This window comes from Pocillopora verrucosa, chromosome 9 (genome assembly GCF_036669915.1).
Source record: "Pocillopora verrucosa isolate sample1 chromosome 9, ASM3666991v2, whole genome shotgun sequence".
In the NCBI taxonomy this organism is placed as follows: domain Eukaryota; kingdom Metazoa; phylum Cnidaria; class Anthozoa; order Scleractinia; family Pocilloporidae; genus Pocillopora; species Pocillopora verrucosa.
The window spans coordinates 18,017,888-18,080,079 of NC_089320.1; the positions used below are offsets into that span (position 1 = coordinate 18,017,888).

Consider the following 62,192-nt stretch of genomic DNA (forward strand, 5'->3'; position numbering starts at 1 on the left):
AATTAATTGAAGTTAACAATTAAAATGTAAACAGGCGCGAGGATCCGCGCGGCTTGCGCGTTAGGAGTGCTACGTAAATTTAGGACTCTTTTGCACAATTTTCTCTTTGGAGATAACTACGCATTCATGGCGTGAATGGCAATTTTCATAATTGTAGAATGATCTAGCGACAAGAACGGCTTAGCTAAGCCGTAGTGTGTCATGGCATTTGAGGATAGCCTGGTTGTAGTGCGTGACATGACTATCAAGTAACAGTTATTGTACCCAGCATGTTTTGTTCGTGATCTACAGATTTATTGGTTTGTGACGCAAAGAGCGATTATCTGTTCTGTCACGACAATACCAAAATTAAATTGTGTTAGCCAACTTATATTTCACTCTGATCAGACCTTTGACCCTAAGTCAACATGGAAGCCGGTGAGCCGCTCGGTAAGGACCTTGTTTTCAAGAGAGATTTCGACTGCAGTATGTTCTGGAGATACAAGAGTATCATTTAACACTTGAAACGATTGGGCAGATATTTTGATAATACTTTTCTGGCGTCCATACTGAGGAGCTCTTTCAGTATAAAATATCATTTTAGTAAGTCCTAATCATCAGGTAAGCGCGGGAACTTATCCCGCGAAAATTCTGTGCGAAGGTACGAGTATATTCGGCGGTATCTGCGAAAAGGGGCCATCGTTCTTTCCTTAAGGTAAGGTCTTAACTGTGTAAAACTTCGCGAGGAAGAAATTCTACTCGCTGGCCTGTCCAATTTGGCTTTTAGATAAGGTTGTATGCCTGATAATTTCTGTCTAGAGCTATATGATGACGCGCGAAAAAACTCGCTGCTTAATAACCTTTGAGCGGAAAATGATGATGCCCAAACCATTTAATCAGCAAAGCAAGGTTTACCTTTACTTCTGTGCTTTCGAAGCAAGAGAAGGAATTATTTCTGTGATAGTTAGGTGACAGATGCTTAAAATCACATGGTGTATTATCAAACTGTTGAAACCTAACATGAGCAAGATGAACTAATTATGGAATGAACCCTGACATCACAGCTCAAATATTCCTTCCCTATAAGATGACGCGCTCTTGGCAGGTTAGTGTGTTTTCTTACTAATCGTACTGTACTATTTCGCACTTTCGAAAGCAGAATCCTGAAGATACTCTCGTTCTTTTGTTATTTCTTACTCACTCTCTCGTGTAATCAGACTTATCTCCGTGAGGGAAGAACCTTCATTTTTTAATTTTTTTCCCGGTTTTGTCATTCGTATATGAGCTGTTGTTATCTGAAGGCAGAACCTTTCCTTTTTTTTTCACCTGGTTCTGTCTCTCTTGGGTAGTCAGTCCTGTTTGGGCTGTTGTTATCTGAAGGCAGAACCTTTCCCTTTTTTTCACCTGGTTCTGTCTCTCTTGGGTAGTCAGTCCTGTTTGGGCTGTTGTTATCTGAAGGCAGAACCTTTCCCTTTTTTTCACCTGGTTCTGTCTCTCTTGGGTAGTCAGTCCTATTTGGGCTGTTGTTATCTGAAGGCAGAACCTTTCCCTTTTTTCCACCTGGTTCTGTCTCTCTTGGGTAGTCAGTCCTATTTGGGATGTTGTTATCTAAAGGCAGAACCTTTCCCTTTTTTTCACCTGGTTCTGTCTTTCTTGGGTAGTCAGTCCTGTTTGGGCTGTTGTTATCTGAAGGCAGAACCTTTCCCTTTTTTTCACCTGGTTCTGTCTCTCTTGGGTAGTCAGTCCTGTTTGGGCTGTTGTTATCTGAAGGCAGAACCTTTCCCTTTTTTTCACCTGGTTCTGTCTCTCTTGGGTAGTCAGTCCTATTTGGGCTGTTGTTATCTGAAGGCAGAACCTTTCCCTTTTTTCCACCTGGTTCTGTCTCTCTTGGGTAGTCAGTCCTATTTGGGCTGTTGTTATCTGAAGGCAGAACCTTTCCCTTTTTTTCACCTGGTTCTGTCTCTCTTGGGTAGTCAGTCCTGTTTGGGCTGTTGTTATCTGAAGGCAGAACCTTTCCCTTTTTTTCACCTGGTTCTGTCTCTCTTGGGTAGTCAGTCCTGTTTGGGCTGTTGTTATCTGAAGGCAGAACCTTTCCCTTTTTTTCACCTGGTTCTGTCTCTCTTGGGTAGTCAGTCCTATTTGGGCTGTTGTTATCTGAAGGCAGAACCTTTCCCTTTTTTTCACCTGGTTCTGTCTCTCTTGGGTAGTCAGTCCTGTTTGGGCTGTTGTTATCTGAAGGCAGAACCTTTCCCTTTTTTTCACCTGGTTCTGTCTCTCTTGGGTAGTCAGTCCTATTTGGGCTGTTGTTATCTGAAGGCAGAACCTTTCCCTTTTTTCCACCTGGTTCTGTCTCTCTTGGGTAGTCAGTCCTGTTTGGGCTGTTGTTATCTGAAGGCAGAACCTTTCCCTTTTTTTCACCTGGTTCTGTCTCTCTTGGGTAGTCAGTCCTATTTGGGCTGTTCTTATCTGAAGGCAGAACCTTTCTCTTTTTTCACTTGGTTCTGTCTCTCTTGGGTAGTCAGTCCTGTTTGGGCTGTTGTTATCTGAAGGCAGAACCTTTCCTTTTTTTTTTTCACCTGGTTCTGTCTCTCCCTCTTGGGTAGTAAGCCCTATTTGGGCTGTTGTTATCTGAAGGCAGAACCTTTCCCTTTTTTTTCAACTGGTTCTGTCTCTCTTGGGTAGTCAGTCCTATTTGGACTTTTGCTATCTGAATGCAAAATCTTTCCTTTTTTTTATTTGGTTCTGTCTCTCTTTGGGAGTTGTTTCATTTTAGACTGTGCGTTTTCATCTTATGACAAACTAATTTTGAATTGCGACATAATTAAATTTACTTGCCTTGATTTTTTTTCCTTTGCAGATTTAATTGAACGTTAACCGCGAAAAGCCGTGATGAAAAAGATAGTTTTCCTGTTTAGATGACCAACCAACCTTAACCTAATTACACATCATAAGTGCACGTTCCGTTGACTGGTAATTTTTACGTCGATGTTGTGTTTGCCTTGGTGGTGTCTGTCCTCAAATCCCGTGATTTTTCAATTAAAAATAAATAACGAATTTAGAAATAAAATTACCAAAGAGTAAAATACCTCTTCTCGTAACGTATTAAATTGCATTTACATTTCCAACTCTTGCTTCAGACACGAGATGTAAAATCGGTCATAGATTGTAAAAGAGATTTGTGAGTAAAAAACTTTTTCTACTTGTCTTTGTTTATTTTCTCGCAGCCTTATACATGAGGTTCGCTCTGTTCGCAGTGGCGCGCCAGGAAACCCCAGCAGGAAAAATTTTTTTAAAGATTTTACTCCTTTAATGATCTCTTTAAAGTATATTACTTCCTTAGCATTTAGCCAATTATATGGTGCCGGCGGAGGGTACAAAAAAACTCCATTATATATTTCTTTACAGGCCAATATTATCGGAAAAAACCCAAACAAACAAACAAAATGAGTTCTGTTGCGCTGTGTGATCCATGAGTGTTCTCATCGCGGTTAGGGCTTGCTGTTGTTTGCGGTATTATTTTCCGGAGTGGACATACCATTACTACATTTTTGTTAGCGTTTAAAAATCGGAGACACATGGTTTTGGTAAAAAAATTCATCTTTTTCAACACTTAACGACTGTCGAGTTGTGTGTATCAATAGAGTGGGTCAGCAAATTTGCATTCTATGTTGCGCAAGGGGCAAGAGACTTGGTTGACTCCCCGCGAGTGAAGCTGACGCTCTAGGTCGATGTCGATCCATTATTATCCTTTGTAAACAAAATTTCGATCATGGAGTTAAATTATAAAATTACTTTGGCTTACATTGTGCGCTTTAAAGTAAACTTGAGTTGTTAGATCCACGCGAGGGTTTAACCTTGAAAAATGCAATCACGCGAGTGGAGCTGACATTAACGCGTGTCCCTATCTGGAAAACATTCGTATTGTGACAAGAAGGGTCTGCTTTAAGGTTTTGGGTTACTCTCGCCATGTAATTTGGACGCCGAAAAGTGCCAAAAAAGTAATTACTGAAAATTCATCCGCAACACCTCGGTCGTTCTGTGGGCGCGAAGTCAGTTCTTCTCTTACAGTTAATAATTGCCAGGCGGATCTCAGATCCGCCTCAGCCTCATTTGCATAAATTCTTTTGGTGAGCAAAGCTCGTCATGCTTGTCATGTAAAATTATTCACCAAAATGAGAATGTTTTCTCATAGAAAATGAAGTGGATTAAAGAATTTGTAAAATGGTGGGATTCAGACTGTTCTTGTTGGCAAGGAATAACGGAAGTAAAAGACGTTACTCATTATGCCGACCCGATCACTGCCTGACATTTACATAATTATATGATGATGAAGCAAGTTACTAAATCCTTGCGCGCTTATATCTGAGTGTTTGTTGATTACTTTCCTTCGAGTCTTTGAGCAATTTCGTCAGATCTTGGGTTTAAAACCTTTTTTTGGCACATCAAGAACTTTCGCCGAAGACAAGCTGTTGATAACGTTTTCCTGGTTTTTGACAAAGAGAATCTGGTTTACTTTCGTGATTGAATGACGCTGCAAATCTGTTGATCTGCTCAAGCGTGTTAACTACAGGTTTGGCTTTACTGTTTTGCTCTTTAGAACGTAGTATGATTATTCCCGAAAACATCCTCATTCTCCCTGCATGAATGCGTTAGTCACAAGTCAATAGAAATTGACTGCCAAACTTAAAGAGTTTGCTGCTTTTACAATATTAGTATTAGGGCGGTACTGAAAGCTGCAACACACCTTTATGTGTCTTCCGCCATAACCGCGGCCTTTGTCCTTCATTCGTGAATCAACTCCCAGACACCGAAAGAAAGTCTTGAATTTTTCTTCATCAAACTGAACAACTGGCTGTGTTTTGATTAAATTGCACCCCAAAGAGCTTTCCGTCATGCACAAGTAAAACACGGTTCAAAGTCTGTTTGTGCATGTGCGACTCGCTTTGATTTGGTTATTATTGCTTCTATTGTTACGAACACCAGGGTTTTCCGTCAAATACATTTGGGAAAGTCTGTGCTTGAGGATCACTTCGCAAAGATTTTTAATGCCACTTTGTCGCTTGCTTCAGCGGTTTTCAGTAAAATCACCTTTAACTAGCTTGACATATGTAGAATTCATTCGTTCGTTAACAGATAATAAATTAATATGTAAGTTCATTCCTATTGCTGTAATTAAATAAAAATGTCCACTGGCCTTTCTCTGTTAAAATTGATTTTGGGGCAGAATCCCGAAAAAACTTTTCGGAAATAAAAGAAAAGAGGAAAATTATGACAAACCCTACTTATTAAAAAACCTCTGATATTTATGGTTGCGATGTAAAAAATAGGTACCCAATGGGTACTTGTGTCTGCTACGGTGGAATGGAATCTGCTGTAGGCGCCTATTTTTTTGAATACTGTTAAACTGGCTAGAAACATCTCCCGAAAGGCAGTGCTATGGAATGCTCAAGGCATCACAAAGATGGGGAACTGAAGTGGTGAATGTCCAATGCTCCAGTTGGAGGTAAGGGATCATCAATATCAATCATCAATATCATGATTGTGATTACATCTTCATCACTGTTTAAATAACTTTTATTGTGTTATGGTACTGCAAAGAATCTAACATTAAAGTGAACGTTTCTTTTATTTTGTAGCAGAATATTTAAATCAAAGAATTGAAATACAACAGCCAATAGTTTTTAACAAAATTGAATAGTATCTGAAGTCTTTGTAACACAAGACAACTGTAATGCAAACGCAGTAGCAGTTTTGCAAAGCAAGAAAAAGTCTCTGGTTGTAATAATTCCTAGGAAATCATTATGTTTTTCATTTAATGGTAATATGCAATCAATTTGGAACAAAACATAGGTAAAACAAAGTTAGTATATTTACATTGTTGTGTTCAAGTAACTAATAGGTGAATATACTTTTAAAAGTATTTTGAAGTGTTTGTCTTTTAATTGAAATGAAATGTATCAGAAATGTAACGCAACAGAAATAATCAGCAGGATTAATGAGATCCACAGAATTGTTCCCAAAGTGTCACCTTAATGGCTCCATGTGGGTCCACAAGATAGGCAAACAACTTTTTTTTTTCACCATCCTCTGTCTTCACTTTTTTGTTGATGACATCTGAATAAGTTTGGCTTTTTTGTGATGGTGATACTTTGATTTGTGTTTGCAGCTGAAATTGATTGGATATTGTTGGCACTTGGCAACTCAATTCTTGAAAAAGGTATTTCTTTTGTAGGCTCTAACAGTACATTGTTATTCATCAGTACTGTGGTTGCATCTCCTGCTCTTTCAATTCTAAAATTTCGAAGTTTTATTGGAGATTTCTTTTTGCTCATTTGATCAAAGTGTTCCTGTTTACTTCCGGAGAAGCAGACTCCTCTTACTAAGCCATCGGTGGTTTGTATGGACATGTCAAAGTAAGATGTCTTGCTACTTTTTTTAGTTGGAGACACATTGTGTAAGAAACCAACAATCTCTTATTTTTGTTCTTTCATTGCCTGCAAGTGAAAAAGAACCTTTTGAGTTTGTTTCATAGCAATATAATGTATTTCAAAATTTCTAATAACATAGGGAGCACTGCATCAAAAGACGACAACAACTACTACAAATTTAACTATAACAACAAAATGCCAAAAAAAAAACTTACCTAGGTGAATTATAATTTTTTATTTGTTTACTTGTTCATTATAAATCAATCAACAACAGCAGCCTCTACAGACAGGAAGGAATAACACTAAATGAAGGTTGGGGAGTGCAGTATACTGCAAACTGTTTATTAGATGATACTAATACTGAAAATCAAAGTGAACAATTACAAGAAATAGAAAAGAGCAGTGGTTCCAATAAGCAAGATGGAAATGACAGTAATGATAATGATGATCAGTGGACTGAAGATGAAGCAGAAACACCTGCTGGTGTTACTGACACCATGTTGACCAACACACATTATTTTGAAGACAGTCTGCCTCAACGTATTTTAAATGTTGCACCAGGAGAGGGAAACAAACCCTTAAGTATATTCAGAGATCAATATTCTGAAGAGTTAGCATATCCTGGTATATTCCTTGGTCAAAGTCGACCAGAGAATAAAGATAGACTAGCTAATGTTCATTATAGCGACATTTGTAAATCTGAACTAAGACGATCAGATAGGAGAGCTGCTATGTGTGTTGAAAATATATTCTTCAAAACAAAAAAGCTTCAAATGAAAATTCTCTTAAGAAAATCACAAGTTGCACTTAGGAAGTGCAAAGGAAATAGCAAATCTTCAAATGCTGGACAGTTGAAATGTGAAGGAGCAATTGAGCGCTTGATTCATCTTGATGAAGGATTCCAATTTTTGAAAGCATTGATACCTTACAACTGTATGCAAAGATCTGTTCATAGCGATGCTTAGATAGTAATTATCATGAAGAATACTAGTTCTAGGTTTCTCTCCTCTGTATAAAATCACCACAGCTTTCGCACATGTTTGTCTAGTGATAGATGTTTTCACGTGTGTAGTGAAATACATGTATCTTCTGCCAAATCCATTTCGTAAACAGGGCATATTGTATCCCGCATTGGGCTTTGTAATCCCCAAGTGAGACTTAATAATTCCCTTAACGGGCTTTTCATTCCCCAAATGGGACTCAATTGTTCCCCGAAGGGACTTTGCATTCCCCAAATGGGGCTCATAAAGCTTATTTTGCGTCCTGAGCACTTGCAAAATGGCCGGGCGGTGATCGTGTTGGCGCCGAGAAAGCTTCAGTCGATTTACAAATTCAAAGCATCTTTCAAAACCTTTCACTCGGCCGGAATGACACCCAGTGCGAATGCTGTGGAAAAATGAGAAAACACCTTTTAAGAAATCCATTACAAATATGAAAAGCGAAAAGATCACTCACCTTGCAAGCAATTATACACCCTGGCTTGACGAACGAAATCAGGACGATACGATGCAACCCAAACGTTTTACGAAAGCACATGGTTTGACGGATTTGACTTTGTCCTTTTCTCAGATTTGATTGGTTCCGAGTCTTCCCGGAAATCGGTAGTTCGCCACGACCTCTTTCCTGTGTCCTTTCCTCGTATCCGATTGGATAGATTATTCCCCTGAGGAACGAAGTTTGCACCCGAAAGTATTACAGGCCGAAAGTATTACCCCTCCGTGCATACTTCATGTATCGTGTCTCCAAATGGAATCCGCAGTGAAACGTCAAGAGTAAATCCGAGATCTTGTCGTATATGAAGTAGCTGGTCGCGCGTTTTACAGCTTATCTAAGTGTCTGCATGCATTATAAATGCAGCAGACACAAAAAGCAGGAAAAGCATAAAGATCTAATGAACCGGCAGTAAACAGATCTAATGAAGCGTAAGAGCCTCGAGGGCTAATGTTACATCATTTTAATTTGTGTTTGAGTGTAGCAAGGACAGTTTCGCATATATCAAAATTCCACTACAAGTGTTACGGCTTTGAAGGGTCCAGCAAGGCATCAGGTCACAAAGGACTCTTTAATTATTGTCAAATAAAATGTTATAATTATTCCAGTTAGTGCATTGAAGCTAACGTTTCGAGTCCTTCGTCTTTCGCTCTGACTCATATTGTTAACAGCAGAATGGAAGAGCACTGCATTAGTATGGCGAAAATGGCGCTCAACCAAACGAGATACTTCCGCGTCCATCCTCTTTACTGGTAATGCGCTGACAAACGGTTTCCTCGCACTCTTTACAACAGTTTCTAGCATCTCTCTCACCGTCTCAACACTGGGTAATCATTTGAAAACATTAGGTAATCATTTAAAGTACATTTATAATACTGATGAAGAGTAAATAATAAACAATTATATATGGTTTATAATATTATTCTTTTTTATTGAAACTAGTGAAAAGAACCTTTCAATTATTCATTCTTAAAGAAAACAATTTTACATGGCTTAAGGAGACATTACGTATATACTGTATAATGGCAAATATTATCCAAAGTAACAACACGAGTAAACAAAAAATAGAACAACAATCTGTGAAAAGACCAGTTGCAGCACGACGTAAGAGTGTTAAAAAGATTGTTTAAGAATATGAACACAAGATAATTCCTCCACCATGCACTTGAATTCAGAGACGAATATAACCCAACACCCCTACCACGAACGAAGAAAGCACCTGTTTCAGCACCATAGACAAAAATAGAAGAGGAAAGTAAAGCTCTCAAAGGATTTACCATTTCATTTGAAATTAGCATTAGGAATGACAATGATGCTTTGAAACAAATCAATGAAACCAGATTAGCACTAAAACATAAGATTACAAATGAACTGTTAGAATTGAAAGGATCGAAATTTGTAAAAACACTGAGTGTGACATTTGAAAAAGTAACATCAGATAACATCATCACCAAGACTGCATACTTCCATAGCTCACCAAAAACAGTTATTTATGAAATGGATATTAAAGAAGATTTAGCACTATCAAGTGAAGAAATCAGGAACAAGATTGCTGTTTGACTATCTGAAGGACCAGGTTGGACTGTTGATGATTAAACACTTTCTGGATACTGTTATTTATCATACAAAAGGAAGTTACTCTTACATTCCACTACCAAAACAAATGAGAGGTGTCATCAGCCTTAAAAATAAAGACAATGAGTGTTTTTGATGGTGTCACATCAGAATCTGAATGCACAAGACAAAGATCCACAGAAGACTGATGAGAGTTATTACTTGTTTAGATTATTCTAACACTGAATTTCCAGTCTCTATAAAATAATACAAGATTGAGAAACAAAATATCTGCATCAATGTGCTCGTGTATGAAAACAATCAATATTTTTCAATCTATGTATCAAAAGAGCAGTTTGAAGGTGAATTGAGTCTATTGTTGATCACAAATAATGAAAAACAACATTACGTTCTAAACAAAGATTTTAATAAGATGATGTTTAAACAGACAAAACATAAAGAAAAGAAACATTTTTGTATGTAATGCCTGCAACATTTCAGCAGTCTGTAAGTGCTCGAAAAACGTAAACAAAATTGCATCATTATCAATGGGCAGCAATCAATGAAAATGCCTCTAAAAGGTGAAAACATATTGTTCAAAAATAATCACAACCAATCACCAGCCTGAGTACCTTTTGCTATTTTAATGCAGATTTTGAAGGAAGAGCTGAAAAAAATCACACATGTATACCAGAAAATGATCAATCATGCATCAAAAAACATACCAAAATAATACTGATTATGGTTATGGTTATATACTAGTCTGTCATTATGATGATAAGTGTAGAAAACCTTTGCAAGTACACAGAGGTGAAAATGCAGTTTATGGTTTTATGGAGAAGATGATTGAAGAAGTTTCTTATTGTCTTGAAACTATAAACAAACACTTCAACAAACCTTTGAAAATGACAGACGAAGATGAAAAAAACTTTAAAAAAGCAGAATGTCATATTTGCAACAAATCATACACAAAGAAAGATATTAGAGTCAGAGATCATTTCCATATAACAATGAATGTAATTTAAAACTCAGAATTGATGTCAGAAATATGAAGATTCCTGTTATTTTCCATAATCTGAGAGGTTATGATAGCCATTTCATTATGCAAGAAATCGTCAAATTGCAAAATATACTCTACAGGTGAAAAATTGATGAAATTCAATGTTAATCCAAACAATATGGACAGCTCCAATTTATGTCAAGCAGTTTGGACAAGCTTGTGAGTAATCCCCCAAATGAGGCTTTAAAATAAACATCACAAATTAGTTCCAAAAACAAAAGAAATTCAATCTCATGAAAAAGAAGGGAGTCCATCCTTATGATTATATGTGCAGTTTTGATAAGTTCAATGACACAAAATTGCCCGAAAAAGAGGATTTCCACAGTATCCTGGATGATGAACATATATCTGATGAACAATATGAACATGCGCAGAAAGTTTGGGAAACATTCAGTCACAAGTCACTGGGTGATAATTATGATCTGTATCTTGGATCTGATGTTTTCCTTCTGGCTGATATATTTGAAAACTTCAGAAGCACTTGTTTGCAGTACTAAAAAATTGACTCATGTCATTATTTCACATCTCCTGGAATGTCACGGGATACTATGCTGAAGATGACTGACATCAAATGAGAACTGATGACTGATATTTCAATTCATTGAAAAAAGCATGAGTGGTGGTATCAACTATATTGCAAACAGCCAATAATAGATAAATGAAAAACTATAACTGACAAAGATGAACCATCAATGAGTCAGTATCTACCAACAGGAGCATTCAAATGGATGAGTGAAAAGAATATTGACAAACTAGATCTGGGAAAATATCCTGAAGACAGTAAAGAAGGATTAATATACTTAAAGTTGATCTTGAATATCAAAAAGAATTCCATTATAGTCATAATGATGATCCTCTTACTGCAGAAAAACTGTGTGTTTCTAATGATGTGCCCTCAAAATATTGTCAAAAAATTAAAGACAAAGACGGGATAAGCATCGGACAGGTTTAAAAGTTGATTCCAACATTATCTAACAAAGAAAAGTATGTCCTTCATTACAGAAGCCCACATTTGTACATGGATTTTAGTTTGAAAGTAAAGAAAGTTCATAGAGCGTTGCAATTTAATCAGTCCCCATCAGGATGATCGAACAATATATTGACTTAAACACACAAAAGAGAACATTAGCTACTGTTGTATTGATCGTTCTAGCTTACGTTTGTTATGGACAGCTCGTTGTTTGTGTTTGATGAACCTAATGATCGACCTGGTGCTCGAATGCCATGATTTAAAGAAGAGTTTGCTCTCTGTTCTCGCTTTTGTTAGGTTTCTCGTCCACTATAGCAGAACGCAACTCGAAAAGCTAGGAACTCATTTGAGAAAGACTTTTTCAAGCTGATGAATAATCGTGTATTTGGCAAAACCATGGAAAACATCAGAAAGCGTGTAGATGCAAAACTGATCATTGATGACAAAACTTTGGTTAAATAAAGCTCAAAACCAACATTTGTCAGCAATAAAATTTTTAACGAAAATCGAGTAGCTGTGCGTAAGATCAAAGAAACACTCAACAGGCCGACATATGTTGGGATGCGTACTCTGGATCTAAACCAGACATTGATGTATGATTTTCACTATAATTATTTCAAAGACAAACAATGACAAAGCACAATTATTGTCCACAGACACTGACAGTTTGACTTTTGAAATCGAAACAAAGAATGTTTACAAAGATTTCTGGAATAGCAAAGACAGATTCGACAACAGTGAATATCCAGTAGACATCAAATAGTTCGACAAAACGAATAAGAAAGGCATCGGAAAATTCAAAGATGAGGCCGCAGGTATACCAATACTGAATTAATCGGACGATTCAAAATGTACAGTTACATGAGAGACAATGACAAATTAAAGGCGGTAAAACTGCTAAAAGTATAAAAAATAATGTAATCAGCGAAAACATCAAACACGTTGATTATGAGAATACATAATTCAACAACGAACAAACGTACCATAAAATGAATACAATAATCATCAACTTGATAGTTACAAGCTCAAGAAAGTATCACTACCCTGCTTTCGATGGCGCTACATTCACGAAGATGGCGTGACATCATATGCATAAGGGTACTACCAAACTCAGAACTAAACTTTCCGAGTTAACTTAAAAATTTCTTTTTGTGGACAAAATGTGAAGCTCACAATTAACATTTAATAATCTTTCATCTTTACAGAGCCATAATATAATTAATATGCAATGGGTTATAAGGCAAAAAAGCCAGCGCAAAATTACCGCGCAATAATAACAACACAGAATTTGTGACATCTGCTGATTATGCGTTTAATGCGACTCACGGCCTGGCATCTACATAATTATGTGATGATAAAGCAAGTTTCTAAATTCCTTGAACACTTATTTGAAAGTTTGTTGATTGCGTTCCTTCGAGTCGTTGAGCAATTTCGTCAGATCTTGGGCTTAAAACCATTTTGTTGCACATCAAGAACTTTCGCCGAAGACAAGCTGTTGATAAAGTTTTCCTGGTTTGCGACAGAGGGAATCCGATTTACCATCGTGATTGAGTGGCGTTGCAAATCTGCTTCAGCGTGTTAACTAAAGGTTTGGCTTTACTTTTTTGCTCTTTCATTCTCATTTTCATTTGCTCATTTTCATTCTCCCTGCGTGAGTGTTTAAATCACAAGTCAATAGCAATTGACTGCAAAACTTTAAGAGTGCACTTCTTTTACAATATTGGTGTTAGGGCGATACTGAAAGCTGTAGCACACCTCCATGTGTCTTCCGCCATAACGCCTTTGTCCTTAATTCGTGAATCAACTCCCTGGCACTGAAGGAAAGTCTTGGATGTTTCTTCATCAAATTGAACAACTGGCTGTTTTTTCATTCAGTTGCACCCTAACGAGCTTTCCGTCACAAATAAAACACAATTCAGTTGTTGCGAACAATCAGTGTTTTCCGTGAAATACATTTGGGAAGATCCGTGATTGAGGATCACTTCGCAAAGGTTTTTAATGCCACTTTGTTGCCTGCTTCAGCGGTTCCAAAATCATCTCTCCTGGCTTGACATATGTAGAATTCACTCCTTCGTTGACAGGTAATTAATTCACATTCTAAAAGCTCATTCCTATTGCTGTAATTAAATGGAGAAGTCTACTGGCCTTTCTCTGTTAAAATTGATTCAAGGCAGAATCCCGAAAATAAAAGAAAACCTTACTTATTGAAAAATCTCTTATATTCATGGTTGCGATGTAAAAAAGCAGGAAAAGTATGAAGATCTGATGAACAGAATACAGATCTAGCGAAGCGTAAAAGCCACGAGGGCTAATGTTATATTTGAATAAAGGAGTGTTTCTAAAGAAACTGTGGTGCTGCGTCGGTGGGAGAGTATAGCAGGTAATTTAGTGTTAACAACTGAGTTGAAAACGTAAATAAGCCACCGTAAAGGGTAAAAAAGCTGACGAGAGTCCTTCGTCAGAGCGATTGGAGGAATTGTGGGTTGTTTGTGGGTTTATATTGTTAGGTTCGTGGATTTTAGGTAAAAAGGAAATACACGAAGTTCTAGGAGTGGTAATGATGAGATTTTTAGCAGTGGCCGGCAATTCTTGTTTAGCTCTAAGATTTAGCTATATATCTTATAATCAAATTTTTTAGTCAATACCACGGCCCAAAACCTGAACTCTACGGCCGTTACATTGAGGATTGCATCGGCGCTCAAAGAGGAGCTCACTCAATTTATAACCGCCATCAATTCCTTTCATCCCCATATACCTGGGAAATTTCCGACACTTCTTTGGCTTTTCTAGACATCAAAATTTCAATTGAAGGCAACGGTTTATGCACTAGTGTTTACTACAAACCTACAGATTCACATAGTTACTAGTTGTATTCATCTTCACATCCATCACACGTCAACATATCGACGAACATTTGTTTTTCTCGGTTCCAGGTGTACGCAACCACTAACCCCACGTAATGCGCATGCTCTTAGTTACGAATTTTCAAAATGGCGGACAGGTTAAAGAGGGAAATTAAAAAAACAAAGCGATTTTGCAATGAATTCTCAACATACACCCTCGTTAGAAAGGCGGAAGAAAGATACAAAACTGTATGATATTGAGATCGATATGATATTAAATCGATACCGAGGGCCCGTTTAATTGCCACGATTATTAGCTTTCTTGACAGCTTTCTGAAGACAGAATACTTTCTTTCTGAAGACTTCTGATATGCGGCTATTGATTATTACACCTCGTATACCTGATTGCTCAAACACTTTGTTTACGATTGTTGAAAGGACCGACTCATGGTTTTCCGTCTTCGTCTTGACATTGCTTTGAAATAGTATAGACTAGTAAGCTGAAACGAAAAATTAATCAGGGAAGTTTACGAAAAATCCAGCAAACAAGCCTTAAAAAAGCATTTATTTAGACTTCATACTTCAACGAACTTCACAAATCTTACTTGTTTATCTTGTAAGTAAACGATGGCAGATTAATTCCCGAAGCGCTTTCTGAGTTTCCCGATCCCTCTCCTACTGCTTTCACGCTTACAAAACAGGAAAAATCAAAAGGAGGAAGATACAGCTATTTTGAAACGCCATTTGACGAAGGTAAATCTGCTGTTTGTTCAACACTTTACATATCAAAACAAAGGAAACTTGTTCCTCTTTTTGATTCTGGCGGTAAATTTTTAATTGGCGCCTGCGTAAAAGAGATATCGCCCGAGACCCTTCGCTCGGTTGTGTTTTGATCAAAAACACCTTGTTAATTTCACGCAACCGCTCGGAGAAAAGGTAAAAATGACGAGGGAAAAACTTTACCTTCAAGTTAGAAAATTAGCGAAATAGAAAGCCACAATATTATAGTTAAATATTTCAGAGGTACATTGAGTGCTTTTTCCGTAGAGAATCCGCACGATGGTAGAACATTCGAAAATTAAACTCGATTTGAGCGGGGTGTTGAAGTGGGCGTGTTCACTACATTCATGTTAAGACTACTTGTTCCCCATGAGTTTGATATGGAACTCCATACCTTTTTCTCAGTTTCTCAGACTTCGTCGTTTATGCAGTGACGACTCTGATTTTTCCGAAAAGTCAGAGGCAATGTGCCAGTTTTTCCATAAACGTGGCTATTCTGTCGCTGTCGTTCAAGCAGGCCACCACCGTGCCCAACCAAATTGATCGACAGTCAGCACTACAAACGGCTGAGAAGGATAACACTGACCGCATTCCATTTACTCTTACATTTCACCCTCACAACCACGCAGTTAAATCTATCATTCTTAAAAATTTTAAATTACTCCAAAACGATTCAGAGACTGGCACTATCTTTTCGCAACTCCTACTTATTTCATTCAAACGTGACAAAAGCATAGGCAAATTTTTAGTCAGGAGTTCTTTTCGAACCAATGACCAATCTGGAACTTTCAAATGCGCTCGCTCACGATGCAAAACTTGTTCTTTCATTCATAACGTAGAGAAAATATCGGGACCCAAGGGATCCATTAAGATCACTGATCACTTTACGTGTACCTCCGCCAATGTTATTTACTGCATAACTTGCACTTATTGCAATAAGTTGTACATCGGCGAAACAGGAAGACGACAAGGTGACCGATTCCGAGAACAACTTCGCGATGTGGAAAGAAATGACAAGGACGCATCCAAACCAGTCGCAAGACACTTAAATCTTCCAAATCATTCTAAACAGCATATGGCAGTTTGCGGCCTTTCCTTACATCTAGGCAGTTCGGAAAGCCGTAAAACACTAAAACAAAAATTTATCTTCCAAATCGGCACCCTTAATCCCCACGGAATCAACGAGCGCTTTTCATTCAACCAATTTATTCCTGTTTTCTCGTCACCATATTCCCACCAATGGCGTAGCTCCACTTTCTGCATATAAACCCACACACAACCCACAATTCCTCCAATCGCTCTGACGAAGGGCTAAAGCTCGAAACGTCAGCTTTCTTACCCTTTACGGTGGCTAATTTACGTTTTCATCTCAGTTGTTAACACTAAATTACCTGCTAATGTTATATTTGTTTAGTTTGTGTTTGGGTATGGCAAGGACAGTTTCGCATACATCAAAATTCCATTACAAGTGTTATGGTGATGAAGGGTCCAGCAAAGGCAGCAGGTCACAAAGGACTCTTTAATTATTGTCATGTGTAAAGTTATATAATTCTTCCAGTTAGTGCATTGAATGAAATATTATTCTGTCTATTAGTATTGATCTTGGTTGGCGACGGTTGGATAAACACTCTGAGTAAGTAAAGTAGTAATCCCTGCAGGTAAGCTATAAATGATTCTCGCAGGCTCGCCTGCGAGAATCATTTCTAAACTCGTCTTTCTTCCGTGACTCTCAGACAAGCTCATCTTGTTTTTGAGAGAAGTTTTATTTATTCCAAATAAAACAAAATAAAACTATTATAAAAGATGATTTAGTTTTATCAACCAAATTGATAATGTAAATTGGCCGCTGTGAAGAGTTATCAATTTGGTTGAAAAAACCTTACTATCTTATAATACCCCCAGCGACGAAGCATTGTTATAAGATATGGTTCACTTCCATTTTTATTGTCAATTTCAAATAATAGCAACTGTCCATGACTGCGCCGACATTTTCATCCACCAAAGAGACAACAAACTATGCTCGCCTGTGTCGGCTGATGGTTGATGTTGGTACCCAGGCTCTCCGTGACACTTTAGATGCCATTCATCCACCAGCAAATCTACACACAGTTTTGGCGGGAAATAAAGCAACTTTACAGCCACTGAGAACTAGAAAGGTCATAAACGCAGCGCAATGGGGAAAGCTCTTTCCTGCCATCTCTACATCAGTGTCATCGGTCCACTTCGACATTTCACTTTTGATGGTTCTACTGCGAAACTTATGCGGTTTACCTTCTCCTGCAACAGGCTGGGATAAACTTCCCGCTGTGACAGACGTGAGTCGTGAAGCTGATATTGCTCGTGTCAAATATTACAGAAATACCGTGTATGGTCACGCCGAGTGCGCGTCAGTTGATGATGCGGCTTTCAATGCATACTGGAGCGACATCCGGGACGCTTTGGTGAGATTGGGAGGAGTCAAGTACAAAACAGCTATTGACAAGCTGGAAACTGAAGTCATGGACCCTGATCTTGATGATCGCTACAAAGAACTTCTCAGACAATGGAAAAAAGATGAAGACAACGTGAAAGATCAGCTGGATGAACTCACCAAAAAGGTGGATAATTTGGAAAGCACTGTCAAAGGTATTTACAGTATCAAAGATTACCAGGTCATTTTAAATTCTCCTAGCTTCAAAGTAACTGTAGTGATAAACAAAAACACGCTTCACTATTACGGGAAGCACAAACAAGGGAGAAGGGGGAGAGGGGGAGTGGATGCCCAAGAGCCCCCCCCCCAAAAAAAAAAACAAAAATTCATTTTTGAGTTTTTTTTTTGTCGATGAAAATTGATTGAAATTTATATTTGCCAAATTGGCAGTTTTACAACCCTCTATAAATCAACAGGCAGTGTTTAAGCCGGCGGCTACCGGCCAGCAAGTGCTGTAGATGACGAATTACGTTGTTTTATTTCCTGTACTTTCATTTTTATCGACAGGGAAAGACTCAAAGGCCGAGGAATTGCTACATGAGTCCATCAAGTGTAAAGAAAAATATCACGAAAATGAGGCAGTGCAATATTACTGTCAAGACTGCAACGTTTGTATTTGCCAGAAGTGCGGTATATTGATTCATAATCGACATGCCATGATGGACATACAGCAGGCAGTTGAACAAAAAAAAATGAAAATGAAACAAGTCTTCGCCAGAGTCAAGGAGCAAATGGTCATCGTGGACAAACAGATCATTGAGCAAACTGAACTGATGAGGATAAGCGAAGAGGAAATCTGCGCTGCCGAAAAGGAGGTGAAAAACATTGTGCAGGAAATCATTCGAATTGCGAGGGAACATAAAACTGCCGCCGAGACAAAGCTGGCAGAAATTAAGGCCACGCAACAAGCAACTTACAACAAGAAATTGAAGGAATTTCAGGTCTTCAAAGATCAGCTAAGAAATTCAGTTGAATATGGCGAAGACATCGTACAAAAAAAAGTCGGCCTCGAAATTCTACAAGCAGGAAATACTGAGGTTGGTCGATGTGAGAAACTTTTAGCTGCAAAGGATATCGAAATTTTTAACCCACAACATGTTATCTATCGTGTCAATGCAGAAGCTATGAACACCTTCAGACACTTAGTTCCGGGTCAAGTGATCACGAGGTACACTGATCCTTCAAAATCTGTGGCTGAAGGGAACGGTCTGCAAGAAGCGGAAATTGGCGCTGAAACTGACTTCACTGTAACTACACGAGACTCAGAGGGAAAACTGGTTTATGATGAAGACGACCAAGTGACTGTGAAAATTCGCTCTCCTAAAGGCGAAGATGAAGAAATAAAACCTAAGCATTGTCAAAATGGAAACTATTCAGTGTGTTACGTGCCAAAAAGTATTGGCTTACACGACATTATCGTCGAAGTAAGTGGCAAGCCGCTGACTGGTAGCCCCTGGAGAGTTCAGGTGACTGCTCATCACTACAAGGCTTTTCATTCATTTCGATCAAGTGAGAAAGGACCGGTAGAGTTTGCAGGACCAGAAAGTATTGCAGTAAGTGAAAAACAGGGAACATTGCCATAGCAGATTTCTTAAATGGGCGAGTTCAGTTGTTTGATTCTAAGTGGAAATATTTAAGAATGATTGGAGACCAGGGGCCTTGTGCTGAAAGAATAGGACACCCAAGATCAGTGGCATTCACAGCATCTGGTGACGTCGTAGTCATTCATAATGAGACTGGCCAACAAGAAAAATGTTCCTATTTACTGAACATGGTCAGTTTATAAACACATCGGTCAGTGTCTGATTACACCACTGCGTGTGTCTGTTAGAAGTGATGGTCACATGATCATCGTGTCTGACTCTGGTGACGATTCAGTCAAGGTACTCACCCCTGACGGTGCAGGATTAGTACAGTCCTTTAAGGCACCAGACTGTGATGCTTTTCCGTCATATGCTGTTTATCATGAGGACAGGTTCTTTGTGTCCTTTGCCGCTGCTAACTGTGTGAAAGTGTTCAACAAACGAGGAGAGTTTCAATATGATATTGGCTGGGAGGAATCCGGTGACAGACAGCTAAAATGTCCTTTAGGTCTCGCCATTGACAGGTTTAATAACCTGATCGTGTGCGACTCTTTTAACAGCAGACTTCAAGTGTTTTCTTTAGATGGAAAGTTCATTAACTCGTTTAATGTTGGAATGAAACGTCCTTGGTCTGTCGCTGTCACCAAAGACCATAAGGTGCTAGTTTCTGACACTAATCAGAATGTTATCCATGTTTTCAACTAAACTGTGAACATTACTGAGCAGGTAATTATAATGTGTTATGAATTTTCACTGAATCTGAGCCGAGTTACTTCTTCGCTGCAATTTTTCTTAAGTGTATTCCCTAACCGTGAAATTATCCTCTACGGATCAGAGACAAAAATTGGAAGAGATTGTGTTTGGTTGTGTTTTAAATTCCTATGTAAATATCAATTGCATTTAAGTATCTTTCAAAACAGTGCGTAGGTTTCAAAGGATTCTGAGCATTCTTGTACACCAGATTTAATTAGCTTGAAGCCTCTGACGGAGATAAACGGAATTTGTTCAAATTTAACTGCGTAAGATAATATCAAATAAATTGCTTTTTCCGTTATTTTATGTAGCGAAGAAATTTTCATGGTTGCTTAATAGGATTTTGATTATCACGAGAAGGTTTTTCTTGATACAGCTTCTAGTCAGAGTATCTGCATATCAAAAGCAATGCGTTGAGAATATCAACCATTGTTTGGAATATAACAAGAGTAGAGTCGACATGTTTTCTTTGGCACATATGACAGTTACATTGTTTTTATTTAATCTCTCCTCTATTTCGTGAAAATCTATTGATTCATAAACGACTAAATAGTTACATTCAGGAGAAAGGTTGGAGCACGCAGACAGAATTTCCATATTCGTACCGACCAGCTTTGAAAGCATTGCCAGTAAAAAAATATTGATTAATTTTGTTCTACTGGCATCCTTTTGGACAGTTAGTTCCGATCATCAACTATCACCTGTTAAAAGTGATCACCTGAGCGTTTGTAATATGTCGCCTCATCCTTAGAATCGTTTTTGAGATGAATTCTCTGAACAAGCATTGTCCTTCGCAGCTTTGTTTGTCGTCGTCACGCAACGCGCTTTCTCCTCCACCAAGAAGTGAACTGGTTGAGCGACAAGACCGTACAATGGCTGCCAAAGAGACTACTGCTCAAGATCAGAAATCTTTAAATCCCAACTTGGGGTGCGAAATGGTTTGTGGCCTCCTTGGAGTCGTGTATCCCAGTAATCTGTCAATCAATATGTTTTGAACCCTCACTGAATATGATCCTCTATCTCTCTGTGGAAATTACTCGGGAATGAACTCTAAAACCATCAATTTATCCTTAAAATGTTTGAGAAAAGGAAATATTAGATTAATTTGAGTAAATTAAAGTTAATTCATCAAGTTAATTCCACACTTCTAGCAAAAGATATTTCAAACCAATATGTTCAAACTTTAAACTTTTTTTTTTAATTTTTCACCAAAATGAATTGGACAAAATCAAAATCGAGGACAGAATTTCCACTCCAGAGCACCTACCGTTGCTCGAAAAAGGAAATTGTAATCTTGGCATCGATTACAGCAGACGATATCAACCCTTTATGTCTTATGACAATTGTCAGTAGATCACAGGCTGCATATAAGATGAGGCTTGAGCAACCTCAAGCAATATTTTCTTTCTATCAAAGCTCTTGACCAAAACTTCGGAAATACGCTAATGAAAGTTTTGACATCAAACAGTTCTTATTGTCTCTAGCTACGCTCTTTATCCTTAAGGGGTGCACCCCTCTATTGGATGATGTCACAACGGAAAATCACGCACACCCGCGATTTACAGGCGCATATGAGCCATGGGGTAAAAATGAGATATATACAGTGGTTGGAACGGGCCAACAACGCTCTCAAGCTCTTCATGGTGGTAAAATTAACAAGATTCGTCTTCCTATTCGTTCAGTTTTCAAACTTTACCCCAATGGAATTGTTGTCAACTGAAATGTTCTTCCAGTTAGTTCATTGAATGAATAGTAGCCTGCGTATTATTGTTGATCTTGGGTGGTGACGGTTGGATAAAACATTCTCAATTCAGAAAAGTAAAAATCCCTGCAGGTGCTTTACAATAAGGAAAATTTCAGAAATTTCTCCGATGTTAGCTCACCTGTGAGAATCATTTCTAAGCTTGTATTTCATCCGTTTCATCCACCTGCCCAGCCCACCAACAACAAGATACAGCTTAATAAAACTATTATAAGAGATGATTAGTTTTTATCAACCGAATTGAAAATGAAAATCGGCCTCGGCCTTCAAGTGTTTTCTTGAAATGGAAAGCTTATTAACTCGTTAAATGTTGCAATGAAATTTCCATCGTCTGTCACTGTTACTGAAGACAATAAGGTGCCGGGTTTTTAAATCGATATGTTATCCGTATTTTCCACTGAAATGTGAACAATACTAAGCAGTTAATGTGTTTTGACTTTACATTGAATGGGATCCAAAATCGCTTATGTGCTGCAACTTTAAAAAAGTAGTGTGAATTTTAAAACCGTGAAATTATCATCTTCAGGTCTGGAACAAAAATTGGAAGAGATTGGCATTAAGAGAGGTTTTTGGTTGTCTTTTAACCCTTTAGGACCAAGTTTTTAGTTTTCCTTACTGTCAACCATGCGATTCTTATAATGCTAATTCAGAGAATTTAGCATTGGATCAATTAATCATCCCCTAATTGATATTTTTCTCTATTCTCACTAATCAGGTTGATATTGTATTGATATTGTAAGGAGAAATTCTGTCTTGGTCACTCATGGGAGTTAAAGGGTTAAATCTATACTAACTCATCTCTTGCATTTAAGCATCATTCAAAATATGTGCATTAAAATGTTTGTATCATTCGAAGCATTCTTCTATAGCAGATCTAATCAATGTTTAGTCAATAAAAGATAAACGAGAAAAACAGAAGAGTCTCTTCACCGTAGAAGTAGTAAACACTTTATGATATTTTTACATAAATCGTCTCGCCACTTGAGTTTTCCTAGGTCAATCTTCATGATCCAAGATTCTTTATTTTTTCTGGCGTGAATCGCGCTTGTACGTACCCCCTCTGCATGACCTACTGGAAGATATACTGATGACGGTTTTCTCGAAAAGTCCAGGCGGACAGCTTTCTTGGCGGCGAGCGATTTTCGGGAATTTCATTGGCCAGTCTGCAACAGTTCTTTATCCCCTGATGGGTTTTCATTAAAGCATTTTAACGACGCCACTCACATTTCATCAATGGTCTTTTGCGGTTAAGGTTTCAAGCTGTTCAGAAACAACTTAGACAGCGTGTTTAGTCTCGTGCGTGAAGTAAAGCACCAGAAAACTTCGAATAGTATGTGGATTGCACGGAATGATCATGTCTTCTTTTGATGAGTGAATGGAAGACTGCTTCTGGAGCCGATTTGTTGTGCAATTAAAAAAGGTGAGAATAACTTAATAACTTAATGTCTCCCGTAATAAAACAAACTCTGCCAACCTCGCCAAGCTGGTGGTTGGAAGTTTTACAACTGCGTTTGTGTGGCGAAAATGGCAAACTGACCAGACTTGTGTACTGCCTTTACTTTCTGTATCGGTGCTACTTTGACAAACGGTTCTCTTGATAGCAGTTCCAGCTTTTAAAACATTGCTTTGTTCCTTCGCAAAACAAGCTCGCGGAGTGAGAAGAAAAAAATTACAGTTTACCGGTATGTTTTAAGAGAAAGTGACTGAAGAAGTCGATATTACACGAGTCCTAAAAAAAGATACTCAATCAGATCAACGCCTGGGAGGCAAGTTTTGTTCCAGCAACGCTTAACTCTCGTCAATCATCAATATCTTGCAACGTCTGTTTGCAGATTGTAAAAGTCTCTATTGGCGTTCATTCTTACTAAGTCGTAGAAATAACAATTGAAAATGACCTTACAATTTAAACCCTCCATCTCTTCAGTTTGACGGCCGATCATGTTCGTGAACCCGGCACAAACAACTTTTTAAACATGTTACTTTGGACGGCGTATGTCCTTCCGTTCAGCGTTTGTCACCATTTCTAACCAAGCCGGTAATAACTTCCTCGACATATGTTTCCTTTAGAATGGAAAAATAGCGTTATGCAAATTCTACTTAAAATGCCATGTATGGCATTGTCTTCATCTGAACAGATGTTATTTCAACCTCCAACAGCGCTCCTCTTTGTTAAACGCGTACCGGTGAGAGTGAGATAAGAAACTTTAGTTTAGCGACATCATGAGACCGCTGGTGGTATTAATAAAACAATTAAGGTCCACCTACATAAGATTGTTAACTAGGGAATATTTTGCGTCTGAGAGGATTTTATCTTCCCATTTGGAGATTTCAGCTGCTGAAAAAGCTGTGGACGCCAAGAATATCTACACGCATTATGGTAAACATTTGGGTTTCGGTTGAATAAAGAAATCAAGATCTTTTTTTCGAGGGAATATTTTGGGTATGATCGTAATTCCATTCATTGGAGGACTACTCCATTGAGTACGTCACTCACATATTGAATGAGAGGGCTTAATGAGCCTAGCTCCTTAGAATTTGCACTTTGGAAAAAGCAGCCACTTTAGAAGCTTTGTTGAAATCAAGGAAATTACAAGTAACGATAAGAAAATTGTCAAAAGAGAGACTTAATTCCCTTTTGTTTTGCCTTCCGTACGTTTGTGATAGTGACAAAAATCCTATCGATAATTTTCAATTTTGCAACAGTGCTGTTTTGAGAACGAATTGACTTACTTACAAGAAGAGGAAATCGTGTTTTGATCTGTATGTCTTTCAAGTTTGTCTCTTTGATAGTTTTTTTTTTCTTGATTGCCCGTCTTTTAGACTGAAACTCAAGACTTTTTTGACGTTCATCGTTAATCTGAGAGGATGCAGAATTTTAAGGACTTCTTTGGCAAAAAGTTAATATTATCAGTGAATACGCGAAACAATATTCTGTTCTTAGGAGACAAAACGATCGAACTAAATTTATTGGACTTTCCACTTGCCGATTCTGCGCGCAAGACGAAAATCTCCCGCGAGCCGTTTTACTTTGCGCAACGACAACACAAACAAAACATAGCATGCTACGCATGCAAGAGTTATTTTTCGGATGGGTGGTTTGGAATGAAACGCTTAGTAAGTGATGTGTGCATTTTGTAAGAGAAAAAGAGCATTTGTCCGTAGCACATTTGAATTCGATATCGTTCAATGAGGAGCAAAACAAATCTATCTTGAAATAAACTCAGACCTACTTATTTTATGGTCTATTGCCACTGGTGTCCGAATAATTGAGACCAAACAACGGCCTGCTCGGAGGCTAAGCTTACATTATGGTTACTGTTGTTCCTTCGTCAGATCAAAATCAAATTATTCAGTTAAAGCTAGTTGCCTCAGAAATGTTCTTTCACGTAATTTGTTGTGGAAACGAACCGAAATCTATTTTTAGCTCTAATAGCCTCTAACCGAAGATGTTTCACCGGTCTCTTGCACGTAGGCATAACAACGTGGGCTCCTAATTTGGTTATTGCCTATCTGAACTTTGCTCCGTACTTCCAGAATATGTGATAAAACGGTCTAAGCACGTGAAAATGCGTGGAGTATTGACTAACAGTAACATTTACTTCCACGTGAATTTTTTTTCCGTGCGGTAGGATTATGTCGTAAAATTTAACTTGTATACTGGAATATGGCACTCATCTGAGAAAGTCTAGTCAATGGTGCCAAGTCAACGCTTTAATGCATTGGGAAATAACGTTTAAACACAATATGTAATTCGTGGAGAACTTCGAAAAGGAAAGAAACGGATATTTAATATGGCAATCAATGCAGAAAGTAAATCTAACTTGCTGGTCTTTACAACCTTCGCCAAAAGAGCAACCACAAGACAAAAACAAGATTATCAATGAAACAAGAGAAGATTGTGTGTTAAATAGGCCAATATCTGGTAGATAAAGAAAATCACGTGTGTTCCATGGGCCACAAAATTGCATTTATCTTTGATTTTCTTCTACAACTCTCTAGTTTAAGCGAAAACAGCAATGTAAATTAGTGAAAATGATGTTACCAAAGAGAGTTCAGTTTGTTTATTTCAGTAATGATATTTAAATTAAGTAAAGTATTTATTTACAGCATCTTCGTATATCATCTTGCTTAAAAAATTGAAAGGACAGTCAAACCCCTCTTGTGCAAAGACTATTTGTTGCAAGGGCTCAGTTTGAATGATCTACCCTGACACAACCGAGGTCCATTAGGAAGCGAGTATTTACTGCTATGCATTTCCCACTAAATCCACGTTATACTTCGGCGCCAGATCCGTCGATCGTGCCGGATATTTACTGAAATCCGGAACTCGAGTAACTTAAATAAAGGTGGGGTAATTCACCTAGTTTTCTTCTTAAGAATCTAGTTTTCCTCTCGAATTTTTCTGTCTCTCTTTCTATTGGCGGCATTAGTGTGTATGGTTAATAGTATAGCGGTAAAATTCACTTCCTTTCCTTCCTCAGAACCTAGTTTCCTCTCGAAGTTTTACTGTTTTCTTTCTGTTCGAGTAAGTAGTGTAAAAGGTTTATAGTACAAAAACTACAAAATTTATCTTACTCTTTCTTGTCTAGCACACGCGAAACTGAAAAAAAACCTAAAACTGAAAAAGGGAAATCAAAATACTGGCTGAGTTGAAAAATCAAAAGGGGGCAGTGGAGCCTGGCAGCACATTGACAAACTGAATTGACAAGATATGTGATAAGGCACAAAATGTTTTCAACCTTCCCCTATTAATGCCGAAAAATGCAAAAAGAAATATAATGCCGACCGAGAACAAAAGATGCACTCCTCACTTCGAACTTCTAGAGGACCTAGGGTAGAGACGAGCCAAAAATTTTCAATCACTTTCGGCGATCTACAATACCTTTCAAAAGCCAAGAATTCTCCACAAAAACCTATATGCTAACTTTTCAACAGCGAAAGTGGTTTAATTCAAAGCTTGCGAAACGTGCGCGTGTTAGCCATTTTCAGGACATTTTCTGTCTGGACGTCTGAAATGCATGGTCGATTTAAATGTAGCGTGCGTCACGCACGAAAGTCCCGGATGATGTTCGCCTCATTCTGCGCGATGCACAACCACTGATCCGCGGACCATTTTATCTCTCCCCATCTCCTCTGGCGTTAATCTCTTTCCTGCTTGGTTACTCCCAATTAATCATCAAAACCTTAAAAAATCAGCCTGATCTACATGGAACATGTAGGAATTTGATTCAATCTAATACTAGAATACAGTCGAGAATACTTGTGCTTCATACTTGTAAATGTAACCAGAACAATACGTTTTTAATGTTAATATATACCATCGTAATCCTGCCGGCCTTATATGAGTGTTTTCAGTATTCTTCATTAGTAAGAGAAGGTTAGAAATGCGCTAATGATAACTTCTTCTATAATGTAAAGTGGAATACCGCAAAAAAGTGTGATATTATTATGAAAGCACTCACTACATCCGACTTTGCTTAATGAGACCACCGTATGTTACCCTTAAACCAATCAAGTGTTTAGCATTACTAACCATGGTATTGTTTAAGTAATTGCTCCTGGGCATATGAAAGCTGGTTTCCATAGGAAGAGAAATCAATGGTCTGTGTAATCTGGGAATCAAAATTTCTCCTTCGGAGTATACCTGTGCGTCCCAACTGCGGAAAACTTCGTATTGAAATTCTGTTAGGGCCGATATATATCGCGGATTCTTTGAGTTATTTTTATTTGAAGTATCGGGTACTAGCTCGAAGTACTACCTCCATATTTCTGTCGTCGGAACAGAAACGGAACGGAACAAACTATTGTAACTCGTTGTCATAAGACGAACTACTCAACAGACTTTCACTTCCAGGTGAGAGATTACGATTGAAGCGAGGAGGGTCTATTGTTTTGCTCGAAAAAGTTAAAAGCTGTACCTTCTATTTTTGCTGCAAATTGGACCGCCTAAAAAATAATCTTTCTCGGCTTGAAAGGCGGTCCTCAGACTCTTGTATGCAAATTCAACTTACTCTAAGCGTAATTGTTCTGAGTTGTAAAGTGTATTTTTCAACAGACGTGTAAAAAGCCGTCTTATACAGCAACAAGACTGCGGTTGACATAAGCTTCAGCCTACGAAAGATTGTATTTTGCGACGGCTGGTTCTGACTTTTTACGGCCATGTTCAGTTTCTTACCTTGTAAACGAGCTAGTTTTCTGAGGTAAGTATATCCGTGCGCGAGATACTCAGTCGGGCTTGAGATCGATTACAAATGTTTACACCTCTCCTTAGTGACAGCAAACATTTCACCGTATCATCAATAATTCTTGCGAGCCAATGACACAGGCAACGACGGAAAGAGGTTGGAGGATCTATGAAAAGAATTGCAAAGTCTCATTTGTTTTTCAATGGGTCTTTACTGCAACGTAAGCGACCGAGTTTGATACGCTAAACTCGGACACCAGCGTCGCGCCATTCTACTGGCGAATTTAAAACTTTATTTTTCTAATGCCCTCAACTTCCCGAGAGCCTTTTCTGATTGTTTTTCCGTTCAGCGCCAAAGCCTTTAAGAGAGTTTAGATGATTGCAGGTTATTCAGTGAGGCGTTTCACGGTCCGACTCGTATCTAGCAGAGGGAACAATCTTTAAAATCAACACAGTCTCAACTAGTTTCACTTGTTATAGAGCTGATCGCAGGACAAAACAGGTAGAAAGAAGTTATCAAAAATGTTATCCATGTCCTCTCCGTCCAAATGTAACTGTTATTTATTCAATTATGTAAGCGTTTCGCTTGGTGACTCCTCGTGAACAAGCGCTTTAAACCTTCACGGTAAACTGGAAAAATTCCAACATATCAAAGACTTTCTTTCAGCGCGGAAACTCGAAAATATTTCTCAGTTTTTGCATGATGCAATTAAATTGTCAAATCCTGAAGTATCCGAATTTGGTCTCGTTGTGTACATTAACTGCCACAGAAGAAAGAAGATGCATCGGAGTTCAGAACAGGCAGTTTAATTCTCGATCGATTCACTTTTGATCGCAGCACAAATCATCAATCTTGCAGATGTACAGAGAAAAAACGTTTGTGTTTATCGAGCTATCAAAGTTTATTGTAATTCAACATCACAATTTAAAATCAGCTTTTGCACAAAGCTGTGTCCCGCCTGTTCGGAACACATTTTCATTTGCACCACTTTGAGGCGGATCTTTTACATAATTCGTCGCAAATTTATGACTTCGTATTCTTCAATAAACTTTTTTGTCCCTCCGATAATATTTTGATTAGTCACACGGCAAAACTCATATTTCGGTAGTCAATTGCTGAGCGCAAAAGGTATATATGTCATGTTTTGTACTAAACAGCACGATATGGCCTATTTCACAGACGATCTACCACAGTTTGCGCACGTAATGGCCCAACTTTTTCCAGGGGCGGAATATTTTTAAATGGAATCAGCAATCATGAATCGTTGTAAATTAAAGAAACATCTAGCTCGTAAATGAGCGGTATCTTGAAAGTTGAATTGCTGTTGTGTAGTCGGGTGTACATATAGCAGCACAAAAAAAAATCGAAAATTACCGCAACCGTAATTGAAGATAAGTAAACAGACGAACGTTTGGTTGTTATTCCCCGCAAAATAATGATTTCAGAAAAGCAATTATGCCAAAAAGACTCATATATGTTAGTTTAACATGTCCTGTGCAGGTGTGTCTACACTGTGTTATGCGTCGCCGAGATCCGCTTGCGTTTCGAGTGGAAAGTTCTCAAAGATACACTTCGTGTATCATAACAATGACAGACTGGCATTACGAAAATTCATTAATCAGGCATTTCAAAACCCCATTTTCAGAATACACTTTAGGAAAATCAAAACCTAATTCGTTACCTTAAGTACTTCTCAGAAGATAAATCATTATTGTGGGCGTTACCAGCCTCTAATTACAAATGTTCGAGATCAAAGCCTCTACGGTTAGATAAATATCAAAACTCGGACTAGTAGCTCTTATTGCCGCCTTTATTGGCGACACAGTTAATTTCACGAGACTATTATACGCCTATCATTTAGCACTAACTGTTTTGTATGAGCAGCCGTGGAATAAACACATGACGAAATTGGTGAAGCCCAGACAATCTACACGAATATATAAATGCATGGAGACGTGCTTGCTGAACAACGCATTACTCGTGTCAGCGATAAGAAGGAGAGTTCCCTGGGATGATTTCATGAATCGCGACGCCGAGCAATAAATTGCTGCCAGTACGGAACCAAGGAAACTATCAGGAAACGGTATTATGATTGTTATTATTAACGACTCGGAACGAGTGGCCGCGTCCGAAACGTTACTCGATAAGGCTGCATTTCATCTATATTACTACCGTAAACAATCAAGGTTCAAGATTCGTCAAAATTAAGTTTATAATCTGAGATCAGTGTTACGTGGCATGGCGACACTTTCAGAGAGGTTAATGACCACGACAGACCTCGGCCCCACGATATTATATACTGTGATTTTTTCCAACTCCTCAAACGAACCCCCGCTATGTGCGTCAGATTTACGACTCACGGGAATCAGGGGGTGCATTTCCCTCGCATGTCCACTATCTTCTCACAAGCCCCATAGGCACACCCTGAAACAGGTCCATCTTCAAAGCAAAAGGGGCATTTGTTTGTTTCCTGGAAATGACAAAATTTACTTTGCTATCACAACGTGATTCCACAATATTTTCACTGACGCGAGGGACAAGAAGAGGGGAAAAAAGAGAACCGCGAAACATATCACCGCGCCTTTCTGTATGCTTACTCTCTACAAATATTAGAAGATTTGATCGGCCAGAGCAATCTTTAGCCAAATATACTAAAATACCTTTCGCCCGTTTTTACTACATTGGGGCCTCCGCAGCCTTGAGTGTCATGGTTCTTTTTGTTTCGTTTTCCCGTGTAAAGGGACAATCCATTAAGATTCGGTTGATAAAAAACATGGATGTTGTTGGTCCAGCGGGGAAAATATAAACACTTCTCGAGTATATGAGCGGGGGATAAAAATTCTCCTTATCCAGTGATCACTACGTGAAAGGTTTTTTCAGATTGCGCTTTCATTGCCGTCCCAGCTTTACTATTTTTCCCTTATTAATCAAAAGAGATACCAATTAAATAAAAGTCTCGCCTTCCGGCTGGGAATGCTAGCGAAAAGAGCTTGATCCAAAGATTTTTCCCTATTCGTTTCTTGGTATGATACACACTCCTTTTGTGTTCTCGCCTATTACACCGGTAGGTGAGATTCCAAGATAAAACATCATCTGACGCATGAGAGATAATTTATTCTTGGAAAGTCGTTTGACTAAATAACACAGCACTGTGAGCACAACAGTAAAAAAAAAGTGCTATTGGTTTCGTATCACGAAGTTAAGGTGGGTCGATTTTTGGCACCGGGCACGACTGTGCAACGGCAATCTACATATACTCTAACCGAGCCTAAATGTGTGTGTGGCGAAGGACTACCACAAACATTTCGGGTGTGTGCGGAAAACTTACATTAACTTTAGGCTTAATTACAAAGCTGTAACCAACACAAACCTGACCAAGCACAAACCGATTCATCTCATTAAAGTATTTTTCATTTTTTTTGTTTTAATTTTACAGCTGAATCTTAAAAAAAATCCAAGTGTCCTACATACAACGCTTTCTCCTTCTACCAATTGTTCCCTGTTAAGCTTAATATAGTAAGGTTTCAGGGTGGTTGATAAATTTGGCACCTGTAAGCAGAACAGATGTGTAATCCTTCCAAGGACGGCCGCTTGAGTTACGTTTTAAATCCTGTCTTTGTTTTAATTAGTATGCCGTATTCTAGATGACGAGAGGACGACAAAAAAAAAAAAACATGTTTATTAATTTTCATTCTGAAAAGTTCTCTTTTTTCATCGTTTTTCTAAAGTAACCTCTGTTAAAAATTCTTCCAATTTTCCTGATCACAATTTAGACCACATCTAATTTTCAAGTATGTGATATCCAGTGTCAAAACGAAAAGAAAGTGTTTGTTGAAAACTACTACACTCCGTGATAAACCCGAGAGAGTTGCGGCCGATATGTTAATCACCTGTCCCTAATACCTAGTATTTGAGTGGAATGAAACCACCTCATTCATGCAAAAACAATGGTTTCTCATCTTGTTGCACTAATCGACGCTGTCCTACCAGCAAAAGGAGGTTTAAAAGTTTCTCGGACATCAGCACAGAGAGGGCGAGTGTCACTACCAACTAGGACTTATAAAGCCTAAGACTGTTAGGACAGCGGGTGCACTCCGGGCGAAATTATCTCTCTCTCGATTTCAAAACTTGAAGGAAGGGCTAAGTCTCAAAGGTAAGACTTGGTTTGACTAGTTAGTTTCACTTAAATCATAACAAAGGAAAGAAATTGATAATTAAAGCTTACTACCAAAGACACCTTTTTTCAGCGCGTAGTTCATATCTGTAAACTCTCACGACGATTGGACGAATTCGGTTGCGATTCCGTTCTACAAAAATCAACAGAAAACAAAAAGCCGTAAAGTTACAAAAAAAAAAAAAAAAAGAGTCCTCGACTTCACCTTTGAACTTAAATGTCACGCACATCGTTCGAGCGACAAAATTGTCGCGAATATTTCTTTATAACTGCGGAGAAGTTTGAATTTTGTAAATACGATTAACCTCTTCGACGAAAGCCGTGATACATTAGCATACGTCACCGTTCGCTCAGTTTTAATTAGGATTGCACTGTATTGTACAGGGTTACCACAACAGACATTAAGGTGTTAATTACTCGCACAAAATAATACAATTCGTACAGTTTCTTCCAAGCGGGTTTTTTCTGAAATGGTTTACAACAATATGATTTATGAAAAACAATTCTGCAACCGAGCACCAGGCTAGGAAACGAAGACAGCATTCGTAAAAAAATAATAACCTTGGAAAAAAAAGCGCCGGGAGAAAATAGATGGAGTAATCTGTTTTTATTTTTGGAAATTTTCTTCAGTTGTTCTACTCTATGGTCGGAATCAGCATTTTCAGATTAGCTCACACGCAGTTCTTTATCAATTGGATCCGATTTTACCTACGTGAAGTACACGATATCAAACTGTTCGAAGGAGTGAGTCTTCTGCTTTGAAAAACAGGTCGGTTTGGTATCTAATGGCTAAACTAACATCCATGATTCTCTTCACAGGAATGAGGAGACTCAATTCTTCATTCACTTTGAACTATTCAACGACACGGTCGAATTTATCCGATTGGATCCCAAATGAGCAGAACATCTCATCAGGGATCATTATTCAGTCTGTGTTCCTAGCCCTGGTGATAATTGTCGGTGTGGTCGCTAACTCCCTGGTTTGTCTTGTGATTTACAAGCGAAGAAATCTTCACACGGTCCTCTACAGTTTCCTGGTGAGCCTCTCCGTGTCTGATCTTCTTCACTCCGCTCTCAAGATGCCTACAACCATGCTATCCACTCTACACATCCGCTGGTATCCTCATCCGTCATTCTGCTACATCACCACTCCCTTTGGCGTCCTTTTTGGTGCCGCCACGGTCTTCAACTTGTGCGCAGTTGCTCTAAACCAGTACTTTATCATCCTAAAACCACTTCTCTACCCCATGGTCATGACAGCCAGGCATGCGCGTTACGTCATCGCCGGCCTTTGGGCGGGAAGCATAGTGATCTCTCTTCCGCCGATATTCTGGCGCTCAGCTGACACCATTTGCAAAAGCGGAGCAGTCTCCAACGACAACTATCTTTCTGAAGTGCTTTATTTATCGGCCTTGTGGACATTTGTGGTCATTATTCCAACCGTCGTCATGGGTATAAGCTACACCAAGATTTTTTTAGAGGCGCGTCGCCAAATTTTCAAAATGAGAGAAGGTACTCAACTAAACGGCGAGTTACGAGCGTCCCACACGCGCAGAAAGGAATTTCGCGCTGCAGCGCTGCTTGCTTTAGTCGGTGGCATTTTCATATTGTGCTGGCTACCGTTTTTCGTTGTTCAAACTTTACACAAATTCTCCGCTGCAAACATTGCACCATTTTATTTTCGTCTATTCCTTTGCGTCATGTACTCAAAGTCGGCAATCAATCCGTTGTTGTACACTGCTCTGAACAAAGAACTAAGGAAAGCGTTAATTCAGTATTTGGGTCTTCAAAAGAAAATCTCTCATGACAGTAAAGCTCGGGTACTGAATACTCGAATGACCAATCTCAAAAATGGGTTAAATCAACACGAAAGCCTTTTGTAAATAGGTGGCGATGTCAACAGCACAATAATTTTAATCTTACAATAAGCATATTTAGTATTTGTTTCAAGGCAGCGTTCTCTGGGAAGAAAACACGTAAAATTTGGTGAACTTGAAAGAAGAAATGTTAAAGCCTTTAACTCCCAAGATCTGGTTCTCAATTCGCCTCTCTAGCTGCTACGGAATTGCTTATAGAATAGTTACAAGAATTTGGTGTTAGATCAAGTTAAAAACTTCTGCTTGACAAGTTTGAGTATTCTCACTACCTGTTTTCTGGATAATGTATGGATGTTATAGGAAGAAGTTACATGTTCATAACTTCCGCGAATTAAAGGGTTAAACACCCCGCGAGTAAAAAGTTGATAGATAGGCCTTGTACCTAGCTGCGCGAGTCGAAGTAACATCGAAAATACATCGACACTGAGGAAGCGATAGAAACTAGCGTAGATTCATGTCGCACTCGTTCAGTACACTGGATGAATCAGTTAGGTCGAAAGCCTAGGACAAAAGTCGCTAGAAATTTCAACTTGTGCACCTGGAGACAGAATGTGCAGCGAGTCCGAAAGTGACGCTACGCTCGAGGATACTCGTGCCCATGTGATACACGCGAGGATACACGTGCCCAATTCCGCGTGCACTTACCACAACCACGAATACGAAGGGGATAGTGAAAAAAAAGAGTTAGAATTTCTCTTTGAACAGAATGAAAAAAAAAATATATATTTTTGAAGTTCCTTGTCTGGTACCTCTTGGCAAGAAAGTTCTGCATACTGCAAATTTAGTAATTCTTATGCTGATCTTCTGCTTCAGTTCCAGAAAGCTGAAAGAAACCCTCAGTATTCAAATATAGAGCTTGCTTCCTGTTTTGAGATTTTTACACAAACACTTTCTACCGCAGTTTCCTTCTCTTTTAAGATATACAAAAGCGTTCCATTATTACGAATTGTTTGGAAACCAACAAATTATTTCCCTATTTTTCATCAAATAATGATGGCCTGAAACTGTCTTCAACGTTGACACACGATTCATTACATGACTTCTAAAGAGAAAAGTTTATGATTAGTTTGTCGATCAAATGTATCTTTATAATGGCAAAAAATAAACAATCTGTCAATAATTTGTTTTTCTTGGAGGGCAGGGTATTTCAAAATGAGTTAGCATATCATCAATGTTTAACTTTTTAATTACAAACAGTTTCTGTTGTCGTCTTTTTCTTTCCAACAAATGTGGTTACTGTTTAGTGTTGTCTCATTTCAAGACGTGACACCGTCAAAGCATTACCCCTCAGCTTTGACACCAATGGTTATTCTACGTGCCTATGTCTTCCGCTAGAAAAAATTAACGATCGAATAAACCCAACCTTGCACCAGTTAATGAAAGGAGTTTCACTTGTGAAACTGAAGCAAGGAACCAATAGAAGGCAAACCTCATATTGGCCAAGGTAAGTTATATGGAAAGAAGTGTGCTGAAGTATAACATCACGTTTCATTGTTTTGCCTCCTTGGACCTTGATGGGTGTTCTAGTTTAAAACTCTTTTCGCCTGCTTTCCGATGATCTGTAAATCCTTTATTTCCTTTGTTATAAGAATTAGGCCCTGCTGATGTGGGAGTGTTTCTGAAAAATACAGAATGGAAAAAATAATTAATATTATTTCCAGATGCAATTATCATGAATATTTAGGGGGAGAGAAGGACAACTTTTCCGGTGGAAAGTAAGGGTGAAGTCTTTACTTGAGCCAAATAGCCTGTGCAGTCAGAGCTTATTCTGATTTCTACTGCATGGCACCCAGGAGTATTACACAATTAAGATAACAAAGTCAGTAGAAGGGACTTATTTGTTGACTTCAGTCTAGGAAACATTAAAACTCAGGCAACCAGTCTGCCATAAAATTCACAAGATGTGACTCTAACACTGTACCTCCCTACATTCCTCATTCTCATTTTAGCTTCTGCCGGCATCTCTTCTTCGTCATCACTCTATAAGAAATGATAAGCCAAGTAGTATCACATTACAAAATGGAAAGTTTTTCATCCAACAAGGACTTTTGAGCTCTTAAAAGCAAGAATCAGATAACTAAGGTAGAGGTTTAAATCAAAGACAGTTACCCTTGCGAACTCAGAATTCCCAGTTTTCTGGGAATTCCTAGGAATTCCTAGGAATTCCTAGGAATTCTCAAAAATTCCCAATTATGCAAATGACCCTTGCAAACTGAATTCCCAGTTTTCTGGGAATTTCTGGGAATTTCTGGGAATTCCTAGGAATTCCTAGGAATTCCTAGGAATTCTCAAAAATTCCCAACTATGCAAATTAGCTCTGATTTAAAAAGCTTGGAATTACCGGGAATTTCTGGGAAAGAAAGACTCCAGTTTTGTGAGGACTTGGAATCCCTAGGAATTCCTAGGAATTCTCAGCTTTACAAACTACCTATAATTTAAGAAGTGTGGAACTCTTGGGAATTTCTGGGAATTGAATTTGAGGCAATTTTAATACCCTGAGGTCCACATAAATTCTAAGAAATTCTCAATACCTTGAATGTGAAGGTTTTAAGAAAAAGAGTAATTTCAGAGGCTTAAAACTTTGGCTCAATAAAAGGTATGTTATACAAAACTTACCAAGAGATATACATACATGTACATGTTTATAACTCAAAGATCATGAAATTTATTACTCAAACTAAGTTTTAGTAAATCTTTACATTAATATGGATTTTCTCATGAACCAGCTGTCAGTTATGTTAAATGGAAATTGCCAACTTCCACAATAATTAACAATAATTACATTGTTATCTTACTTCCCTAACCTACATTACTGGTTGCCTTTGTTAGAAAATCTTAGAACAGTCAAGCTCAGTTGCCTCCAACTCTGTCAGAGACTTTTTGTTGACAATACTTTTAGTAGAAATTTCATGCCTTAGACAAACAAATTCAACACCTAATTAATCTTTCTTTTTTCATGATTGTTGTTGCTCCTCTTTTTTCAGTGTTTTGCACTATTTTCATGACTAATTGCTGTAATTTGTTTTGCTGTTTTTATTCTTACAAAACATTTTTGTAAGAGTTCCAATACTTGTGGATCATCCACACACTTTGCAAACATTTGGCATGCAGACAAGACAGAGGTAGTCAATGTTCCCTTTGAGGAAAAACACCTTTATATGACATCTTCAATTTACTTTATTTGAAACTCTGATCTGAAAATATTTGTCAACAAGACTTGTTAGTAGTGAGAAATACCAACTAAGTTTCCTTTCATAACTTAATTTCTTAAATGTCCCAATCACTGATCTCCCAAAAAACATTACATCTTTTTATTTTTGGTGCAAATTACAAGTCCTTCTTTATATAAAAATGAAAAGTGCTAGTCACACTTCAATAATAACAGCTCTTAAGTTTACTTGTTGTTCTTCTCTGTCTGTCAGCTATCAACAAAATTGTTTTATACTTCGGGCAGTGCATAACTATTTGTGGACCAGAGTTCCAACGCACCTCTGTAATCGCATATAGCTACTTCTGTCTCTTGTACAAATGTTTCTCCTTTGTAAGACGCACTCTACTCTGTTGTCAATACTGCTTTAAGTTCAGTGGAAACGACTGACTGAGGAATCGAGATGGCGGTGTTGGAACGTGTTGCTGAACGCTTTCTACGGTCAAGCTTTGTAGATTTAGGTACTGGTACACTGGGATCATCTATGTATCTCTTACACTTCCGAATGTGGTATCCTTCTTTTATAAATATGAGGGTAAAAGACGATTTGTAGTCGCATTCAAAACTGTGATTGGCTTGTGTTATTTCTCACCTTTGCCATTAACACAACTCAAGTGAGTTTCGAGTCTTTGTTTCCTCGACAACTTTCGGCCACAAAACGAGTATTTGTAATACGATCGATTCTTGTCGATTATTTCTACATAGAGTGCGCTCACATCTTTATTTATATCACCAAGCTATCCATCTTCTAGAAGCAGAGAACCGGTCGGAGAAGTCAGAATGTAGTTGGGCACTTCTCCTAACACTGCAATCGGCAAGCCAGCGGATTCACTCTGCTAGCCAATGACAAGTCCTAAACGATCCACGTGATCATGCCCGTGATCGGAAACAAAGAAGACTCCATTTGGCGCTCATCTTTGAATGTACTTTTCATCGGTTGATCGCTTTTCTCAACTGTTTTGCTTAATATAACATTTCTAAAGATAGCTTTTATTGTGGTTCAATGGGAAAACGAGAATAGCGTGAGTGTTGTAAAAGAAAAGAAAGTCGTTGGCGCCATGGAGTTAAAAGAAGGGGCAACAGTTGACATGTTGACTGGTACAAACAAGGGTCGAATGGCCGTCTGTAAAGCTACGATTTTGAAAGTTTGTGGTGAGTAAAAATTGCGATATTCGTTACGTGATCAAAATCTTATAAAAGAATAGATGTAGCGGGTTGAATTAAGCTTACATAACGCTCGGCGCAACTGAAACTAGAATAATTCTGAGAATCGAATCGGTCACTTGCATGCCGCAGTTTCTTAAGCTTATGCTTTACAATGAAATAAACCTATCAGTAAGGTTTCAAGATTCCTCTAGTCACGTTTGGGAACATTCAAGATTCAAAATAGGAACTGTTATTAAACAAACCTTATAGTACATAAAGAAGCCCTCCTTGGTAAAAACAAAATAATGTATTCAGCCCTTTTTTAGTAAAATCCATGAGAGAGATGTACTAACTCCAATATGAAAGTCACTCAATATAACAGAGATTTCTCAATTTGAGAATCCAATGAATGCCCTTTTCCTCATAGCCATCTTAAAAGCCTGGTCTGAGCTTTAAATATACATATTTTAATATATTATTTTTTTTCAAATTCAGATGTCAAGGAATCCAGATACAAAATGGTCAAGGATCTTGTTGACAACCTCATTCAAGGCCAACTCATTGTGAGCCCAGGAAAAAAAATACAAACAGTACAAACAGCAGCTAAGTTTGCAGTTTAGGATAACTTCATTCTAATTTATTGTTACGGTTAAAACAAGATTTTAATCAAAAAATCAATTTTTGTCTGTAATTAGCCCCTTCACTCCCAAGAGTGCTTGGTTTTCAAATATAACTTAAGATATTGTATTTTATGGAAACGAATCAACAGATTTTATTCACAATTTGTGTCAAACCAAATTTAATGATTGATTAGAACTATTTTATATGAATAGCTGTAATGAGGATTAATCCGTATGAAGTTTTCAAGAAAAGAAAAATAAATCAAATTCCATCCTAATATTACCACACATTGATGTTAATAATTAATCAAAAATATTTTACATGTAAGCCTTAAATTAAGCTTCTAAATAAATTTCATTGAATACTTGAATTTTAGCTGGGTTTTTTTAATTTAAAGTATTTATTTTATATCATTAGCCTCAAATTTTTGCTTAAAATTCCCAGTAATTCTTAAACATTCCTAAAAATTCCCAAAAATTCCCAGAAATTCCCAGAAATTCCCAGAAATTCCTAGGAATTTTTTAGATTTACAGCTTTTCAGGGAAAGTCATTGGTTCTCTGAGTTGGAATTCCTAGGAATTCCTAGGAATTCCAAGTCCTGTTGGCTATAAACTTGGAATTTCTGGGAATTTCTGGGAATTTCTGGGAATTTCTAGGAATTTCTAGGTTTTTAGAACCAGAGTTGTTATGGTTGGGAATTCCTAGGAATTCCTAGGAATTCCTAGGAATTCCCAGTCCGAATTTACCGTGAAAATTCACACCTTTATTCCTAGGAATTCCTAGGAATAAATTCCTAGGAATTCCTAGGAAAATCCTAGGAATTCCTAGGAATTCCAAAAGCCATTTCGCAAGGGTAGTGTCAGTCTACCGCCACCTGGAACACCATTGGCAGCCACTTATGGAAAAGGTCATTGCAACCCATGAATGGGGTCTGCACATAGGCTTACAAGCCCTGCCAAAGTTTACCCAGGATTTACCCCTCAGTAAGTTAATTTCAGAGTTGCACCCAGTTTCCCCATCTAACAGTTTGCCGGGATCCAGTGAGGGAATCCCTATTGAAGTGTTAAGTGTATTGCTAAAGAACACAAAATATACTTATTCACAATGATAATCTAAGACACAGACAACCAAGAATCCAACAATACTTTGAAAGTTCAAATTAAAGAACTATTTGAACCAAAAGATCTGTATTACCTTTTACCCATTCCAAGGGCTTAACACTTTCAAAGCCCTTAGAAAACAAACTACTTGCTACTAACCTTAAGATTGAGAACAATTCCAAAATAAAATACAAGATGAAATTGTATGTGGAATTTAAATGTAATTTCACAATTCCCATGCAATAAAAATTTTAATAGCAATGAAGAGAACTAGAGGTTGTATAATGACACTAGAAGGTAGGGTTACAGACTATTTGATTTGCCTCATATGAAAAACAGAAAACCTGCCACACAACACATACTTATGAATACCCTGATCCACAAGAGAAAGATGATTAAAAAATATGGTCACGTTGACATTCCACCAATAAATAATGGTAACAAATAATAACATTAACAATAATAATAATGATAACAATAGTAATATAATTATAATTTAAAGGGACAAGGTCAAAAGCCTTATCGTTATTGTATCCTCTGGGCTTCAACAATGATTACCCACCAATATGCTTTTTTACTTTTGCCTGTTAATCATAAATAATTTTCTCATTTTAATTGCAACCTGATATTTTGAGACTTATATTTCATACAAAAAGGTATTCAGCATTTCAAGATATTCCACCATTCCACAGATTCACTGTTCCTCCTTTCCCCTGTTCCATCATTCTGTTGATTAACTCAAGGTATCATATTTCACGGCTGCTTCATAAATTTAGTGGTTCTTTTTGGCATAAGTTGCTGACTCAATCAGTAAAATGCTCTCTTTTCAAAGAAGAAAAATTTCCTCAAAGCTTTCATGATGTGCAGATCACATCTATTGAGATATTTCTGCATAGAAAAGTTTTGATTTAAATCATGCATTAGTGGATGCCACTGTGAAATTATTTTGAGAAGTTTATCATCTTTTCTTACTAGTGTCACAGCAAGAACTGAAAAGATCATATCTTCCATTCCACATAATTTGCTGATTTAAACAGCAAAATGCTCTCTCTTCAAAGAAAAAAGTTTCCTCTAAGTTTCATGATGGATCAATCACACCTAATATAAATTTTCTGCAAGAAAAAACTTTACCACAATCCTGAAATGATTGTGAGATGTTCATTGTCTTCTGCTGTCTCTTTTAGTGTCACAGCAAAAACTGAAAACATAATGTGCTTGTGGCTATGAGCCACAAATCACAAAAGAAGAGCACTCAACTGTGTACCGAGTGCAACTGTCTAACAACTAAGATACTCCAAAACAAGCAATAAGTAGCAGTGGGTCGAGATTGGAATTCTATTGTTACACTCACTCATGTACTAATCCAGAGGACATATGTGGCTTTGCCTCTTATAAGAGGTAGTGGCCACAAAAATTCACCATCAACAATAAGACATACAGTAAGTGCAACAGGCTCCATAGAAAATTCACCTTACTCTAAATTAAACTAAACCCCTATGAAGTCTGGTGTTATGTCTATTCTTTAACCATTTAACTCCCTTAAGTGACTATGACAGAATTTCTCCTCACAATGTCAAAACAATATCAAGCAAACGAGTGATGAGGAAAAAGAAAAATAGTTGAGCCAATACCAAATATTTTGAACTAAGATCATAAGAACTGTAAGGTAGACTGGAAGGAGAACCTCTAATGAGATTCGAGAGTGAAAAGGTTAATTTACAATGTACATTGCACAGGGTCAAGTTAAGGCTCTCCTAGAAGATATTTAAAGGCCAACAATATTTGCTGGTTAATCATGTTTATCACAAAGTTAGGCCAGTAAAGTTCAATCTACAAGTTAGAGATACCTCTTCGTTAAATGCAGATGCGACAGACCCCTTCTTTTCGACCAATGCTGGTTCTGTCTTTTGTTTTTTTGGATCAGATCCCTGAAAATTAGAGCGTATTAAATGTTAACCAAGAGTATTACAATACTGATGAGAAATTACATTTATTTTCATTTATTGCAAGCGTTTTTGTCCAATTTGAAACGGGTGAAGCTATACATCGACCGAAAAAAATAGTATTGACACAGTTCATGATAATTTGTACAATCAAGCTCTTGTACCCAAAAGCTTACCGTAGGCAGACAGTTACAATTTAATGACGCCTCATGGCTCTTAAAACATAAAATTTAAACCGCTTAAAGGATATTTATTTTTTACCACTTCCGCGTGACCGTCCGCGTGCTTTCTTCAATAATCTTGAAGCATGTGAGATCGGTGCTGTTTTTCATACAAATGCCCATTGTTGTAACTGTCGGCCGAACTTCCGAGGAAGACATTTTCATAAAAGTAAACACTTACCAGTTTTAAGCTGACTCCAATTGTCTTCTTCTGCTGAGAACCGGAAATATTCATCGAGATTTTTGGTTTGACGGTGAATTTGGGAGTTGCAGAAGTCTCGGAAAGCTTTCTTTTCTCACCCGAAGAAGGGACCTTTAGCGTGGTGTGGCCTGCACATTAGACACAGAGACTGCACAATTTCAGTAAACCTGAATAATTAAATCATCTCTCCAAGACTAAATTTCAGAATAGGACCTTCACTTTCATCCTTCTCTACCAAAAGCTTGGAATCACCAGTGTTTTGGACTTCTTCCGCCATCTTACTTGGTGGCCTCGCAGATGCGGAGGCCAGGCTGCCAAAGCATCGGAAGTGCTTAGTTGTTTTCACAGCGACGCAAAGGCTGACGATTTGAGAACTGCCGCCTTTTTGATCGATTTCTGTGGTCTTCCGTATGTCACTTTAAACTCTCGGATTATCCTATTCGTGTTCTTCGAGATGTTCATAACTTTCGAGCGAGATAAGATATGAGTAGCTCCGTAGAAGATTGGCTTCGATCGCTCGGTTTTATTCACTACACACAAGCCTTTCTGGATAATGGCTATGATGAACTCGAAATTTGTAAAGAGATTGGGAAGGAGGATTTGGATGCGATTGGTGTTAGGAACTTCAAGGATAGGACAGACATTCTTAATGCTGTTGAACGCCTAAAACAGAGTGGCACCGCTGTGTACTTTGTCCTTGAAGGAGGTGACATCGAACCCTTACAAGCGCAGCCCGAGCGTGATACATACCCCCCAGTTTCATTGAAGATGATGTTGCACGATAAACTTGAAGAAGACAAAATCGATTTAACCACACATCCGTACTCTAAACCGGTGAGTACTATGAAATATTAGTTTCTAGTTCCGAAATAAGATTTTTGATAATTGGAAGAGCTCTATCTCGATCTGTTGGAAGAATGTTTCAGTTCAAGCTAGCTGGCAAGAACGCTCGTCTTGTGTGTAACACCCACGTTTGAGAAGATTGACCATCATATTGGCTAATATACACGGTAAATGTCGATCAAACTCGCACGCAATCCACTTTACATCATAAAGTTAACACTAAATTTTGTTAGGATCGTAAAAAGTATCCTCTTTTTTTTTTACTTATCTGCATGTGGGAAAATTTCAAATGTGCGCGATGTGCGTGTCAGATTCGAAACTTTACTGTTGAACAGATTCATTGGGAAATAACCTCCAATTTTTTCGTAGGAAACCACAAATCAGGTCTCAGTAATTGTCCTTCTTTGTATGAAATTTGTTTTTCTTTTCTCATTACCAGAAAATTGCTTGAGTGATCGCTAATGATTTTGAGGCCGCAAAATTATTTAATTCTTGAACAATTACTTTTTTTCCTTGTTGTGAGATAAAGGCACGGCTCTATAATCGGATAAAAAGTGTCTATTTGCCTCTAGCTGTCAACACAAACATAAATTTACAACCTCGGGTTAACCTAACGCTTCACAGAGGGCTACAGTAATTAGAATCAACTTGACTTTCATAGTGCGAAAATAGACATGCTGTGCCTTTCTCAGTGACAATAAACCAATATACAGTAAGTGTTTGCCGTAAAATTCCTTCAGTCAATGTTTTTAAAAATTATTTTGATCCCGAGTTTATTGTTTAAATGTCTTTTTATGATCTTGAAGTCCTTCTCATTTAAAGATTTTCATTTCCTCACAAAGACCGTAAATAATTATACGTGATATTGTGTCATAAAAGATTTTAACTTAATGATCATGATATGGTAGTATGAGTTTTGGCATTATTGATATTTGTTTGAATCAAGCGCTTAAAATATCTCAGATATCCGCTATTGTCTTTTGTATTTTAAATTAATAGTAATGTATCGACAAGTTAATCTGAAACCCTGATTCACAAAGGAGTCTAGAATATATAATTCTGTGAAACAGAATACATTTAAGCCCCTTTTCAAACCCTCTGACTCCCAAGATTCTCTGAAATGTTTGTCTTACATTTCCTAGAATGTTACTACTTAGAATTTGATGTCAAATCATACAAAGATCTCCCAGTTTATCTTTCTCTTAATTACAACACCACTCTGAAATCACCTGTGATCCTTGCAATTTGATTGACTCTCATCAGTGGGATTTATCCATGAATCGCACTATTTTATGCTCAAAATTGCATTTTTTCCCAGTCAATAGTACAGCTGTGCTAAAACACGACAATCGATTAGATTTCAATGTCTATTTAAGAAATCAATCAAATTGCAGAAAAATGAAAGACAACTTTTTGCACTTTCGTAAACTAGCTTGATACTGGATGAACAAAATGTTTGTATATTTAAAAAAAAAAACCTTATTTTAGCAACTGAATTTTTTTATTTCAAAATATAGGTAAGAAAGTCTACTGTGGTAATTGAACTTTGTGTTGGGCAAATCAATCTTGCACTGTGTGCATGTTTGATTTTGAGATCACGCATATGATTTCAGACCAAATTTCACTCCACTGAGTTCAATTACCATTATTTATTCTAATAACCGGTCTGCTGCTGTTAGAAGTTATTTCTCCTTCATTATTCCAAGGAGTGAAAGGGTTATTAAGCATAAGTATTTTTCTCATAGGATGGCTCTGAGGGATGTCTAGACACACTTGTAACCATCTATGCAGATAAGTTTTACACATACGAGGAAAGGGTTATTAAGCATAAGTATTTTTCTCATAGGATGGCTCTGAGGGATGTCTAGACACACTTGTAACCATCTATGCAGATAAGTTTTACACATACGAGGAACATGTGCTGAGAGCTTTAAGAATTTTACGTCAAAACAAAGTGGAAAAAGAAGGAGCATATAATGATTCCTCTTCACAGGTTTGTTTGTCATTTTGTTTTGCTTGTTGTTGAAAGGAATGACACAAATTTTAGCCTTATTCTAGTGTGATAAAAAAATCTTGTCACCCAATTTATATAACTCAGAAATTGAAATACATTTACACTTTAATTTTGTTTCCTTACAAGGTAATTTTTATTTCAGTGTTTGTTTACACTTCAGACTATTATTTAATTGATATCTTTTAAAGTGTTTATGTTATAAAAGTACAATTTAGACAGAGGTGAACAAGTCACATAATATAGAAAAGTATAAAAACATGTGCTGTCACTCATTCAAATTTTTTTATCCTTAATTACATGTAGTTTTTACTCATTTGCTTTCGAAAATTGGAAAGGAACTCATAACAATTTTGTGTCATATTACCCTAAAAATATATACTAGCATTCCTTCTATAACAAAATGCTATTAAGTAATTTTAAATTACATATTATCTCTGAACACTTTTATTTTGTGTATTATAAGTGTTTCTACATATCAGTATTGATCAAAATTAATCAACCTCATGTATCACTAGGTTTCAGGTCCTCCTCAATCTCGTAACAGACATAGTTCAACAGGGCATTCTTCAAAATCAAGGCATTCGGGTGATCACAATGAAGAAGCTGCCTCAGAAGACGACATTCATCATAGATCTGTCTCTTCAGAAGACCCAGCTAGTCCAGCTGGGACAGTGAGTACTCTTCCAATAATCTTATGGTTTTATTTTTGTCCTACTGATTTCCAAAGAGAGAAATTTTACCCTCCATGATTGGCAGCTATCTAATGTTTCAGAAAAGTAAAGCTGTTATACAGGCCCAGGTGGCCCATGGTGCTGGCACTTAACTCCGGCTTCCTTAGCATGAAGCAGCTAGGAGTATTACTACTGCCCCCTGGATGAGATGTTAGTCCATTGCAGGGTTACCCCCAGAATATTTGTTGGTACCTATTTGTACACCTGGATGAAAAGAAGCTCTGTGAGAGAAAAATATCTTGCCTAAGAACACAACACAATGACCCCAGCCAAGGCTCAAACCCAGACCACTCAATCTGGAGTCAAGCGCACTAACCATGAGGCCACCACGCCTCCTTTAATGTTTCAGAGGAAAGCTTGATTTGGTGCAAACTTCATTAAAATTCAACAAAGTACATGTAGTATGTTGTTGTTGAGAGGCTAGTTTGCAATTATGTTAAAGACCTGTACATTGTAGATGATTGAGTCTCAGCTTTAACTTCTATAAATTATCCATACAAATGCACATAAATGAAAGGAAATATGAAAGGAACAGTTCTCAAGAATTGGTAAACAAAACATACTGGCTAAAGGGTTCTATTGAGCAGTGTGGTTGTCCGGGTGAGAGTACACTTAGTCCTGAAAAGGACTGTTGTCGGAAAGGGTGACTGAAGTTTCAACAATCTGAGAAATCGTCATTATGAGAATCAATGGAAGAGTTGTTTGTTACTTGTAGCCCAGCCTCTGATTGTTTGAAGGTCGAATAACGCTATCCACAGGATAAATCTCTATCCAGTGGATAACGCTATAATTATGTTATTGCCATCACTTATCCGTTGGATATCGATTTATCCGTTGGGTAGCATTATCTGCCCTTTATACAACTGGGCCCAGTGCTGTAAGTCTGGTTTGGGAAAAATGATTGGTTGGCTTTGACTGGATGCTATTGGCTTTACGATTCTGGTGTTATAAGTCAGCTGTGATTGGTTAATATTGACCTACTGAAAGTTAGAGACATTGGAGTGGGGAGCCTTATCATTATTAGAAAGTGGTTCTTGCTGTAGATTTATAATTGGATGAGTTAAATTAAACAGAAATTGCTTATAAGGTTTCACCTAAGCACACACCATTAATTTTTCATGTGTGCAGGACAAAGAAAAAGTCTCATGTTAGAAATGGTCAATATCTAAGTTCATTGGACAAACGAGCTTAACTTGAACCTTTCTTCACTACACATATGAATCATTAGGGCTTTAGTATATACAAAGTTGGTAGCCTTGTAAACCATGCTAGCTGCATTGCACAGTTTTCCCAGTTAATTCAAATTGCCATCAACTGTCTGTTGTGCTGTAGCTGCGCATTTTGTGTTTTAGGGTTTAATGCTACCTGACTACTTGGATGTTGACAGCCCAGCCCAGCGCGGAAAGAAGGAAAAGAAACGGAGGAAAGTGGAAAGAAATACTAAGCTTTCAAGGAGTTTGGACTCCTTGAAAGAGTTACATGGTAAAGAAACAGACCTGTATACTGTTTACTTCCAGGGGTGGGCAATAAGAAATTTCTCAAACAATATGGATACGTTTCAAGTATAAAGATGATAAGAAGAAAAAAAAAACATGACAATGGGGATAAAGCTTGATTTGACACAGAATTCTTAAAGCTAACATTGTAAGGAATGTAAAGAGTACAGTGAAGAGAATTAATGTTTTGATCTTGAAGGTGAAAGGGTTGACCCTGTAACTCCCTAGATCCCATTTGTAATTCTTCCTACTGTGTGCCATACAATTCTTATAAATGTTAGTGTGGAGAATTTGATATTGGATCAACTAGTAATCAATCTAATTGATACTCCATATAATGTTAAAATGTCTCTTTATTCTTATTGCTTGTCTGCTTGATTTTGTATTGATGGTGTAAGGAGAAATTCTGTTGTGGTTACTCTTAGGGGTTAAAGTGTTAAATGTTTTTTGTATTGACACCTTGTTGTGGTCATAGTCATCTGTTGCGTATGGTTGACATTTGCTCATTTTATTGTATTTTACTTTCTAGTCAATGTGGAGCCAAAGCCCAGGGATAGAGAAGCTTCCTCTTTAAAATCCAAACCATTCAAATTCAAGCTGTTTCATGGCAGCAAGAAGAAGAACCATGGAAATGAGATAAAGAAGCAGCCTTTGGAAAAAAAGCTGTCAAATCAGAGGAAGGAGGATTATGATGTGCTGGCATCAGCCATTAAAATGGGAGAGGAAGATCGCATGGCACTCATGATTATGGTCAAACAAGGGGAACTCACTGTAGAAGAAGCTGTAGAACAGTTGAAGAGGTATGTTTAAGGTCAAATGAAAAGTGGTAGCCATTAAAACTTCATTATTTAACGTAAAAGTTTCCTCATGACCTGCCAGGCTTTAATTGAGGAGATTTGGTAAGGGACAACTTATTATCCCTTTGCACCCTGACATCATTATATTATGCATACATGTATTCTCCTTACTGTTCCCTATATATTTACTAAGATACCATCAAGGAGAATTTGTTTAACAATCAAGAGCTTCAGATCTTTGGTTGGTGATTGTTTCCTTTATTTTCGTGACCTTGATGTGTGAATCAGGGTTGATTTTGTAAGGAAAAATTAGATACTAATCACTCCTAGAAGTCAAAGGGTTCTTGGTACTCTTACCATGAGAATTATACAGGGATTTTCCCTTTTTCCCTCAATGAATAAACCTGAATACATTGTATGCTCTTACAGGTATGAAGAGGACTGCAAAAAAGATGATAATTTAAAACCCAAGGTTTGTCTCCCTGTTTTGTGTTTTTGGTTGTTTCTGCTTCACACATAGAAGAGGAGGTAAATGCAATTCTATAATACCCTACATGATGTTGTACTGAGGAACAAGACAGTGTAATAATCAGAACATTTCTGAAATACAGCTGTAGATGACTTGTTGTATCAGATACCAACATTCAAAACAGACTTAGGTGATTCCTCAGAAATAAAGTTGTCATTGTAACTTTCTTGTTCCCTACCAATCTCTTTTTTGAGAACCATGATATAAAGATAGGTCACCATGCCTAATAAAGAGACATGTAGGGCCAATCTTACCCCATTTGTGCCTGCACTGGTACTAATCACATCTATTATTTGGTTTCCAGTACATTTTGCAGTAGCTACAATCAGTTGCAAAAATATTGAGACACCTTGAACAAAAAGTGCCTTTACCCACTTCATCAGATGGCCATGAAGAAATTTAGTGAAAGAAACTAGAAGATGCCCCCTTTCCCCTGATTCATTGTTGTTTATTGAAGTTTTGTATAAGGTACTGCTTAGCTATGAACGTGGCGAGGGGGGAGTGGGGGAAACACTGTGTAAGATCACATGATACACAATTTTCTCTTGTTGTGGTAAATGTCTCAACTACTTTTGCAAATGGTTGTAGAAGCAAGAGTTTTTAAAGTAAATGTGTTCAAAATACTAGCTAGGTAGAAAGTCTTAAGCATATGGAACAATGGAATATATAATTTAGAGAAAAATCATGCAATATTAAATAACATTACTTGATGTTATGCACAGTACCTGGCACAGTACATGATGTGTAGTGTAGTACTGAGTTCTCAACTTAATAGATGTCTGGCTTCCAATTACTATTTTGACCAACAATTGTGATTTTTATGGCACTTATTTTCAAGTTTAACTCTGTTGTTTTTTGTGTCCTTCAGAGTGACTTTTCCAGTGAAGATGAAAAGATGGGCAATAAACCCAAATTAAAGCGTGGTATTTTTGGAAAGAGCACTAAGAGAAAATCAAACAGCAGACCTTCATCTGAGTTTATTGCATGTGAAATGACAACCATGAGTGAGGAAGATAGGATTAACTTAATGAGGAGTGTGAAAAATGGAGAAATGAGTGTTGAACAGGCACTTAAACGATTTGTCAGGTACAAAACTATTTTTTTTAAGAACATCAAAAGATTTAACTCATCAATGTCTTTTAAAGGGGCTTGTGAGTTTTTTTTACATGTGTACAGCATTTACATTGTGTGCCTATATTCATGGAATATTGCATTTGAACTTTGAATTCACCGTACAGCAACTGTTTGAGTGCCAATTGCAACAAAGAGCCAAGAGTTTGACTTCTAAGAAAAATGAGTGGCATTTTTATGCAGATTGATGTGAACATGGAATGTGCTGGCCAAAAGTTTTAAAAGTTACTTAAATTACAACTCTTTTTTACCCTCTGCATGTTAGAATTAGTATGCAAATTTTGATACTGTTCTCTATACACATCCTGTGCTACTGACAGGGAGAAATTATGTAACAATCAAGAGCTTCTTAAATTGGGGCTTATTTCCTCACATGTGTATGATTCAGCAGTGATACTGAAGGAAAAATTTAGATGTAATTGTCCTCAGGGTTGAAAGAATTATATTTTCCCATTTGTCCTGTATGTACCTTTATTTTGCTTGTCATGTTTCTGTCATGTTTCTCATGGGTTGTTTGAGAATTTTACTCAGTATGAGGATTTTTAGCAGATTTTTTGATCAGTCAGCCAGTGCTGAAACTTCCTATCGTGCATTCCCTAACCCTCCTTAATGTCCAAGTTGACAACAGTAAAATTTGAACTCATATCAGATATTTATGTGCTAGTGTTTGAATACTTGTATTGTGTGGGAGAGTGTTTTATAGTTACAACTTAGTTAGTGTACCATTAGTTTATGTTAAAAAAATTATACGTACTTTCCTTTCCTTAGTTATGAAGAGAAACATAAGAGATCTGACTCAGATGATGCTTCGTCTTCAAGGGTAAATAGATTTCTCTTCTGATAAGTACAGTTATATGCAACTGCACGTTGCTGTCTGTATGTTGTTTCTGAGACTTCATGTACCACATTTATCATTGTCTGTTGTTTTGTAAACTTACTGTATGTCTCCTCAAACAGACATTAGATATGTTTTAAATATTATGTATTTTCTTGTTGTGTATTTGGGCTGCAGTTTGTGGTACATCTCCACCAGGATTGAGACAGAATCATTGTATAAATGAATATTAATGAGGAATGTAAAACAAATAAATGGAACAATGAATGAATAGAAGAATGAAACATGCCAAGAGAGCACAAAAGTATGAAGAAATTGAACTTACTCTTGATTGATTGCAGAAGATAATTTTAGACTTACTGGGTTCTGAATGAAAACAATTTTTTTTAAGTCCAACATCTGCTATATGTTTGGTATAACTTAGCTTGGTGAATTGGATGATTTATCAAGATGACACCTTTTTAGCTGATAAGTATGTAAATTCTCATTACTTCTTTGCTGGGTATCAAATCGAAATGTGAAGAGAAGTTGCATGTTTTATCTCCTGTGAGAACTCAAAAGGCAAGGTTTTCATTTTTGCCCATGGATTTCTTTACCTCTTACTAACGAGTTTGAGGTTCATACTGTTAGTTGGATTTATGGCCCAAACACACAAGCCGTGGGCCATAAATCTGAGCAGGAAAAACAAGCTTCCATAATGTACAGTATGGACCAAGATTCTCGGTTAGTAAGATATTTATTTTATCGCTGGGTTCAAATGGAGGGGGGAAGATTTTAATTTACACAAACTTTTGAATTTAGTGGGCCATACATTGAAATACGGTTTGCCAAATTGACCAATCATAGTGCGTGTATTAACTGAGTGATATAATAGTTGTCCTTACTATTTTTTTCACAAAATCAGCCTGCTAAAGAATCACCCAGGTTACTTAAAGGTTCTGGATTTTCACGTATCAGTATCAAGAGAGTGTCTGGTGTCCTGCAGTCTAAACTGTCTGGTAATCCTGCTCAAGAACCAAATGCTGTATTTTACACTGGTATGTCTACAACGAGTTGTGTGCTATACTTTTTTTAACATACCTGTAATTTATTTTTTTCTCAGTTCGTGAGCGGGCGATATTCTACAAATCCTGCAATCTGATTGGTTCCGAGAGCGGGCAGTATTCTCCCCATCCGGGAGAATTTACATGTTAATCACTTCTGGGAGTTTAAGGGTTGAAGTAGTTGATTCTGGAATAATACTTTTGACATTTCTACTTACGCTTGAGGAACCTTTTAATTTGAACCCATCCTTTTCTTGGGCGCGTTGTAAATTGTATGGCAAACGCTCAATTCCCAAAAGGAACAGAAAAATTACTATGCTTTCTTTCATGCCATTAACAGGAGAGGAAGGAACAAATGCAGATGGTGGCAGTGTGGACAGCAGTGTGAGCTCAGGAGATGAGGTCCCAGTAGCTCACGACTCCTCCCCAGCCCCATCTCCCAAAAGGTTTCTGGAGAACGTTCAGGGCGTAACTAAGGTAAACTCTTAGATAGGTCATAGCTATCCACAAACCCAAGACGTTCTCTCACAAGATCCTTCCCGGTCTAGGAATGTCATTATTTCTCTTTAGAGGCATCATTTTCAATTCACTGACTCTCACACTGTAACCCACCTCCGTGAAACAGTGTGATTTAGTCATCTTTAGCTCAGAGGGGTGTCTTCTATACCCAATGGTACTCACGAGGAAGAGGTCTTTCAAATGATTTGCAGACCAAAGCGATCAGTTCAATTGAGACGAATCAACGGAATCAAATACGAGTGTATAGTGAAATAAAATTTAGACGACCAAATATCGGTAACAAAGTTTTACATCTTAATTGTTTACCACTCCTTGTTAAATTTCCCACTGCCGTTTAAAAGACCATGTAAAAGTGGAAGGCTAGCCAATGTCAATGGAAAGAGAGGAACAAGGGTGAGAAGGCAAAAACCGAAAACCGAAAAAAGAGACTTATGCGGATGCCTTTAACAAATTTGCGTATTTTCTTTCAAATCTTTCTTGACGAAAGATAGATCTCGGTCCCTTTTGTCTGAAAGAAAACCTTTTAACGTCAACGTACTGTATTGGAATCATGTGGAGCAAAATGCGATAGGATTTGTTTCTCGGCTGATTTTGGTTAATATGGAGAAAAAAACTGATGCTAAGTCGCGCTCAAACAGAATGTTAACGAAGTTTCTATCACGGAATCGCTTTACATTTCTCAAATTTTCAACTTACGCTGTAGATTCTGCTCTCGCTTTTTAAATTACACCCCAGAAGTCAGTGCCTTGACCTTCGATGTTTTACCGAAATTCAGTTCAATCTCAGCTCTGTATATTGTTATGATACTTCAGTAATGTCTTGTTACATGTTCATTTCAGTCACAGCACAGCTCATCCAGCAGTGTAGATAGCATGGGGAGGGCGGACGACAAACCGGTCACTAGTGCCCCTTTACACAGGCAACCCAACTTCTTGTCTGAGATGAAAGTGGTCTTGGGAAAGCAAGCTCAGTCTGTTGACAATATTGCTACAGAGAGCGGAGATGGTACGCACATAGCTTCCTTGTAGAATCACCAATTTATAAATTTAAAAAAAAAGCACGATACCCATTAGGTTTTGATGATACTTTCTGGCTCAGCAAGAAAGAAAATTGTGTTGAATCTCATGCGAGTAATAATTTGAATGTATATACCTGGTCAGATGAATCATTATTTTGAGTACTAAATTATGATAAGTTGTTACTTGGTTGAGCAAATTTATTTACTCGTGGAGATGCAAAGTTTTGATGGAGACGTCAGTCATGTTCATGATAGTTACAAGCATTTTCTTGACATTGGTCAGTTGTTTATAGTTTGGTTTTTCTCCCTAGGTAAATTACAGCAAGATCAGAAGCCTCGACCACCCCTCCCTGGTAGACAAGCGTCGCCTCCTGTGATGGAGACCCAAAGGAATATTCCTTCATCTAATTCCGCAGGTTCCCCGAAAAGGGTCCCTGATGTGCCATCTAGACCAGGGTCCACAGTGTCGGTACCTCACAGGGCACCTCCTCCAATACCTACACGACCAAATTCCAAGAATGCAGAGGAACGTAGGAAGTCCGATGATGTACAAGCAGTTGAAACGTCCCTATCAAAGGATTTGGCAAACGAGGTTATATCGAATGACCCCATACTCGAAACAAAAACTCTTGAATCTGCAAAGCTTAACAATGATCAAAGTCAGAAACCGAAAATAGGAAAAGCGACAGGAGGCGAGCTACTGGAGGGTCAGGTTCACCTTAAACCTGCCCCGGTAAAACAACAAGGCGACGAAATTACCGGCGAAGGCGTAAAAAAGCCCAGACACAGACCACCGCCCTTGCCACCTCGACCCAAGAATTCAACAAATGCTCAGGAAGACACGGATGCTCGTAGTGTGGAGACCCAAACAAGTCCTCCGCATGCTAAACAAGGAAAGTTCGGCAAGGACTTAAAATTAGCGGCTTCAACCGAAGAGATTTATAAAGTGCCTTCAGTTCACAACGTTAGCGAGAAACCACAGCTTAAACCGAAACCCAAACCGAAGCCAAGACCGCGCGCAAAACAGGCTGAAACACAAGACACAGAAAATGAGCTGTATACAGCGGTGCCCCCACCACGCCCTGTCGAGGGGACAACATTGGGAGTTACGCGTACCCATGGGGAATCTAGCAGCGGCGGTATGGGAACAAACATGGTTAGAGTAGAAAGTAAGCCGTCAATTTCGAAAAGAACTGAGTTAGAAGTTTCGAAAAACGAAGCGGAGGACCACTCTTCGCCGCCAGTTCCGTTGCCACGAGTTAAACGAGCTTCGCACTCATTAGGGGAGATGGTGGAAAGAAAACTGCATATAGAGCACATCGATCTAACTCAGAAACCCTACACAGATGCGGTAAGTATAAGCTAACGTACAATGCACGTCTGTTTGATCTTAATCACTAACCCTTCCACTCCCAAGATCTCGTCAGTAAGTCTCCTTACTGCCAAACATACAATTTATGATGCTAGCAGGGAGAATTTGCTACAGGATCAACCAATAATCGTCAAGTTGATATTTTTTTGTATTCTCATCAACTATCTGCTTGATACTGCACTGATATTTTAAGGAGAAATTCTGTCTCGGTCACTCATGGGAGATAAAGAGTCAATCAAGTTCCCTAGAAGCTCAAAGTTTGTTGGAATCTGGTTAGTTTGAAGGGCCTCGTTCTTAAATCCGTTGTCAGAAAGTGCGCTGTTATGGGTGATAAAAACCTGAACTAAGCTTCGCAGCCAATTTTAAATCTTGAAATTTTTCTTTCGAGATTTTTTGAATTGTTTGTTACCAGACCGTATCAATCTTCTCTATCAATGGCCGTCCTTTTAATTTGTCTCTTCTTGATGGTATTTTTATATATCCTAGAAACTTGGAAGTTTTCCCTGGTTCCCGAATGAGAAATCGACTCTAATTCTGTGCGTATTTCTTTTAACAACAGACTACTGCTATTGTTTAGAAACCTCACACTCAGCAATTCACTGCCGTAAATGTATTCTATTGTATATTTAACCGACGAATATATTTTTTTTCTTTCTAGAATGGTTGCTGGGGTGTCCCAGTGAATCTTGTGGACCGATACGCTGAAGAACTCCGCCGATCACACGAAGAACTCGCTAATATTTTGGAGAGATTAAGAGTCGGGAAGCTAAAGCAAGCTGGTAGAACAGCTGTAAGTAGACAAACTGAAATTACGCTGAATTTTTTTTGGCCTTTTTTATGGTTGATTCGGTTCGGAAACTTGTTTTCGCTTCAAAGTACAACGATTGAAGTCGATGTAAGTTAAAAAAAAAGAGTGACGCATCACTTTTAAGTGTTTCTTACAGATAACGTTTGTGACAAGATACCCGAAGATCTACTAATATAGATTAGCTTTCTCTTCACTGATGACAAATCGCCAAGGAATCGGCAGACTATGGCAGTCCCTCCTTTTTGACGAAATCCCACGCGCGAGACAAAAAAATTAGCGAAAAAAAAAAAATTCATAGCTACTTAAACATGCATGGGATAAGCTTTTGTTACTGAAAAAGAGTTCTTCCTTTTTTCGTGTATCATTTGATTGTTTACGATTCCCACAGGTTCCCTGTAACGTATCGGAATTAAAATTTGCAAGAGATCCTCTCGGAAGCTTGGGAAGTATGGAAGAGTGGCTGATTTCATTAGGTCTACCCATGTATATCACCAGTCTTGCTGAAGTAGAATATGACGACATGGCAGCCATGCCTGGTATGGAGGAAAGACATTTCCAATTTGCGGGTATATCAGATCCTAGGCATATGAGCCGGCTATTGGCTTCAGTAGAGGAGATGAGTAGGTGACACGAAATAAGGGACCCTAAAATGAGCTCCACTATAGTGTTTCCTGAAGGACCTGTGATATTTGGCGCCTTTCTAAACCAAGGATGTCAAAGAAATCATTGTTGACAAAGAAGCTACTCGTCACTTAAAGACGTTATTCGTTTTGGTGAAAATATTGACAAAATTGTTGTGAAGAGTGCATTTCAAGAACATTGCAATCAAGAAATATGAATATGAAACATTAAGATATTAACGAATAACCAGAAATTCAAATAAATTCATACATAGATGAATTGAAAATTACATTGCAGGAAGGATTTGCTTGTAGAGTTAACAAAATGAGCGAAGCCGGCTATATCAAGAGTCGAGCGAGCAAAACGTTTTATTAATTATCCGTTGTAATATGGTAAACAGGCTGCGCTGCACGTACGGTGCTCCTGTTTGTTGTTTGAAATAAATCAACGTGAAAGAAGCCCTCTGCCTGGTCACCTACTCTCTTTTTCATTATACGATCCAAGGCTGGAAAGTTTTGGTCCGAACGATAAAGTCAATTTTTTCTTTGATCAGTGAGTTGTCACGGGATTTGTAGCCTTTTCATACTTTGAGACCGGTCACTTTTCTTCACCGGGGGAGGGAAGGGAGGTTGGAGGATTTTGGTTTTGTCACTATAAAAAATACCTAATTCCCCTTGTAAAGCATTGTAGTATTGTAGTATTGTTACGCCTACCCCTTCCCTCCCCCCCTCTACTCATTCACAGTTAATTGGCACTCAATTGTATATATCCACCTTTATACTCTATTGGCGACGACCGATGCTTCTTCGTTTCTCCCTGAAACCATGTAATCCTCCCTCTGGCGGTAGTTAACAACTGGTCTATTACCTCGGTGTAATTCTCTCATGTCCACTCATTCCACGCGAAAGCCTTACTTTGTATTATTCTCTCGTAACCGTTCATCTATAAGAAAAAAGCATCACCTCATTTGTGTAAATTGTGTTGTAACGGAGGACAAGTTAACTGGCTTAAACCAACTACCCTCTGTAGTAAGATTTCCGCACAACCCATGATTCAATATCCATACAGTTCTTGGATAAAGAAAACAGTGGCGAAAACAGCAGATTGCCTTTGGGACTACGACTTTGTTTTCCAATAATGTGGGGCTGTGCGGAAATCCCATCCTCTCGGTAAATAAGATAGAAACACTTTCTAGGGTAAATTTAAAATTTTATCAATTCCATGAAACTACTATAGGATACAAAAAATCCTACACAAAACATTCATTCTCATTCCTACCAAGTGTTCTGTTCAGTTGTGCAAACCTTTGAGGCGAGTTATCAGTCATGTCAAGTTATAAAAGCACAAAAAACCCTTTCCATTGGCCAAGCTTCGGAAGTTGTACTCGAATAGTTGGTCTGTTTTTTGGTTGTTTTTGTTTTCGTCGGACGGAAACAGGGCGAGAGACCGCAAAATGCAAATAAGTTCAGAGATTTGCACGTGCTGAGTGAGCCTCGACTCCCTCGAGGATAAAAACCTTGGGTCGAGGTTGATGCTGAATTCATATGTTTTTATAATGATAGTTGTGTTAGTTACAACGAACAGCTGGTTTCTCTACGGTGGCCAATTTACGTTATCAACTCGGTTGATAAGTACCCAGTTATACTCACCCACCGACGCAGCACCACAGTTTCTTTAGAAACTCACCCCTTAATTTATTTGCTAACTTAGCTCGAAGTTAACTCACATAGTGGTGCTCATAATGAGTGAAAAAAATATATATGTGTAGTATTGGGAGACATGATAATAGTACAAACTCTCAGTGCTTATGCAAGTGGATGACTTGAAGCTCAAGCGTCACGCGAAACTGGGCTCGCTCTTCAGCGCGTCACAGCGCGCGCACCTTGTTTCAAATTCCTTTGTTACGTCAGAATTTCCGTTGGAACACAAAGACGAAAGTGACGCTCCTTTTAATGCTGATACGCGGTCAGTCTTTAAAACCTACCAGGATAGCTGTTTTTGGACCTCTTTCTATATCAGTGGACTTCAAAAGAAATTAAACATTTTGTTGTTCTTATCTCTTTGCATCACGTAAGTACGTTTTCAGTTCGTGCGAGTAATTTCATTTATTTAGTGTCAAAGACTCAAAAGTTATAGTCACAGTTTTATTTAATTTTTAGGTAAAATTACAAGCCAACAGCACCGCTGGATATGATGGACTTGTTTTACTTTTCATTTGCTCCTTAGCTATCTATGCTTGCTCGCATTCAATCTACGCGGTTTACGGTTTAATACTGGCTTACTTACGACGAAAAAGGTAAGCGGAAAGATAAAAAGGAAAAGGAAGTGGTTTGGGCACGGAAATTTGAGAGCAGAGCCCATGATCAGAGCAAAGGCTTTACATTTTTATCAAATTTAAAAAAGACGAACCCTCTCTCGCGAAAAGATCTCTACAAAAAGTTTTGTTTTTCCGGTGCTGAGAAAAATGGTGATCGCAATGTTACCGCAATTTTACCGGTCTTCGGTCTTTTGCAACACTACACTGTTAGAATTTAGCATACTTCTCACGACTGGGATTCCTTAAAAGTGCCCTTACACGATAGCGAAAGGGGCAGAAAGATCTGCTCATACAAGGCAATTGGCTTAAACTTATTAGAAAGCATGTCTGATTACCACCAGATTTTCAGGTTTGTCTATTGTGCTTACGGGTGCTTTACCCCAAGCATTTTGGATAACCACAATAAATTCACTTCTAGGCTCATTTGCTTTTTTCTAAAAAAGGGAACCCTTAATAGTACCCGAAGAGCCATCAACAGAGGAAGAACAAGATGAAAATGAGACCCGAGGACGAGACAAAACCCGAGGAAGATGACAATCTTAATGAACCAGTTTTGGAGACCAAAACTTAGGAAAAAGCGCAAGCGGAAGACACAGGGATGGTAAAGACATTGCAGGGCTTGAAATACAAACTGCAAATAGAATTGGAAATTTGATTCTCATCGTTTTTATTCTTCCTTTTATGATTCAATCTGAAATATACTTTAATTTCGTCATGGAATGAACACAACACGAAGTCCACTATTTCGTTTATCCTTTTCCGAAAATATTGTCCTTCTTGTTGCGGTGATTTGTTTATTGTTTTTCGAGGCAAGCCCTTGTTGTTTTCAGTGCAAACACAGGGTCTTTTTGACAGACTAATGGCGCGAAGTTCAACATGTTGAGTGGAAGGAAAGTTCTTACCGTTTCCAAGGGTTACTGATAGCAGATCTAGACTTTGTTGCTTCCTTTCACTTCTCCATAACCTCGAATAAGTCGATAGCACATATTGAGTTCGAGCGTACACTGGGAGATGTATCAATCGATGAACGTGGAAAGGTAACTGCTGCATTGTCGCCCACAGATCGATCTGTACTACAAGGCGCGCTGATGTGTTACTCAGTTATCCAAGCCTTTTGTATTTCACCCATACCAGCAAGTGACCAGCTGGACACGCATTCCTTTCTTGTTCCGCCGCAAGGCTGGTGACATTTTCCGTTTATAAAGCCTTATCAACACTTGGTCTCCTTGAGCTTGTGTAGTGCAGTGAAACTACAGCTCTCACACCGTCATTTCATAACCACACTAGCGTTTTTAACAGTGAAGAACTAGCATTGTGGCCCACAGGGGCCCAGACTGCTCACGGTGTATTGGAAACAAACAAGGCTTCCTTTAAGGTGCAAACCTTCTCCATTTCTGAAGGGTATGACCACTCCCTGGCGTTTCAATTCACTAAGCACTTCGAGAATACCGTCAAGTTCAAATCTAAATTTCTCGATTTCCCGATTTTTTTGACGTACAACCTGTCTCCATCTTGCCTCTGTTTCTTCTTTCTCGATCTTGGAAGGAAGGAGTCTTATTTCTATAACCATCAGTAAGTCCACTTCTCTTTGAGAATGCTTTTGTTCAAGAGCTACAATTTTAGTCTCTAGTGAGTCGAAGTGGTTCATTTCGGGTGTAAACATCTTCTTAGCACGTCTCAGATCTGTTTGAAGTTGAGCAACCTGCTGTTGAAGAGACTCCTCACGAACCTAACATGAACAAGAAATCGATTAGTACCGAGAACAAGTACCAAAAAAATTCATAGGACGTTCCTTGTTCACGGCAAGCTTTCCCTTCCTTTTCGTCGAGCTGGGTTCGAAATACATACCAGCAACGAATGACCAACCATTTCATTACCGTTACAGGCGCAAGCTAAGCCAAGGACATTACGAATGGGAAACTGGTATAATGAGTAGACACAAAATTCAAGTTTTATTGCAAGGATCACCAAGTCAAAGAATGCACATGAATAATAAATCTGGACGATAGCTGCCTTCAGTGTATTTATCAAACCCTAAATTTTTAAATGAGGTTATTACACGGATTCTAAGGCAGATAAAGAAAGATGCACGACCAAATGATTGTCCCCTCCCCCGCTTTAAACAACCTTCACAACCCATCTCGTCGTCGAATAAACACGTCTCTACACCTTTGTTAGCGCCCCCTCTCCCCTCTCCTCCCCCCGCGCGCGCACTTCCGGAAGGTTTCGGGTGCGGTAGGAGCCAACCATAGACTATACAAGAACATAGGCTGAAATAAGCAGCTACCCAAAGTCAACCTAACCGGGAAGGGAGGGAAAAAGGGTTTTATCTTCCAGTCTACTAACATTTCACACGGCAATTAAGCTCAAGGAAATGACATCTTCAACAGAGTAGACATTATTTTATCCTCACCTTTGCCGCTGCTATTGTCTCTGCATTGACAGTTGTATCAGCCATCTTCACCTTAAGTCGCTGAATAACAATCTCCTGACCTGCTAGCTGAATTTTCAGCTCAGCTATTTTGGAAGACCCGTGTTCTGCAGCAAAACCAGCCTTAAGCTGATCAAGCTCACGTTTGTGTTGAGCCTGCCACACTTGCCAGCTGGTCAGCTGCCCTCCTCGCGAGCTAGCCGGGTACTTCGCTCGCTCTCCGCTAGAGAAGCCTGGTAACGAACCCGTTGTTGATCCATATCCAGAGACATGTGCGAGACCTGCTCCTTAAGGCGCTTATTCTCTAGTGTTAAGTCATCGACAAGAGGTCTGGTTTGGGACTCGTATACCTATCCACTAAGTGACCTTCTGTAGCAAGCATCTGTTCTCTCTCACGCTGCAATCGATTACATGTTGCCTCAAATCCTCCAACTCCAACTCCTTCTTTTCGAGTTTTTCCTGAAGAGGTGTGAATCGCGAGACTTACATCGTCAGTCTCTCGTTTCTCTAACTCAAGTCGCTTCCTGCGAGTAGCCTTTCCACCCTCAGCCGTTGTTGCTTTAGACAGAGCGTCCTGAAGGACTTCTATTCAGTCTGAAGCAGCTTACTTTCTCGTCATTCGCCTCACGCGCCCTCTGTAGCTCCTCTTCGAAAAATTTTAGTGCGCGTATTTGATCTAACTGTTTTTTCATTCGTTCATTGCGCGCTGTAAATCTTGCTCCAAGTCTTTAACTCTATCTTCATACTCCAATCTCAGCGCATTGTACTTTTGTTCGACACATCGTATTCGTTACTTGCTTCCTCATCTTATCTCAAGTTCAGCCTCGAGCTTTTCACTCGGTTCTCGAGGAATGCGTAAGTCGGAGAATGTTTGCGAGGTGACTCGGTCGTCAGGCTGAGCTTGGCCTGGTGCCGAGGCAGCAGCGTAAATAAGAGCAGGTAGGGAGTTTGGATATCGGCGTTTGATGATCTCCTCCATCGCACGGACCTTTAAAAGAAGGTGACAACAGATGTAGCAACCTCTTAGTTGTTATAAACTTTCAATGAAGCATGCCCACCATCTCTCTTTTTTAATGGAACCCCCAAAACTCTTTACGTCAAAATAACCGTTGTTACTCAGTCATTTTTCAAACTTTTTAAAGCAGGAGTGTGCTCCAGAAAAAGAGAAAACCCTCCTTTAAATCTCAATTTTTGTACCTTCCATTAAGAAAAGGTACGAAGCGTTGTTGATGTCTAAAATAACTACTGATGTCTCTGCCGTTGTACTGAAAATAAATTTTGGAGAATCACGCAAATCTTCAAGGTTAGGAACTAAGATATTACATAAAGTAAAGAGT

At 38.3% G+C, this 62,192-nt stretch overlaps 3 protein-coding genes, 1 long non-coding RNA gene and 1 pseudogene across 5 annotated transcripts; 4 read left to right on the forward strand and 1 right to left on the reverse strand.

The window, feature by feature from the left end:
• The first annotated feature begins 4,353 nt into the window (after positions 1-4,353).
• On the forward strand, positions 4,354-20,372 carry LOC131793617 (tripartite motif-containing protein 2-like; annotated as a pseudogene).
• Positions 20,373-22,957: 2,585 nt separating this feature from the next.
• LOC131793574 (alpha-1A adrenergic receptor-like) lies at positions 22,958-34,619 on the forward strand. 2 transcript variants are annotated; one of them, XM_059110989.2, is made up of 2 exons: positions 22,958-23,093; positions 32,852-34,619. In XM_059110989.2, the coding sequence occupies exon 2, from the start codon at positions 32,854-32,856 to the stop codon at positions 33,913-33,915; it is 1,062 nt and encodes a 353-aa protein (XP_058966972.2). In that variant the 5' UTR covers positions 22,958-23,093; positions 32,852-32,853; the 3' UTR covers positions 33,916-34,619. The 2 variants fall into 2 exon arrangements, with proteins under 2 accessions (XP_058966972.2, XP_058966971.2); XM_059110988.2 differs by lacking the exon at positions 22,958-23,093 and adding an exon at positions 27,824-27,873.
• Positions 34,620-35,077: 458 nt separating this feature from the next.
• On the reverse strand, positions 35,078-42,741 carry LOC131793575 (PEST proteolytic signal-containing nuclear protein-like). The gene is made up of 5 exons (XM_059110992.2): positions 42,564-42,741; positions 42,330-42,478; positions 41,832-41,912; positions 35,831-35,889; positions 35,078-35,527 (listed from the first exon to the last, which is right to left on the reverse strand). The coding sequence occupies exons 1-5, from the start codon at positions 42,625-42,627 to the stop codon at positions 35,398-35,400; spliced, it is 483 nt and encodes a 160-aa protein (XP_058966975.2). The 5' UTR covers positions 42,628-42,741; the 3' UTR covers positions 35,078-35,397.
• Positions 37,092-38,794, forward strand: LOC136283238 (uncharacterized). The gene is made up of 2 exons (XR_010718664.1): positions 37,092-38,269; positions 38,759-38,794. It is a non-coding gene; the product is annotated as an uncharacterized lncRNA (long non-coding RNA).
• On the forward strand, positions 42,685-56,565 carry LOC131793573 (nucleolar protein dao-5). The gene is made up of 14 exons (XM_059110987.2): positions 42,685-43,184; positions 45,040-45,186; positions 45,723-45,878; positions 47,291-47,420; positions 47,964-48,234; positions 48,661-48,703; positions 49,629-49,846; positions 50,660-50,711; positions 51,631-51,763; positions 52,110-52,246; positions 53,128-53,293; positions 53,618-54,657; positions 55,337-55,468; positions 55,875-56,565. Exons 1-14 carry the CDS (start codon positions 42,834-42,836, stop codon positions 56,112-56,114), a joined length of 3,216 nt encoding a protein of 1,071 aa, XP_058966970.1. The 5' UTR covers positions 42,685-42,833; the 3' UTR covers positions 56,115-56,565.
• The last annotated feature ends 5,627 nt before the right edge of the window (positions 56,566-62,192 follow it).

Coding starts and splice junctions, on each gene's coding strand:
- LOC131793574 (XM_059110989.2), top strand. CDS start 32,854: ATGAGGAGACTCAATTCTTCATTCACTTTGAACTATTCAACGACACGG.
- LOC131793575 (XM_059110992.2), bottom strand. CDS start 42,627: ATGGCGGAAGAAGTCCAAAACACTGGTGATTCCAAGCTTTTGGTAGAG. Junction 41,913..42,329: donor TTGGAGTCAGCTTAAAACTG/GTAAGTGTTTAC, acceptor TCTAATTTTCAG/GGATCTGATCCAAAAAAACA. Junction 35,528..35,830: donor AGAATGAGGAATGTAGGGAG/GTACAGTGTTAG, acceptor TGTATTTTTCAG/AAACACTCCCACATCAGCAG.
- LOC131793573 (XM_059110987.2), top strand. CDS start 42,834: ATGAGTAGCTCCGTAGAAGATTGGCTTCGATCGCTCGGTTTTATTCAC. Junction 45,187..45,722: donor ATAATGATTCCTCTTCACAG/GTTTGTTTGTCA, acceptor ATGTATCACTAG/GTTTCAGGTCCTCCTCAATC. Junction 47,421..47,963: donor CTCCTTGAAAGAGTTACATG/GTAAAGAAACAG, acceptor TTTACTTTCTAG/TCAATGTGGAGCCAAAGCCC.